Genomic DNA, 72089 nt, shown 5'->3' with positions numbered 1-72089 from the left:
GCAAGATATTTTCGTAAATTAAGGTTTTGCATTAAAATTGTATCCTTCTATTCATGGGACATTGTTTACACTAAGAAATACTCCACCATGCAGATGGACTACCCTCACAAAAGAAAAAAAGAGATTTTAGAAGTGTTTCAAATCCTCTTTTATGAAAACTCGATGAGTTCTAAAGCAAAGTAGTCTCTGCAAGGAGCTTTTTTCCCTAAATTTCTCTTCCTGAAATTGACTACCAACCCTTTCAGGCATGCCCACAGGAATTTATTCAAAACAAAATGAGTAAGTGGAACAAAGCCTAAGATTCTATCTATAGAAATGAGCCTTCAATTATGCCAGGAAAATAACCTTAAAACTCAACTTTTGTAAATAAATGTTTCTATCATACAACTTCGAAGAGTTTATTTAAATATCCATAAAGTATTGCATTTCATTTTTACCCAATAGGTAACGAAAGCAGATTCCCTTATAGAGAATTAGCTCTCTGATTTATATTTAAAATTAATCTAGAAAAACGAGAGGCTCATTCTCAAGAGTAAAACTTCTGCATAAAGCCCAGGATCAATAAAAATAAAACCTGTTTGCAAGGTATAAAAGTGATTTACAACTGAAAAATCTCAAGGTAACTCAAAGATTATTCTAAACTAGTCAAGGAATGAAATCCTTACAAGCATTTTAATATTCAAAACTGAATAACTGTAGTCTTTATTTTTGCTGCTAATATGAAATGTTCTTACTAAATTTAAATATTGTGAAAAAACATTCAGACTAAAAACCAAACACAGCTTAAAGAAATGTCAGACGTACAAAATTACTGTGAAAGAGGAAAAAGAAGAAAGACACCCCCCCCCCCCCCCCCCCGAAATTAGGCCAGTTTTTAGGCTACAAGCCAACTGTTTGCTCTACTTTGCTTTATTTATTAGTTCTTAAGGTATTTAAAACTTGAGCATTAAAACTGGAGAATGATTTGCAAATGAATGCAGTTGCAGTTGTGAAAATATAACTCACAGCTGAATGTGGGTTATTCAGACAAATGGCTGCTTTGTTAGAGGAGGGGAAGTGAAGTTCTGTGTTAATTTATTACAAACTGCAGCATTTCAACCCTGATGTCCAGGCAACAATGTTTTTTATTTCAAGTAATTTATAAGTACTTCCCATAGCACTTAACAGTGATGTCTTTGGCTGTTTCACCATGGTACCAGAGTGTATATGTATTTACTGTGGGAATTTGTTTTTAATAAAACTGTTGTAAGGCATTTTTATTCTTTCTCTTTGTTACATTAGAAACATTCACTGCATAAGTAATGTATTTTTTCCTACTTGAAAGGCAGCAAATTATGGCCAGCACTGTATTTGGTTGTGTAAAATAATGACAGGCTAAGTGATTTCTCAACCAAAGTGAGCTATTTCACTTGCCATGACTTTTAATTTTTTTTTTCGGTTTTAATACTGGTGACAGCGTATGACTTCTTTAAGGTCCCTGTGTTGATATAATCATGTCAGTCCCCATATTAGATCTGGTCAACATGATAACCAAAAACATCAGGGGAAAAAGAAATGCAATGTCTGACATCAAAAGTAACTGTGGCATCACATTGTACATGTTCTAATATTAGAGATTCTGGGAGGAGGGTGTGAGTTGGTTGGTTTTTTTTTATTAAAGGTTTTAAGAGATTTAACACAGGGCCATACAAATTCACTTGGGGTTGATTTGGTTTACGGACTGTTAACTTCAGTTCAGATGAATATCCAACAAGTGGATCTTGCTACACTTTTGTAAGGTCTTAAAAAACTAAACATCAGAAATGCCTTCTTTCATACAGGTAATATATCACCCCAAATATTCCTGGAATATGCTTATTCTCATACTTTTACACCATTTGTTTCAATGGTTATAAATAGTTACAACACTTATGGCAAAAATAATGATCTTAACGTAATTTAGTTTTGAATGTCATGCTCCAGAGGCTTTTGCAGAATTACTGCAGCAATACAAAAAATTACAGGCCACATACATTCTCATTTAAATCCTCTGACACTGGGTAGAACACATAACTTTGTACAATTTAATTTCTTCCTTCCTACATTAAGTTGCTTTAACAAGAAGAATATTTGTAAATAATACCATAATAAAGCTTTTGTAAAAGTTGTTTTAAACTTATATTAGAAGAGTTGACAGATACTGAAATATAAAAAAAAGTTGCAGGTAACAATAAGTTTGTGTAAAAGTTGTTTTAAACTTATATTAGAAGAGTTGACAGATACTGAAATAAAAAAGTTGCATGTAACAATAAGTTTGTTTTCTTAGACAAAGTTAAAGCAATCAGCTTTTCTGTGCCTCTGCTCTGAGGTTCAGACTCCTACTTAAACTCTGAGAGATAGATGCTTGGCAATCTAACTATTTTTTAGTTTCCATTTTCACTTTTTTAAAAAGATTCAAAATAAAAAGATTGCTGAAGTGAAAGACTCAGTTCTTCTGCTAGCAGAGTCATGGCTGGAATTTTCTTGCCCAAATTCTAACATTCAGTCTTTTGTCAGCTACTTTATTTACTTTATACCTACCTCAAGCCACTTTGACGTTATTTATGGAAAACATTCTTAAACACTTCTTGCATAAGAATTGTGCAGAAAAGTTCTTAATCTTTGGTTAAAAAAAATATTGTTTAATCAGTTTGCTTCATGTATTTGTTTTATCCTCCTCAAAGCCAAGAGAAGATAAAAAAGCAAGAAAAAAATTCCATAAAAATGCTCTCAAGATCTAATTCAGAGAAATACAAAATTTCACCCTCGAATATAAGTACATGTTTAGCAGTTTTTTTAGAATAATTTCCATGAAGCAAAGTAAACACCTGAAAGTTCTCCTCTCACCAAGAGAAAACTTGAGCATCTCACATTTTATGTAATCTTAGTGATTTTGAGTAAAAACACAAGGAGTTTTTTGTTTGGTTCAGCAGTTTATTTTGCTTCAAAACCCATTCTTTTTTTTCTCCTCACACAAAGTCAAGTATATTTTTATTCTACTTCTCAATTATGCTAATATATTCTGTAGGACCAGATCGTAAACCCTGACAGTAGGTTTTCATAGGAAAGTGGCAAAACAGACTTTCCTGTTCCTAATCTGACTATCCATCTCCACAAATAGCACAAAGCAGCAGCACGGGGAAGAAAACTCTGCAGAGATAAACATGTTTCCCATTGGTGCAACTGAGTTACTACCCAGCGTGCATGGAGCTGCATAGGAGAAACACAAAATCCATAGGGAACAGTTCAAAGCAGAAGACAGCAAATGTGTATACATTCGCAAGGCTGGTTTCCAGTGTAATGCCAGAAACTAGAAGGACTGTGAAACATGGTTTATAGATAATTAATTTATTATCTACAGAGGAGGAGAAAACGGCAAGTAAAACACCAGCTTGTGGTTATTCCTATGTGTTCCCAACTCACTAGCTGAAGCTGAAGAGGATGAAGGTCTCTTACAATCCAATGTTTCCTGTGAAAGTTTCTGTACATTGAAGTGGATTGTAAAGGAAATACCCCAACAACCTCTAAAAGATATTAACATCATATGACTTGCAGGAACAGCTAAGTACGTTTATGAATTCCATGTATATCCACTGGATTTCTTCAAAACACAAAACCATTAGGGTACATCACAGAAATTATTGGAGATCCAAGAAGAGCCATTTGGATGATAATGGAACTCATAAAACAAGCACACCTCCTTAACAGCTGGGCTCAGTAGGGAACAAGGCATCTGTTTAATGAAAAATTAAGACCTTCAATTATGCTGCTTTTCAATGAGAAACAAAACGAATACCTTCTGTCATGTACCATGAAGAAAGTGACAGAAAGTAAAAACTCTAGCCTACTCAACAGCTTGGTGATCAGAAGTATTTGTCAAAATTTTAGAAAATTTCAAAGTTCATGTCCTAAATTAAAAAACAAAACAAACAAAACCCCCAAGATTTCCCATGTCATGAGAGTGTGCCCTACCTGCTTTTCTAGACTGTTGCTAAAATACACGGACAACTCCCCTGGAAAGCCTTGAGCTATGTGAAATGATAGCAGGCATATATACACCTCCATGCTTGCTTTCTCTCTCTGGCTCTTGGGTGGGTTTTTTTTGTTTGTTTGTTTGGGTTTTTTTGTTTGCTTTATATTAGTTTGAATTCTTTGCCAATGAGAAGGTTCCTATGGCTAATTCTTCCTGACAGTTTCTAAGTAATTAATTTCAATAATCATAGAATCATTTAGGTTGGAAAAGACCTTTAAGATCATCGAGTCCAACCATCAACCAAGCCCACTAAACCATGTCCTGAAGTGACTTGTCTACGCGCTTTTTGAATACCTCCAGAGATGGTGACTCATCCGCTTCCCTGGGCAGCCTGTTCCAATGTCTGACAACCCTCTCAGTAAAGAAATTTTTGTTTTTAGTAGCACAGATACTGAATAAGTTTAAAATTTAGCTTCTGGTGGTAAAGAATAGTGTTTAAATAACTGTCCTTCAGCCATTGTCATACCTCTACCCCCTTCGTGGAACCATTTTCTGTGAGTCTTCACAAAGCGCAAGGAAATACTGCAGCAGTACTATTTTACACATCCCCACAGTTGGCACCTATTAAGCCTGTGCATGCTTGGTATGTATTTTAGGAGTGAGTAAATGAGAGAGATAAAACCAGTAAAGAGAAAATAACCTACTTGCACAGAATGCTTTTGGCAGATAAGCTTACGTTAAGTTACATGTTATACTATGCTTAGATAGCTTCAAGACAGTCTAGACATGCACACAAGAAATTATCAAAAAAAACATATGAAGCATGCTAAGTAAGGCACATTAAAGCGTGGTATATGCCAGCATTAAAGCTCTCTCTGCATACTTCAGCTGCCTTGTATGCATGCATGATAATATCATTTTTAAATACTACCAGCGGTTTTGTCCTTCTTGTTGTTCAATGCAGTTTTTATTGCCACGACCACTATAACATCATGGGGAAGGTTCCAGGAACTATGAAAAAGGCTATAACACCAGAAAGTCTTAATCTGCCTTTTGGGATCTCCAGTGTTCAGGTATGCGATGTCCAGATGATTTCCAGACGTTTCGTCATACCATGTTGATCAGAAGCTTTTTTTTTTTTTTTTTCCCCCAATCTGCACAATTAGAGTGTCAGTTTTTCTCTCTACAGAGTACCAAAAATACATGCATTGAGAGGAACATAAGGTATCACAACTCTTAACTGCTGGGAGCAGTGCACCAGTTATTTCAGAGTTGAGACAGCTCAAAGATGTTTTGTCATCCATACTTAAGTGAAGAAGCAAATCTGTAAAGCTTCTTAGCAGGTCAGGTTGCCTGAAGTATTAATAGTACATTTTACAGTCAGAAACATGAGGTGTTTTGGTATGCAGATATTCTACAAGGTACTGAACAATTAACCATGTCTGCTATTATCCTTCTGATTTAGGCTGTAATTTCTGAATGCAAAAAAATAGGGTTTACTTTCCAGAACAGAAAGGTAAGACCAAAATGTAGTTACTCGGCTTTCATATCACAGATAATATTGGTGAGGTAAACTTTAATACCCTCAAGAACACATTAGCTTCCAGCCTGCAAGCTATTCCAATGCAAGATTCTTATTGGCATTATTAGGAACTCTTGCACTGATATACTGAAGATGAAAGAAATAACACAGGAGATAACACCACCACCAGACAAAATGCAGAAGCACAGTCCTTCACTATGCCACTTAGATGCATGTCCTGAAAAAAAATAATTTGAAAGTGGACATGGTCCATCCCATGAAACTGAGGCATAAGTAAAACACGAATGTGCAAGGCAGAGCATCTCTTCCTTACTGTCATAGCTGTCAGGACTCAAGGTTGAGAAGTTCAGGACTAGAATCATTAGAAGCTGGATTTGTAACTCCCTCCTCATATAAACTGGACAGTAGAAGAATGCCATTTTTAAGGAATGTGCATTTAAATCACTAAGATTAAAGGAGCCCCCTCAGAGACGCTATGAACAAAACTGCAGGAATCCTATCTGAAGACAAATAGAGCTCATTCTTGTTCTAATAGGCATGCTCACAACAACAGGGCACTGCATTAAAATTATTACAGATAAATGACACTACTCTTACTCTGAATGAATCAGGATGATGAACTAAATTTCTAAACCCGAAGTCTCCAAGATCCAGAGGTCCAAACTGAGGCCAAGGCTTGCATCAGAACACTCACCTGTAGAGCCAAAAAGTTCTAGAAATACAAGCAAAAGCATAAACACATATACTTCAGTCTGTGTGTGCTGTAAGGATAACAGTCAAACAGCACTAGAAAGAGCAGGAAGAATGATGAGGGAGTGGCAAGTTTCCTCTTTCAAGCCATCTGATGGGCTTCTCCTTGACATAGACCCTGATATTTTTAAAAGCCTGGAAATATGAAACTGCATTTTTAACTGTATCTCTAAGACAATTGTAAGTGTACCTCGAAGACTGATTGTAAATGTCTTCATTCTTCCTTATTTTACAGTCAGACTACATTCTAGTAAGCCAAAAGAATTATGAGCCTTCTGCAACACTTATTGAGAGGGACTAACATCAAAGTTTTGCTCTTTCTTCCTAAGTATGTTTCTGTACTCATTCTGACTTTAAAAAAAAAGAAAAAGAAATTCTAGTTTCCACAACAACTTCCTTCCTTCCTACTTATTCTGAAAATACAGTAGTGGTAGACTGACATTTCAGAGACTTGACAAATACAACCGTACAGAGAAACTAAGGTAAATGACAAAAAGAAAGCTATTCTCCGCCCCGCTTCCCCAGCAGCCATTTTGACATTATCTCTAAGCTACTACTTAAAAGTAGTATCTTTTAGGCATTTAAATATTCTACATTAGCTTAATCAGCAACACACAAAGCTTTGTTTTGACTCCTGCATTTTCACCTGTTTGGTTTCTAACACCCACCACTCTGGGAGCTGTGATATAAAGACATTCATTTCACATTCTCCTAAGAACCAATTACATGCACTGCAAACTTTCTACTCTGCTCTGTGTTGTACATCAGTTGCTTTAAAACCATTTAAAAGCCAACAAATGTACATACACAGATTTCTGTGGTCAGGACATCTGCACATTCTCAACTGTTTCTAAAGCAGAAAAAAATGCCCATTAGTATAAAATTTGAAGAAAAATTGCCCACAGGAGGAATGGGCATTAGCCATGCTTCACTTCCCTCCTTTTTGTTGACATATGAAGCACTTTTTTTCTCTTCCTTTCTTTCCAATTCACAGTGGGTCTAAAGAGGTGAATCAGTGCACAGAGAAAAAGGAGAAAGAGAGGGGGAAAAAGAAAAAAACCCACAACCCTCTTTTTCCAGGGTGGGTATGAAATATGAAGGCCCAACAATTGTCTGAGCTCAGTGCATTGGAATAACATTGGTTAAATTATGGATAGTTTTGAATAGTGTCACTTTTTTTTTCTCTGCAGATGGTTGTTCACACAAGGAGTCTGGCCTGCATAATTGTATCACTAATAAGCAGTAAGGCAATTAGTTGTGTAAGTGTGCTATAATCATTCTAACAGAAGAGATGACGAAGAGACAAAAAAAAGGAGGGGGGACAAAAAATGTCTTTTCTCAATTCATCAACTGACAGCCATAATTAGATATATATAATTGAAAATTCCACAGTAGGGGGGCCAGCTTATACAAATGAATTTTCTTTGCTTCTCTTATGCATTTTTTTCTTTTGCCTGAACATTCCCCCCAAGAAAAAGGCAGAAAATTTGTCATTCCAGGGGAGCGTATACTGTATGAACCGCAGGCTGCTTATTCAGAGCAATGATGTCAGAATAACATCTTTTCCCCCCCACTAAGAAATAGACAGCTTTGAACTGAGCTTTTATTAGCTGTTTTCAGCCAGTAGCAAATTAAAAAAAAAAACCAAAAACCAAAAAAACCCAAAAACCACAACACAACAAAAAAAACCCAAACCCCAAACCAACACAGACTTGGATGATCTGTATCAGTTTGCAGAACATGAAATGTAAAACTCCGAGAGAAGAGGTCACCTTTTTTTCCCATTGACATGAAGCCGGCTTGTTTTCAGTGCTGAGGGAAGAGTTCTGAGTTATAATAGAGCATTACATCATCAAGTATTATGGGAAGAAGGGGATTTCTTTTGAGTGAAGCCTGATTATCAAAGGCTATAATTAAATTTGGGCTAAAAATGCCCAAGTGCTTATGAGTTTGTGGAAACTATGCACAGAACAGCTTTCCACTGAATTAATCAGCTTGCAAGTTTTCATTATTCTGGAGCTTCTCTTTTTAAACTGTAAGCTCACAATAACAGCTTTTTTTTTTTTTTTTTTTTTTTTTTTTTTATCAACAAACTCTCCTAAAATTTAATTGGACAAACCTTAACTGATTCTCCCCCCACCCCCCCACCCTCGCTTAAAGAGAGAGAATGTTAAGGCTGGAGCTTGTTAATTAAGTTCTTTAAATGCCCCCAGCTGTGCAATAAATTTTCAAAGCTACACAACTGCATTTTTTAAAAACATTTGCTCCCCTGTTTTTTAGTTAAAATATTTTTGAAAAAAGAACAACAGTAACAGAAGACTTATGAAAATTCCTATACATATGGATGATCCTGGCCTGTGAAAACTGAAAGATTGGAAAATTGCAGCTGATTAGAATGTAACTGCACATTACAGGACTGTTTTCAAGGGCTACAATTAATTATTTTCTAAAATAATTTAGTACCTTTAAAAAAACCCAACAACTAAGAAAGCTCTGTGTTAGATGTGAAAAAGATAAAGTATCCTGTGTAGTTGTTCCACAATAAAATCCTTCTCACATCAGTGAAAATTTTACTGAAACATTACGCAGAAACTTCCACAAATTCAAGGACCGTGTGCTTGGCAGGGTAAGTCAACATAGTGCTATTATCTCAAAAAATATCAGTGGCCAGGGTTCAAATCTGAAGGCCTCACAATAAGAGTATTAAGATGACATGAAAACATGTATCTTAACATCAGGTTATCTAAATATATATTTTCATAATTTATTAGCTAGCTAGATATGTCTAACAACTTAATGTTAGGTGTACCAAAATATCCAACACCAAATTCTCCTCTACTAAAAAACGTGATTAAATATATACCTGGCAGGGAAAATTTATTGGACATACTGACCATTATAGTCTTAACAGTTATCAGTAACAAACTTTTGGCACTTTTGGACAGCTTGGAAAATTTGTAACTGAAGAACTGAAATAGTATAATACGATTCAAGACATTACAAATTAGTATCCTCTTAACTATCACGTAACAAACCACTAATCGTCTGACAGGAGATTGTCATGTCCTCCCTGATGAAGAGAGGTGACCTGAGAGAATGTGAGTACTGATTTCTACTCATTTTAGTACCCAAATTCACTCCATGCTGTACAAATGTTCATTGTTCTAGAAGTCTGACACGTCCCAACTTTGGCCTTTAAAAGGTTGAAGTATGCAAATGAAGACAGAAACCTTAAATACCAGTGGCAAAATATGAGACAATACTTTTCCAGCTCTATAAAAGCTAAATATGTCACTAAAAATACTTTTGCAACTGTATGTCACAGGTTAGGTTCCTGACTGCCGAGTTTAACAGAATCTGACATTTCCAGACTAACTGAGTAAAGTTTGAGACCTAGTGAGGCCAGTCCACCTCACCAAGCGGAGGATGTTCCTTGCTCCTTTTTTATTCACGCTATGCATCCAAAACTCTGCCTATGGTTATCTGTCCTGGGGAGCACGCAAGCGGGTGAACAGATTTGAACTCACATGTCCTCCCAACACGAAGACCTTGGTAAAGCAAGACATGCGTAGGGTGAATTTTTGCCTTCCCCTTTTTGGTTTGTAGTATCAGGCCCAATCTAGACCTAATAGACAGTCAAGATAACAGCTTTTGTTCTTGTATGCTTCAAGCCAAAATTCCACATTACCTCTATAGAGCCATGGGTTGCACCAAAAACTTGGAATGAAAGCGCTGAGCACTTGATACCCCAAACAATATTCTGTAGCTCTGCTGGTGATTATTATCAGAAGCATCTCTGAATGCTTTATGCTATTAGTAATTTTATGGCTGATCCTAACACACTCTCATGGTTCCTACTGACTGTGTGGATAGACCTACCATTATAAGACTACATTTCTCAACCTACAGCATCTGTCACATTCCAGAAGAGCAAATGAACCCCGAGTTAAAATCTTTAATTGTTTGTTCATTATTTCAAGATGTTCCTTCAGCCCTCATACAGCTTATAAGAAAAAACATTTTTCATTAGCAAAAATACAATCAGACATGCACAAAGGAATGAGACTTATTTTGGAAATGCCTTTCTGAAAACCGAAAAATAGCTACTGCATTTCTCCTTTTGTTACAACAGCTGTCTCAGGTGTTCGCTCTCTTGCACATAATATACCTGATCAGATATTCTGAAAATATATACTTAAGAAGTTAAATGAATGCACATTCTACTGTATTATTTTTCTTAAAGAATTAAAGGTTTTATTTTATCTTAAAAGATTCTTGGCTGCATTTCCATGGTACACAATGACACATTTGGTTCTTTGTGTTTCTAACTAAGTAATGACATAGTTCCTCTAAACCATGAAAAAGGTTGTGTTTGACCAAACAAGAAAGGATGAACTTCTGGGAAATTCTATTCACTGGATCTTGAATTAGACCCAGAACACTGGGACGAATCCTTTCTCTCCTGCAGCCCCCTGCCAAACCTGGCTATAGCTGCAGTGGCACTGCATTGTTTCCTCCTTATTCATTGGGTACAGTGGTATCAACACAAACTGTACTCAACTGCTGAAAGCTTGATTCTCAAACATATGGATATGTTGAAAATTAAATTGCAGGGTTTATTTGAATTTATAGACAGCTCGGTGAATGTATTTTTGAGATACAGTCTCCGTCAAGGAGATAGATGTCACCTGCCATGAGGAACATGATTGTATAATGTTAAAATGCCACATTCTCTTTGTAGGTAATTCTATTCAATTGCTTCCTGCAAAGATTTGGGTAAATGAACACTCGAGCATCTGTGGTGTGGGCTTTTTTTTTCCCTTTTCCTACTCCCCCTCCTCCCCCTTCTCAGAATCTTGCTTTGGATTTGTATTCCTTTATTGAATATAAAACTGCCCAGATTCTTTACCCAAGTCCCCTTTTGCATTATATTACTGTGGTCTTTCTACTCTTTTATTAAGATTCCTACACTTAGAAACAAGGACAGTGCTGCAGGACAGAGTAAAGAAGATCCATGTGAAATTACAGAACTTGTGAGGCAAATTATTCTCTAGAGTCAGTCAACACTGTGGGAACAGTTCATCACCCTTTCAGTTAAAGAGTTGCATTATCTTGTTTGTTTAGATTCAAAGATTTCTCTTTTTCTTTTTAATCATCTAGTCAATTATAATTGCCACCCCATTGTACAACTTAAATCCAAATAATCTTTCTCATATCTAACTCATTTTCTGAAAAATGGCATCTGGTTGAAACACTAGATTATATCATGAACAAACATAAGTAAACAGCTTGCAGGAAATAATTTAGTACACACAACCCTCACCCCCACCCATAAATTTTCTTGTTGCTTTTACAAATTGTCTGATTATTTAAATTTTTAAAACACTTTGACATATTTATTCCATTTGCACACAGTCTGTAACCTTCAACTAACTGTTATTTACTATTTAGAATTTTATTTACTCAGATTAACAGCTCACAAACAGAAGGCTAAACTAAATTCTACTTGTCTTTGCTGTAAATTAAAAATGTATCAAGCTAAAAATACAACCAATACATTCTTACTCATACCACAATCAAAAATAAATAAATATACCAAACATAGAAGTTCAACCGAAACAAATACCAAATAAAACCCCAAAACAGTACAAGACATCTGATGTCCCTCTCTTCTCCAGAAGGCTCTCAGGTTAGATTAGAAAATGCTGCTGAGAATAATTAAAAACTACTGACAAACTGGAGTCTAAGATTACTCTACTTGATGTGGAGCTCAAAATAGAAAAAGGAAAGTATTTTCAGTGTATTCACAGGAGACCATTTTCTTTTCAGGATACTTTTACTTGCAGCAAGGTCAAAGAAAAGAAACAAAGGTTTTTTGAGAAGATCAAATAGCCCAAATCTTTGCTAAAAGACTGGAGTAAAGACATCTTAAAGAAGCTAGAGATTTGATTTTGTTTGTATCTCTGATGGCAAGAGCATGTATATAGGATGCCTGGAAATTGACTTTTTTTTTTTTTTTTTTTTTTAAAGAATGGGACATCTACTTTCTGTGGTATTCCCTCAAGACACTGATGACATTTTGCTTGATAAATTATGAAGGCTCATTCTGTTTCCAAATCACCTTTCTAAATTTCTGACAGTAAATACAGAACAGTATCATTGACACATACTTCGTTCTTAAAAACAGAATGTCTTTGTACCAATCTACAACTTAAAAAGCTAAACTAAACAAAACAAACCTTTACAGGTAACAATTACACAACACAGTGCAGCAGTATCTACACAATTATCACAGTTGCACTATTTTTTTCTGTCAGTAACTTTTGAGAAAGGAGGATCAGAGATTTTCTTTTCCTGTGATTGCAAACTGCTGTAAAGGCTACCTTTAGTTTTAGCTTCATCTAAGTAAACTGCCCATTAATTCCATCTACTTACCGTTGATTCAGAAAGGAGACATCTTTCCTGTGGAGAGAAGGTTTGAGTCTTGCTCATGCCAACAACAGAGGAAGAAAAGAGGTGTAGATATATTTCTGAGATACAATTAAAAAGCAACTTCTGTTTTAAAACTACACTAGAATGTATTTTCAAAATGCCAAGTTTTCACTTTTGAATACTAAATAGTTATGCAATACCAAGCTGCCCTTGTAACCTTAAGCTGACTCTCTTTTTATGTATTAATTTCATGAGTGTATATACTATTTTTCTCCCAAGCAATTAAGTGGAGGCAGCACAGTAAAGGGTAACTGCTCCTTCCTAGTTTCTGAAAGCTTGATTTGGTAACACTACATACCTTTACAGGTTGAAACTCTTAAAAGTAGATTAATCATTTCTCCTCTTCTCATGATTTACAGCCTCTGAAATTACTGTCAATCCCTAACAACACTCTCAGCTTTTAGATGATGGCAACAGAGCTGCAAACTAATGGTGAAATGCAGAAGTGATCAAGTCTCTTACAGAGCTGGCATAATAAATAAAAAAATGAACCTCTTTCTTACCTCTGCCCTCAACCCCCCATTCCTCAAACCTCTTGCAGAAATAAACAAAACCCAAAAGAGTAGCAGAAGGATAGGAGCCAACTATCAGATGTGAAAATGGGAATCAACTAAAATACAGAGCACAAACTTCTATAATAGGCATTTTAAGAAGGGACATACATTTAAAAAAAAAAAATCACTTGACACAAAAAGCTTTCCAAGGTTATGGTAAGGTGATTCTGGCCCTGAAACGTAATGATATTCCACAGTTTAGCATGTTTTTCATGCTAACACATTAGCTGTGCTGGCATCCACCAAAACTGAGAAACTGTAATGAAGCAGGAGGTCAGGCAATGCCATCTGCAGAATTGAAGAAAATGGGCTGGGGAAATGTGATACAGGTAGGCACATCAGGAAACCTTCTTCCACCCCACTGGTTAAATTTTACTAGCAAAGCTCTTGAAAAGCACTGTACTGTATCAAAGGCCTTGATGTTTTTAAAACAAAGAATTTATGGGCACTGGAAGTGTAACCTACCTTCCTTTGTTCACTGAAATACATCATCATTTTGTGCCTTGTGGTAGCAAAAGTAATTTAGAGGATCTTGACAGAAATAATATATATATCATTAAATCTGTCCATTAATATACTCGTGGTATTATAAACATAGCGGTTTGTGGATGACAGAAACTAAAACCAACTCATTTGTTTGTGTCAGTATTAAAATGTAATACATTTTCTTTTCAGAGTCAAGCCAAGTGAAGAGAGCTTTCTGAGCAGAAAGTTATCTCTAAACAAGGCACAAGGAACTCAGAGATTAAAACGTAACCTTTGATCATCATTTCCAATTTGCTTCAGCTCTTAGGTGTATTGAGAACAATGGTCTCAGCTCAGATCCAAGATCAAGTTGCTCACAAACAATACTCATTATCATAAATAATGTTCCTATTTGCAAGGGAGTTATAAACTGTAAAACCAAGGCTTTTAGGGGCCTAGTCTGACATAATCAGACACTAGAATTATTAACACATTTTTCTTAAAAAGAAATCTAAGGTGATTTATCAGCGTGGTAAGACAGAAATGAATACTGAGCTATGCAGAATCCATATAAACAATTCTCGAGCCTGTCTACCTGGACAGCTTAACACTGTATAAAGCCCACATTACTACACTTCTATCCATACATCAAACATTAGTGTCCACTTATATACAGAAGAATGACAAGCATAAAGTTACAGGAAAAAAGTAACTTTAGCAACTAGACTGAACGCGCACAATTTTGCCAAGTGGGTGCAAAGGAAGCTGATGATGGGACAACTCAAAATATAAGCACCCCTGCAGGACTTTACCCTGAGACAGACCAGCATCACACAAATGGTTGGTTACAAGTAGGACATGGCATATGAAGCTACCCCTGGTCTCCTGAGATGCAATATTGAAAGGCTATTTTTACCATGTAGACATTTTTAGAATGTCTTAACATATAATATCTATAATCCATAGTAACCATAACAGCAAAAACCTGTTAGGAGAGGAATCAAACATACTATACTATTCTAAAATGAATATAAATGTATCTGGAAAAAGGCTTCCATCACATCCTTGTAGAAATCACTGGTAAAGTTAGTGTACTTTTTAAAACTTTCAGACTTTAAAAAAACATTACTAAGTCACAAATGTGGTAAGCCCAGCAGTATATTCTTTCTAAGAATTCTACAGAAACCAATAACATACCATGCCTGGAAACATAATTTAATTTCACAATGGCTATACCTATATTGCCTTCAATGCGGGAGCAGACTTCCCCATTTTTCCATCTCCATTGTTTTATGTCTTAAAGAATGCAATAGTCATAAATATCCTGTGGGAAATTCCCAGTGTCTAAGCAACTGACTAGATATCTTCTTTCTATAGAATTCTTATTTGTGAGCATTTGTCATCTAACAGCAGAACAGGGTACAGATCAAGAAGAAAAACATTAGTGTTGTTTACAAATGTGTGAAGATGGTAACTTCAGCGCCTGAGACCTCTTATTTGTTTAATGAAGGATCAATAAGCAAGCTTACATGTTTGATTGCCAAAGCTCTATCTACAGCAAGGAAAAGATGCCGCCAAAATAATTACCATCTTTGAAAAAACGAGAACGCCTCTGGGTTTGATTTTGTATAATTTAGAAAAAAAAGCTGATTTATATTCTAATACAGTAAAAAGAAAAACAGTCTTTTGAAAGATTCTAATGGTTGCACTGAATGTCTGAATTATCAGTTCTGAGAATGAACAACCTCTTTATTATACTCTATGCTTTACTCCTCACAAAGCTATATGACCCTCAATAATGTAAAAAAAAATTTTTGAACTGACCTCTAAAAGAGTTCAGGAACCTCAGGGTCAGATTTTCTAAATCATTCCACTTTCAAAATACTAACATCTTCAGATATTTTTGGTAAATAATGAGAAAAAGGAACGCAGAACTATTTTCCAGATCAGTGCCTCATCTTGTCTAAGGTTTGAAAATATCTCCTACTAGTCATATTCCTTCTGAAAAACAATGAAGTTCAACAGTTGAGAATCATTTGAAATACTTATTCATTTTAAAGCATCTTGTACTTGAAGCATCAGAGTGCATGAATGAACTCAAAATGAGCAAGATGATTGACTTGACCCACTGCTACATCTCACTATTTCAAGTTTTTGAGGTTCAGTTACCCATAAACCAGTGGCTATCAGTAAGCTGCACAGCTAAGACAGTGCTATAGCTTCCCACACAATGCTAGGATATACAATGCAGCTCTAAGCCAGTATTTTGAACATCAGTCCATGTTATGGTACTTTATTTCATTAACATAATTTCAGATATCAGCTGGTTTTCACTGGACTTGTTATACTTTTCCGGTGTCAAAAATTGGACATTATGACTTTTATCTAATTTTTAATACAAGACCAAAATCTAAACATCAGAAATACTATGTCGAAGCTGGAGTGCCTGTACCAGCAAAGCTTTGAGAGCAGGTGTAAAGTTATATCCTTATTAAGTTCAATACAAGTAGTGCCATTAGAAAGGAACAGAGGCACAAGCGTTGACTAATGCAGGTGTTATGCTTTTACCAAGGTTACTGGCAAAGCATAGTGATAAACTAGCCAAACCATCCAGTGTGACAGGATTTGTGCTAAGATCTCCTGCAGAGATCTAGGAGAACAGCTGATACGTAACACGAAGACAACTGCTGTGCTTTTCTTACTTCCACACATGCTCCAGCACAGGAATTTTCATGGCTGAAGAGATTAATTTGGACAGTAAGGAATCCTCCAGAAAACTCAGTAATAAATGTTCAACAGGCACTTTTCTCCCAAATAATAGTTCAACACACACTTTACTATTTATTTTGTGCCCACCGCAAAGTATGCTAATGAAGTTGTTGCTAGTGGTTTCATTCATGCTAGTAAAGAAAAAAAATCCCAAATACCTGGTGAGGTACCATGTGTGATAAAGGGCCTTGAAAATAAGTGCTGATGAGCAGCAACAGTTTTATGGGAAAACAGCTACCAAGAGAAGCAAGGCAACACCCTGATGCACCATGGCACAGGGTAGCTGAAAAATGCCCAACATTTTTGTTTCCCCAAAGTCGTGTCACTAGCAGATCTGACTAGGGTATGACCGCCACTGTTTGTCACTAGCATCAAAGTATCACAGATGCTGCTTTGAACAGCTCCATAGAAAAAGAATTGTTTCATGGTTCCCATTTTTATTGTATGTGCATGAATGCATGTACTAAACAGCAGGGACGCTTCCTGGATTGCAAGAGCCAGGTCACTTTCTTTTTCTGCCTGATTCAAAGCAGAGATTTTCATCTCAGTTCACCCTACCTCAAGTAGGGAAGAGACATGAACGCACCTTCTACATCCTAGAGCAATTCCTAAATTATTCCACACTAAAAAGCATCAGATATTTTCTCTGTTCATCTTGTGCTTCATGAATACTTTGTTGAAACATACATATTCCAGCAGAATGGCATGCTTCTGCTAATCAGAAATTCTAGCAAAATTGTTTTGCTAGGTGTAATCATAAGTCTTAAAATTCAAAGTTATCTTCCATTACATTTAGGGACAAAGAGGTGTTGCAGTGTTATCTCAGTAATCTAAAATGAGCATGAAATAAACTTTTTGCAGTTTGTCTTCCTAATTAATTCTCCATCAATAACACCTCTATGCACTGTCCAGTTACTTAGATTTGCAATTCAAAACTGGACTTTTTTTTTTTTTTTTTTTAGTAAATCACAGAAAAACAATAGGAAGCTGAATTAAAAATGTCTTTGGAACAACACAGAACATTGCAACTAATCTGCTGTTATTTGAATTCATTACCCTCTAGTAGTACTAAGTTATTGTAGTATGTTAAGCTGCGGTCAAAGTTTCCTTACATGTGGGATACTGAAATCTGTCTGAAATTCTGTTCTAATTCTATTTTGATTATTTTTTGTTTAGTTTTATATTTCAAAAGTGAAAATCAATGGTCAAAACCTCATCTGGATTAGCTGGATTCTTAGACTTTCACTCAGGAGTTTCTGAAAGATCTACTTAAATAATAACAGCTCTCTCTACAAAGTATATGAAAAAACTCCCAAACAAATTTACCGTACTCTTAATTAATATCTTCCAACAGATATGCTCAATAAATATAGAGCTGATCCAACGGTTGGGCACTAAAAAGATAACTAATCACAATTACCATCTTACAAAGATCTGATTCTCAAAAGAAAAAATGCATTTACTTCATATTTCCAAGGCATTGACTGCTCCAATAATAGAGCTAGAACTCCAGGCTAGTAAGGAGAAGTATGTTTAACCCTATTTCTACTCCCCTACTTCTACATCCCCTACCTCTATTTCTAGAGGTCAGTTATCAGAAGCAGCAACTCAGCAAAAATTTAGATCAGGCAAAATGGAAAAGGCAGAGTAGTTACACACTGAGCTGGTAGTTGAGGGCCAGTCAGCTTTGTTCCCAAGAAACTTGTCTCAGCTCACATATGCTCTAACTGGTTAATAACAACGGGGTTATAAAAGACATTATTACACAATACTCATATCTAGAATTATTGCACTTATACAGTATGTTACTGAAGCCCTCCCAGAGAATTAAGCTTGCCAAAATCAGAGTGGTTTATCTGGAAACAGGATTCGCATTTCTATTAGCCTATAAACAAAGCATCAATGTTACTTAGGAATAAACGTATAGTGTGCAGTTTCTTTTTTTTGAACTCAGATTTGGTTTCAAACTGTATTCTTTACTATGCTTATATATGTGTGTATAAACATATGCATACACACATGTAATCCATAATTTTTACAGTCACACCAAGAAAAAGTAGACCTTTAAACTGATTTCTGAAGTTGTTTTGCCATTTTATCAAAAGGATATGGCTGAAATTCTATTCTCACTGCAATGTAACGCACTCCAGCAGAATCTTGATATGAGGCATCTTGATCTTTTTATTGTGTCTAATTTACAAAGCAAAAAATCTTTTTTGCTACTTCCCCCCCCCCCTCCAAAAAGGGGACTTTTTTCGCCTTGTGATCAATTTCATGCCATTTTCTTTAAACAGAGATATCAAATTGTTAAACATTTTAACCACAGTATGTCCTGGTAATTCAATCCTTTGGATTTGCTTGGGTGTCCCAAAGTGTTTTGAGTTCAAACAGCAGAAGGAAACTGCAGCGCTGGTCAGTCCCCTCTTAAATCTTCTTATGGATTTCATTTGCTGTGTGGCCTGAGAGAGGTCAAAAGGTTTTCGCACAGAAGTAGAATTTGAGAAATAATCACCTTATAGACCCACTAAATCAATCATAATTAATGCACTTGCCTAGTTCTGTCAGAGAATTGCTGCTAGAGGGCAAAATAAAGAGGCCCCTTCTAACACAATTTGAAAAGAGATCAGATCTGTCATTTCATCTAATAATTGAGCCAAATGAGAAAAGAGAAGGGTCAGAGTTCATCTGGTGACCTTATGTAAACCCAATAATACATAATTCATTTTCATTTTATGGAATTTATAAGATGCTGTAAACTGTCAGGATACAGACTCATCTGCTTCAGCTTCTACCAAAATCTTCCTGCTCATCACGCAACACACACTGAGCTGCCAAAACTTTTAAGTGGTATATTCTGGCAGAGTAATCCAAAAGCCTTCAACAAGGACTGGTATTTAATTCATTCTTCCAAGCGTGTGAAGTTAATAACTGAATAAATCACTCGCAGCTCTTTCTGAATGATATAAAACCTGTAATTTATTTACTGAGTGTTACAAATACAGTTAAAACATGTTTTCATGCAAAATGGTTTCTTTCCTTTTTTATTATTGTTATAAAAGATTTATCTCTCTCTCCTTTTTTTTTTTTTTTTTGTGAACAAAGAATATAAATACATATGCCCTCAGAAGGGAACACTTCATTCCATCCCAAGTCTCAATTGACTATATTCACTAGAACCCATTTCAGTTATTACATACAAACAAAAAATAACCTGAAGATATATTAAGGAAACATTTCTAAAGTAGGCAGGTTTGGTGTGGTTTTTTTTGTTTGGTTGTGGGGTTTTTTTTGTTTTGTTTGTTTTTTTAGGAGAATATTAATCGAAAATATCAAAAGTGTTACCTTTCCAGCCTGCCTTACCCTTTCCAGTTTCTATGCTGAGCTACATTCTTTACTCAGTCACACTGCCACAACCAAGTTAGAGCTTTATCTAAGTAATAAAGTTGAATTGATGGTTTATGAGTTATTCCTCACTGCTCCCACTGCTTTGTCTCCTTTAATGTCAATACAACCAACATGTACCAGAGCATCCAGGCATTCATGACAGAATTTCCTAAGGCAAGTCTAGGCTTCTGGGGAGAAGAAATTTTTTTATTGAACCAGCCAAAACATAACTGGGGTGTGTGTGTGTGTGTGGAAATCAGCAGGGATTCTTTTGACTAATTCTTAAGTTTGAAACAGAAGCAAAAAACTTTGAAAGAATATAAAAGCTGAGAACAAGTAGATATGTTAATCTTAACAAAAGACATTACACTCCAGCACAAAACTTGGCTTAGTGATGTCCTTGGACCATCACAGCTATGACAACAGTAACATTATGAAAGAAAGAAATTTATAAAATACTTCTGATACTTGGTTTGTTTAGAGGTGAGGGGGTTTTTATACTGCTTTTTGCACCATTTGTGAAATACTCAGGACTGCAGATAGGAAAAAATACTAAATAACTGTACCAAGATATAAGTACTGCAGACTATATTGTCCACTACAAATCCTGCTGAATAGAAACTTTATGCAAGATACAGTACAGTCTGCTTGATGGTTCACTGCCTCAACACACTTAAGCTTCAAGCTTCTGTCCCATATCAAACTGCTTTGTATAGCTGTGACTAAAAAGCTACCATGAAGGACAACAGATGATTCTCCTTGACATACTGCATTTCCATGCTAATTATTTCCTAGACCTAGTAGAAGGTTGGGTTAGAAAGCACTGGGCAGAACTCATGCCATGTTCAGGAAAAATCATACAGTGCTCTGACAGGTTTCCAGGTTATTCAGCCAGTGTAAATTAGAGCTGTCTTAAATTATGACAAAGTCTGTTTTGGTATCTGGCCAGTCAGTGTAATGGAAGCACAGATTTAAGTCCTTTTGCTTCTCAGCTGTACCAGGCTGCAGACTGAGTCTTTTTTTCCTCTATAATACAACTCCACAGAGATCACTTTACTTTAACAATTAAGAAAGAAAAATAAAATTCCATACTAAAACTAACTATACCATATGGTGTCATGTTTCCAGTTAAATGGACAATATATGAAACAGCTACTCAACAGCAGCACTGGTAGCAACACTGCATTGCCCATCCGTAGTATCAGGAATGCATGATTTTTGAACAGCTTTATGAAGGATCATATTCTGTAATATTTATAGAGAAGAAAATGAAGGCACAGAAATAACAGGTTGTTTTACACCAAACACTGAAACTGAAACAAATCTTGTGTTCTTTGTTACCTTGTACCTTACCAATAATCTTCCCCTTGCAACTTTGACCTTATATAGGAAGCCGTAGATAATACATTACTTGCTGTTTAACGGTACAAGTCAATTTGTATACATAAAACCTGCAAGAAATATGCATGTCATTCTCAAGTTACTCTTTATCTATTTACCCTTTTTTAGTTTGAAATGACAACATCCTTGTATTTGTCATATTGTTTAAATCTGACCTTTGATCCTAAGGGTCATTGCACTCCCTGAGGTCATCTGCCCATCTGATTAACACATTCCATAATTTTGGAGGTGGCCAGTTTAGTGGTCTATCCCATTAATCATGGCAAAGGCACTAGAAGCAGCATGAAAAAACCACTAAGGTTATCAAACCCACACAGGAGATTAGGAAGTTAGACAAGCACATGAAGTTTAACAAACAAAAAGTACATGGACAAATCAAAAGGCATTCAAGGACTGAAACCTGACACAAGCAAAGCAGCATGAGAAAAACAAACATCAGAGACTTTTCCTCCCTCTTGTTTTTCTCTTACTAGATTTCATAAAGCTCTGATATTTCCTGTTGAAGGTAATATGTCCTCTAGGTCAGAGGATAGTGTGAAATTATGATGAATTTTAACACTATCCAAACTCACGGTGCAATACAAAACTAAGGTAGAAACAACTCAAATGAGAGGAGGCACCAGCATGGGTTACCACCTGCAGAATAGCATCAGCCAACCATCAATACAGTGCAGTTATCAAGGAAATGATCATGACTGTTGAAAGTCAGTCAGCCTGTGAGTTAGTTGATAAAGGGAAAAAATATATTTCTGAGATGGGCCTTTTTATATTGTTGATTATATGGTAAATAAAAATAATAATATAGGCAAAACTAAATTAGAAAAAGCCTCATATAATAGGATCTTGCCACTTTGCTATCTAAGAAAGCTGCTTTGACATTTGCAACTCTTCCCTGGTCTTCCCTTCATGTGTTTTTAGACAGCAAGAACAGGGACCTGCTTCCTGTATGCTCAGTTCCTAACAGAATGAGATTTTGCTTGGTATCTTGAACAAATATAGTAGCTGAGTTTGAAAAGAGACTGTGGCAACTGTCTTACATGGTTGGTCTTTCTTTGCATTTATTAATCTAATATAAAAATGAAATTCCCATCCTAATGACAGTTCCTAGAACAGCCAGTTTCAATCTTGGAATTTCTGTTTTAAATTAAACCCTCAGTTTATTGAAATGTATTCATTTCCCATGAGGAATTCTATTCCCAATAAAAAGAATTATTTTTTAAATTTCCCATTAAATGCATTTTCAAAAATATCTGGTTTATAATAAATCATATACTGGTGTTCTCTTCAGAGAGCAGTAATGGATACTTTCATCATACAGATTTATCATTACTTTTCTGTTATATATTATTGTAGGAGTAATCTATATTATAGAATGCTACTATTGGCACATTATATCTATGTTATCTGACATGCATTAAAATGCATTATGTAATATTAGCCTGTCATAGCACTACTGCCGGTTAAATGTTACAGTATGACAATAAATAGATTACAATTTGTTAGATTTAATCTATTTTGAAAATTTGTTTATTTAGCACTGATTGAGCCACCTTATCAACATTTTTAGATCAAAAGCACCTTTTTTTCTGCCATACTGAAATAATTTCTCATCTTTATATCCATTATACATCATAACTTTGGCTTGTGAAATTTAAAACTCGATAGAGTAACAAAAAAAAGAAATAAATTTTTCATAATCTAAGTAATTATTTCTCAAAATAAAATATTTAGATTTGTTTTTTTCATATTTTAGAGTATAAAATGAATATAATGTTTGAAGAAATTAGTTTGTGGAAAGAACTTTTGCTAACAGAAAATTACTATCTTGAGATTCACTAGCTTTAGTTGTTACTATGATGGAAATAAGCATGGGATAGTACATATTCCAAACAAAATAACTCTATTTCCATAGGAAAACTTTTTTATTTTTTTAACTTCACAATACGGACTGATTCATTGCATTTTAAAAAGTGTAAATTTTATAAAAGGCATTTTAATTTCTACTAAAAAAATATTTTGAAAGTGGCATTTTCTAGAAAAGGAAGATTTGGAAGATTTATTTATCACTACTAGTTTAATGAGTCCCCTCACAATTAATAGAAAGTAAAAATAACCATGAAGAAGTAAAGCAATTTGTACAAAATTGCTTGCTCAACATCCAACACAAGAGAAGAGATCTGTTCACAGCATTCTGCCAAATTCAGTTGTATACAGTTATCAGAATTTTCAAATAACAAAAAACAGTCAAGATGTGCAGGAAAGCGAAACTACTGCTTGCCCACAGCTGTATAAGAATCAGTATGACTGGTTTTGGCAATAACTTGCTCAAGCTGAAGAAAGTTGCAGCAGAGCTAACAGTTATCTGACAGTTCAAACACAACCCTTTCCCTGTGCTGTAAATCTGCCCTAAATGAACAAACATTGGGCAGGACAGCAAGGTCCCACAGTAATGCTATCTCAACCCAAAAGCAACTAACAGATAGACTAAAAAAAAAATAAAAAAAAAAAAAAAAAAAAAGCCCAAATCCCCAAAACTCCCAAACCCAAAGCCAAAATTATAGTTACTCATCTCTTTGTCGCTATTTAGCACAATTATAAGTCTCACCTTCTTTCCTGACCTCTTAATCCATTCTGATTGAATGCTAGTAAGTACAAGGCTCACATTAACAAGGAGACTTAAATTTGTGTCCTCAGTTTTGAACGTATAATCATTTGCACTCATGAAAATACAACTGGTGTGTGAAAACGGGAACTTATCAGATCAGCTGGAAGTCCAACAGAAAAAAAATTCCATCTAGTTTCTTTATCATCTCAAATTACCGTTCTTCAAAACACACTAGTACACTGACCAAAGCTTGTATGAAACACATCCCCCAATTTGTGGCTAAACATTTAATTGAAGTTTACAAAAATGTTTAGGATCTGGGTCACAAAAGAGAAACACAGTAGAGACAGAAACCACTGTAGACAAAAGCAACAGCAAATAGTTCAATTTCTCATATAAGATTAGGGGGAGGCTTAAGCTGCTTGAAAGCATTCTTGCAAACTTTATGTGACATGGGAGGAGGGGACAGTTGCAAGCAGGATTCTTTAGAGGATGCCGGTATTCTTCAGTTCTGAAATACCTTCTTTGCTCCCCCCGCGCCTAGCAAAGTCAGCTATGAGTGTCTTCCAAAAGATACTCTCTCCTCCCTACTTGCAACTGAGTGCAAGAGGGAAATTAAAAAAAAAAGCTACTCCTAACCTCTCTGTCCACCTAATGGCCGACCACAGCATTAAGTCACAGTCACAGAACAGTGGGAAACAAGCAGAATCTGCTCTGTACCTTAGGTGCAAGGCAACGCACGGTATGAAGAGCCTTTACTTTCCTGTCTGAGCAGGTAAGACAAAGGCACAGTCCAGTCCTACCTGAACATCTGTGTGCGCTGAGAATCTTTTAGTGGACAGACTTTTCTGGGATCGGAAAAATGATCAGTGCAGACTTGACTGCCAGGATTTCAAGGAGCTCACTTTATTCCTGATACTGCCTTCTGTGCTGTGTTCTGATAATTCCTATGAAATTTGCGAGTTCTGTCCTCCAAACTGCAGTGGAAAGGCACATGCCACTTCTCAGAGGCAGATGCACAAATTTCCCAGGGTTGCTGTCTACATGAAATATACGATCATTACACTATCTTTAAGCACTTTGGTCATGTTTCAAAGTGTAAAATCTATTAGACCCATGAATTTATAGTTCTCTGTGTGCTTCAGAGAAGTACATTGTTATGGCTGTTATAAATAAAATAGATGGATAAACACAAAATGACCATGATTTGGCCACTTAATCCACTAAATTTGTCCACTCATTTGCTTGGCTTTGGTCTGAAGATGTTGTTGCGATGAATAGGACATATCAGGTGGGAAAAGCAAATCAACCCATGCTGAATTAGTCCTGAAGCAATTGTGGAACTGGAACACTGCTCCTTTACACTGCTTCATGTTACTGTTTCAGTCCCTGGAGATATTAAATAGCCTCCCTAATATACGAGCCACAACCGCAGCACAGGCAGCACAGAGTAATTCAACCAAATGGGGATAAAGTGTTTCAGGGGAGGAAGGCCAATGTTGGGAGGGAAGGGCATCGTAACACTACTGGGAGATAGAAGAAACCCACAAAACCTCGGGACACAAATTTCATTTGGTAGGATATTTGCACTCACCTACCAAAATTCCAAGTTTCCCATGAGTGGCAAAAGTTTCACATTAGGTGACAGAAGCTAATCAATAATTTAAGCACATACTTATCTTTTAAGACAGTGAGATTTAGGCAATTGAGGCTTGATCAGCACTAGTATCCTTTTTTTTTTTTTCCTGATTTTTCAAGAACAAGAGAGAAAATCAATTCCCTGCCTTTGAAAATTTGCTTCTAACAAAGTTTTCTTACTTTTCTCCCTGAGGCTATGAAGAATTTGAACTGGACTTGCCTAGTTTAGCATGTAAGTATGGAACACCCCACTTCCCAGCTGTCAGAGTACGTTGTTATGAATAGTGAGAAGGCACGCAAGGCCACAGAAGGAAGGTTGTGACATTTCTCAAAATTTCTTTTTCCTGTTATTCTGCTCAACACTGTCAAAGAAGCTCCTGAGAAAAAAGGGTGTACACAGAGAGATGCAGGTCCCAAGTCCAACAGACAATGAGACATTACTTTGTCTGGTTTAATTGATTTGGACTTCAAATCCTTTTAGAATAGTATCATCTTAAAGTCCACCCACGGTCCAAGCTCTAGATAAAATGCACGAGTTAACAATTAATATGAAAAATGTGTGGTCACAACCTTATTTGTCCTAACATTTTTCTTCATATGGAGGGACACAGCAAACTAAGAATAGCTTTTCCACAGGTTGACTGATGCTCTGCCAGTAAAACTGGTATGAGTAAATGGATGAGGTTAAGATTTGGATTCAGAATCCTCAGTGTGTATTGGTTCAGACTGTTTTGGATTTCCTGTCTTTGTAATATTTCTTTTTACCAATGTCCTTCATATAATATTCAAAGATAATAATACCATTGCTCTCTACATATATGGTAACCATGTCTAGCTCATCCCTGAGTACTTTGCAGTTTTTAAGGTGTTTTTACCTTTACAATAGCGAGGTAATAAAGTGACATATTCATTTTGCTGGTGGAGGAACTGGAGAATGAGTGCCTAAATCATTCAGAGGATTGGGCTAATAAAATTCAGGATCTCCCATTCCCAGCTGTCTGCCTGAGAACAGAATCCAGGACCATGGAGATACTACAGCACTGTAGAGGGAGAGGACCTGCTTTTAAAACTCACACAGTGGAAGTCTCAGTCCAACTTGTATGGGTGCATTTCTCTTTGACAAGAATTAGATGCCAAAATTCACTCCTGAAATCTATTGACTTTCTTCAAAGAACTAAGTACATTCTTTTTTTGTTTGTTTGTTTTTTCCCCTTGATTTGTATTTGTTCTTAAAGCATAGTTACAGGAGCAGAATTTGTGGAAGAAGCAGAAATGGAACTGAAGCTTCAAATAACTACATCCTGGACTGAATTAATTAATTCTCATCTGTATATACTTAGACCTGTAGGGAAATAAATTAGATTACCCCAATAATCCCCACATTACTATTAAATCCTTCTTTATAAAAATATGTTTGACAAACTTATTTTTCTCCTTAGTATGTTAAGTAGTCTGCCTGGTATTAAGAGAAAAGAACTTTCCATTCTTACTCGGAGGGAAAAGGCAATTTAAACAAAAACACTGCATCAGAAGTTTTGAATGATACCTCTGTGATATCTTAAAACAACTGGCAATTGATCTGTCTTTCCCATGCTGTAGTGATGCTCACATTTAACAAAGCAAATGGAGAATTATGATTGTTATCTAAAGTAGGGTACAATTAAAGAAAATGAGATTTGTTTATGGAACAACATTGGCTTGTTTTTTTCTTCGTTACTAATCATGAGTTTAATTTTTAATGGAAAAGCATTGCTAGCACAATTAACACTCAATTTACATGTGCATCCATAGACCCAATTAATTAAATTTTATTGATGCCTAGTTGCTCTTTAAAATGCTTTCCAAATGCCTTCAAATTGATTTTAAATGGTTGATAGTGAAAGTCTGTACATTCCTGGTAGTAACCCTACTGATTTTTATACATATGTACCTTAGATACTGTAGGTACTCATTGCTTTCCACTTTTTATCTAAGAATGCATTCACTGTTGTGTAACAGAGTGTTTGGAACAAAGTTATGAAAAAGTCTCTTAAAAACCTTGCAATGAAATGCAAAATATCAAATTTAGAGGTTTTGGGGTTTTTTTTTAACAATTTCTATATTCCGGTATTCATGGACAGAACGTCAGTGATGTTTGAAAAGTACTCGAGCAGAACATAAAACAGCATTCAACAGTGTGATTAGTGACAGGTGGGTTTCCTCATACAATATCACTAAATAATCCTAAGAATAAAGTTCTTGAATCAGATAATCATAATTTTCTTTTGGGAATGCTTCCAGTTTGTGATATTGACTTTTTCTTCTCCCTTTCCTAAATGATCTGTTACATTTTTTTTTTTTTTTACCATACTATACAGATGTGCTTGCCTCATTGCCATGTTATACCAGCTAAGAAATTCATGAATTCATCCTTGTGACAAGCCTTCAAGACAGAAAAAATTATTACTCCTGTTTTACACTTTGGGAACTAAAACACAGACATCAAGAAAAAGATTTTAGATCTTTTGAGGGCAGTAGGAATTTGTAGCAGATTTTAGCACCAAGTGACTTTCCAAAAGTCACAGAGTTAAGTGCCAACAGTCAGGAATTTAACTTATATTGCTTAAACCTAAGCACAGTATACTTGCCAAAAGACCTTACTTGTGTTCTTTATGAAATGAATCAGCTTTCTCTGTTGATATTAGCTCATCTTCGTATTTTAGGATTATTTCTGTTAATGTGCCCTTCATAGTTCTCTGGGTGGTGGCAAATTGCTGTTTTATTTTCCAAGAGGGCTGTGTCTTTCTGTCATGCATTATTATGACAAGACCCAATAGTTGTAAACCCTTCTCCTCTAGCTCTGCGAGAGGCTGATTTTCGTGACATCCTTTATCCTCTGAGTAAGCACCTGCTTAGCCTGATTATTGCTTTGTTGTTTCTTATCTAGATTATATCTAATGTGAAACTCTATCTCAGCTACAATAATGATAAAATAACTGTCTACTTGTCTCATAAATATGTTTTTGGGCAATTACATTTGTTACAAATGTTTTTAACACGTACTGAGTTTCACTGGATTATCGATTAGTCTCAAAGTTTAGCTTTTAGGCATACCTTACAATTAGCCTTAATTTATATAGTTTATTTATTTTTCAAAACCAAGAAAAGTATATAAATGTGTATCCATATATATATTTCATATAAATGTAGTATTACCAAGAGGCAATTTCAATTTTGTAAACTTAGGTTCACAATTTAATGAAAAAACCATTTTTCTAAATTGGGTTGAGTATAACATTAAAGCATCTAACAAATACCATCCAGAGCATTATACGCTATGATTTTTCATTCACTTAACATTGTGATTTAAACAATATTAACCATCATATCATTTCATGTTAACAGAAAGACAATCAAAATGAAATCTTAATTACTAAAGAACTGTCAAGAGACATTAAAAATTTCACACTGAATTTTATAAAAGTAATGATTGTCCTATTACATATGCTGTAATTTCCCTTTCCTGACTGTTATAATAGTTTCCTCACTCATTAAACGCTTATTTTCTCACTACTTGCCAGCAATTTCATAGGTGGCCTCATTTAGAGAAACTGAAAGAATATGAAAGAAAAAATTAACGTTGGAAAGAATTACAAAAGTAAAATATAAAAACAGGTTGTTTGGTAAAATAAAGTACACGTACATAGCACAATTGCATTTGGGAGACGTTTAAAGGAAGATAATGACTTATTAAGAAAAAAGTGATTATGACATACATATAAAATACAAATAATGATTAAAAACTTGAAGACTGAATCTACATTATGCAGCTGTTGAAGGAATCTATGCAATATTTTTCTTCCAAAAAATATGTTAACATTTAGGTATCTGTTAGTTCTGTTCCTAGAGATACAAATATCTAACACTAGCCTGCCAAGACAATGTGAATAGAAAATCTAGAAAAGATTTAACAAAGTACAATTTTTCATATCAAAACTTATATCAATGTAAAATTGATCACTTAGGCAATTAATTGGGTTCCAGATTAGTTTCATACACTGTTCAGAGAAAGGCTGAAATAACTCCCCAAATACCATGCACCTAACTTGTTTTGCAACAGTATGCATGAATGTCTAGTGGAAGCAGAAAGATTAATCCATTCCTTAACAGCCACTTTGAAGTAGGAAGTATTATTTCTTTAAAATGAGATATTACTCTCAACTTTAATTTCTCAGTAATTTCTTTGTGTTTTTTGTTGGTTTTTTTTTTTATTGTTGTTTGTTTTGTTTTGTTTAAGGGAAAGGGAAAACCTGAAAATTCTTACATACTCAGACCAAACAAAATTTTAATCAAGGAAAATCTCTCAGCATGCATTGGAGTCTAGTCAGATGCAAACAACCTCCAAAATAGCTGGCACTATCCAGGATAATCACATACTTTTGGAGACATAGTGTTGAATAATTACTCTGCTCAATTCAGAACAGAGACTTGAATGTGTTTACCCTGCAAATCCAGTGAGCGATGGAGCAGAGAATATACATGCATACATACAAGAGACTCAGAAAGGTTTTATTTCATCCCAATAAAATCAGTAGCATTTTTTGAAACTTTGGTTTAATGAAACAGACAAAAAAATCCCATTAGAGTTTGAGTTTTAATTTTAATATTTTTTTAAAAGAAAACCTATAAATAAAAAAAGATCTATTGAATCCTCCGTAGCAAAAAAAAAAAAGGTGAAGTTTATTGATTGGGGCTTTTTAACAGTAAGTGTAGAAAAAGGGGAAAATGCTCAGAACTTATATTTCTAAAAGCATCACATTTACAGAAAAAAGAAGTGAGATTTCTACAAATTTTTTTCTAAACTGAACATAAAGAAGGGCACTGCTAGGATTATGACATGCTAGAAACCTATGTATAGTGTTATAAAGATTCTGTGTGTCTAGTCAAAGAAAATTCAGCTGTAAAATTAAATTTTCATCTGTTGTCTTTATCTGCCATCATTTTTACCCAGCTTTAGTCTAGTATTTCTTAAGGTCACCAGATGAAAAACTACTAAACTTCAGCAATGTTCTGCTCAGAATCAATCACCTTAAAGATCCCTTTTGTGGGCTGGTGATCAGGTGACTGCTGTTAGAAATGCTTTTGCTAAGGTTGAGTCTATATTGTAACCACTCAGTGCAGGAGGTAAACTGTACATCAGTATGCTCGCAGCTGATGCTGGCCAAAAATACAGTGGATTTGAGTTGTATAGGAATTCACACTCAGGACCAAATTCTGGTTACCTTGGGAAGCTGAATTTGCAGATCTCGCTTCCAGAAGAGATTACATTAGAGACTAGGAAACAGAAAACGTACCAGAGATGCTGAAAAAACCCCAGACACAATGCTGTAAGTATGCTCAAGAGTAACTTAAAGCCAAAAGACCTGCTTGGAATTCATACGGTGTAAGCCGAGTATGTAAGATCTGGGTCATCAGATAATCATCAAGGTAGAATCTAACTGGCTTTTAAGGGTTTAGGAAAGATTTTCCCTTTTTCCATATGGAGATTATGCCACTGTCAAGATGTAAGAAGGCTTGTGCATTTCATTCACCTACTTCTGAAGCCTCTGGTCAGACAGAAGATAATGGATCAGAAATACACTAAGTTTAATTTAGCACACTGGATAAGCGCTCTAAAATTTCTGCAGACCTATCAACAAACACCCTCCGCATATGCTATATTCTGTCATCTTTAATCTGCACTGACCTTTTATATTGACATTTTAAGTAAGTACCAATGTCAGCAGAAATGAGAACAGATTCAAAGGTTTTAATCAAGCTGGAGCCACTCATCAGTTGCAGACCACATCAGTTGGTTTCTGCCTTTAGCAGACCTTCCAGTACAAAGTTTATCTCCATTTCCCAGCTACTTTCAGGGCTCATGGAACACATCTCTTCTCCTCCTAACTCTGTTGACTGAATCTGAATGAAGTATCTAATCCGACAGGTATATTTGGAATGGTGGCAAAGTTTTTTAGTGAGCTGCAGGCTCCTTACACAAACACTTGCAGAACATATTTAAAGCTATTTAAATAGCAACTGGGTGCTCAAGCCTTATACAGTTCTGTGAAAATCCCAGCCTGAGACTGACAGACCAGATTTTAAGCAGACAGGATCTCTTTGGAGCTCAGCAAACAGTTTTGATGGCACAAAGACTATATGATGGGGGCCAGTGTGTAGGATAATGTGGAATTGCCTGGCTGTTGTCAACCACTGTCAAATCCCTAATTCTATTTAAACGTGGATTTCTGGCTCTTAATTCCAATCCCCAAACCATAAGAGCCCATAAGATGAATTTGTGAAGTGTTTCAGCACTGAGCACTGCACTGTAAAGAACATGCTACACAGCACGTTCAATATGAATTTAAATGTTTGTATTTCTGTATTTTATTGTTTATAAATTTTCCTTTAAATGGAGATTTATGGGTGTTTCAGTTCCAAGCCAACAGAGCAATATTAACATTCTCACAGGGGTGCGTGAGTAAAAGTAATCACTAATAACATGAAGAGAATATCAGTAACTGTATTTCAGGGGAAGTTCTTGCCCTTCCCCCTTGCATCCAGATTTAAATACATCATCCTCTTTAAAGTGGGATTTAAAGCCCATCAATACATCTCTCACCTCAAAGACAGGCCTATAGTGCATTTTGGGATTGTATCTCCAACTTCTTAATACTGTAGTAGTTTCCCAACTCCTGGTAAATGGCAACAAGAAAGTTTAAGGATATTCTCTCATTTCACTGTGTAAGATCTGAATTAACACATCATAATAAGCTCTTTGTGCAAACTCATCTTCCTCAAATATTCACAAGAAATATACTCAAAACCAAAATGTTCACAAGATCCTTGTCTGATTTTATACCTTCCCCTTAATTTTAAAATACCTTGCCTTATATGAAATACATGATCCTTTTCACCTCCAAATGAACAAAATGTGGTAGGAAAAGTAGAACAGTGCAGTTTTGCAAACAGTAGCATTTCATCTAATAATAAGCTGTAATAGAAACAGCCTACTATATAGCAACTTCAGTCCTTACTGAGAAGATCTGGGTTTAGGTTTTTAGACTCCTTTATTATCCATCTGTTGCACTCAGTTATCATTAACTTAGTATTTGCCAAGATCCATTAAGACCAATTAACATGTCAACAAGTACAGATAATAGTTAAACATCCATCTAAAGCCTTTTCATAGTTAGTATTATTGAGCATGTACAGAAGCCAGCAGCAGAGACAGACGTGTACTTCCACATAGGTACATGCTTTATTAATAATGACCTGGAAGTGACATTTATACATGACAGTATTTGAAATTTGGATTATCAATCACTGGAGTAATTATTAGCTTTATGTGGAGACTTAGACAAATGACATAATATAAAACCATGGATGACTAAAAAACCGTAACATTCAAGGATGTAAGCAAGATGAACCACAGTGAATTAATTAATACCTTTTATTAGAGGGGCCGATATAGATGGGAAGAGGCAAGGGAATACTGAAAACTGAAGTTCTAAAAAACTAAAGAACCCCCTCCCCTCCCCCCCCCCAAAAAAAAAACTCCCCGACCCCCACAAACCATAAATCTACCACCACCACCCACAACCCCACAATTTAAGAGATTTTGAAATTTCAAGCCATAGAGAAATGAATAAAGCAGTAATTTCAATAATATTTTTGGAATCCAGCTAAGTAAGCTACTAAATTCATTCACAAACATGCAACAATACAGTTTACGGTACCAGAATGAACTTAACCAAGATGATAGCTGTTTCTTTTGGATGACTTCCAGATAAATGAACTAACACTTTGCTTAATAGGAATGCATTCTGTTTAAATTTTCTTTAAACACCTCATACCAATCATGTACCTCCAGTTTTCTTATTTAGGAGAAATACAGTATATCAACTAAATCCTGAGTATTTGAATGGATCAGCACAATTCCAGCTGTTCTTTTTTAATTTATAAAGAAATGTGTTTGAGCAATTTCAAAAATTATATTGTAAAATATTCCTACATTTCCTTGGATCCATTTGAAAGGCATCACTTCATCCTTTCCAAGATAAAGACTGAAACTTGTTATATGAAACGTATCATTCTCCAGTAACAGATCTCCAATTAAGCAATAAAATACATTAATCTATCAAAGAAGTACAAACAACCTTTAAAGAAATACACTCTAGTTAGGCCACAACTTCAAATGCTCTATATGAAGTCAAAGTGAACACTCACAAACATCCCTGTCCCACAGAATCCTACTTGGTCTCATATTCTTATATTGCTAATAACTACAACAGAGACCAAGACTCCAGAAATGAAAGGTTAATAAATTTTAAGATTAACATGCGGGAAAAAAGGAAAGTAAAATTAACTATAACTTTACTATTTATTAGTGCTATTACAGCAATACAAGATTATAAGAGGAATTCTACAGGACATTCAAAGTAAATAATACAAGCATCTCTCCAACTTTTCAATTAAATGAAATTTGATTTTGTTATAAGTACACAACCATCTCATGGTCAGCATAAAGTATTGAAGACCATCACTACAACATAAATCTCTTGCATAGTTCACTCTAACCTAACACCCAGCACATCTTCCTGAGGATAGTTACTCCCTAGCTGCCGCATGAACAGAGTGTGATAGCTTGGAGCCAGCTCCCTGCAATAGTCACTATCCTTGTTTGCATGAGCTAAAATGTACCAGACTGAATATTCCATAGCCCGCACTGAAGCAAGCCTTCAAAGGAGGTTATAGGTTTTCAGATAAACTTTTAAATAGATGTGGCTAATATGACAGAAGGCCTTGTAGATTAATGAAATCTCTGAAGGGCTTGAATTTTGTCTCAGTTTTGTTTTCCTCTTCATCTTAAGCATACATTGGACTAAAATTACAAGTGGAAGAAACAGAAAAGGTAACAAAATCCCTATGGCTACTTTCCTTGACCACGCTAGACCTCAAACGCTTAATATTTATAGAGCACGTTTCTACAGTAACAGACCAAGGGGAGGATGAAACACATCAGTTACAAATCTTAAAACCATTCCAAAGTTCTGAATACTTTTAATATTTTCTCTTTGAAGGGTGATTTCTAACTGAAACAAATAACCCAAATCACCCATCCAGACTATTTCCAAGTAGGAAGAAAATATTCCAAACACAGGAAGAAAATATTCAAGAACTCACTGAATACTTAGAATTTCTACTGTATGGGCTGAAATTTTATCAGAATAATTCTTGAAATTTTGGTATTTATGCCCAAACCTGAATCCAATTTTACCCATGATCTTCAAATCCAAGTATCTTATTTTTGCTAAAACAAATTTGTATTTAAACATCTTTCTGCTGGGCACCTCTCCTCTATTTATATACCTCTTAAATTGCTTTAAAAAGTCTTCTGTAAAAATGGTCTGTAACAATATAAAAGCTTAAGTGAATTATTTCATTTACCTAGCAACAGTTCAACTTGCTTGTTACATAGAATAGATTTCTGATAATTCTAATACAAACCCTTTTCTTCATTCTTAAGTTTACATGCTATCTGCTTAGAAGGAAACTTTAAAACTAATGCAATACAACCAAGATAGGATATACACAGACTACAAATCTGCCATCTTTCAGAGCAAGACAGACACTTGAGAACAAGTACTACAGAAAGTTATAAGACTATGAACAAAGTTAACATTGCAAGTGGGGAAAATATGTTTTAATTCAGCTCAAATTTATCTAACAAAAAAGAAAATCATTTATTACACAGGAGGACCAGCAAGACTTACAAGGGGAAAAACATAGGAATGAGATACTTTGAAACACAAAATTATTTAGAGCCTCCCAAAAAGTGTCATTACAAAAGCAATAACCCTGGGTCACTCCTGTGGTAGAGCACTCAATTTTTTCCTTAAAAGCATTTGTCTCCCTTTTTATTTATTTATTTATTTTTTATTTTTTTTTAAAGTGGGGACTTCAGAGGCAGTTGTTAAACTAAAAACATCCCTCTAGGTTGGGGATGAAACTAAAAATCAAAATCTTCCTCACTGTAGAGCAATATTACATTTCCCCCCTTGCAGACTTATTTCATAAAGATGTCAGCTATTAAGTTAACATTATTTAAAGGGCTTTAGGTCATAGTTACTGAATGCAACCTAAGCTATATCCATAAAGGTCTGACATTGATCCCTGGTTGTATAAAACATGATACAGAGAGGCACTAAATAAATAATCTGTATACTGCTTCCAAAGCATCTCTATTTATCACTGCATTAATGATAAGGATCTGATTTAAAGTGAACCCTAGCAAGGGTCAAATCCAAGCACAAGCTGTAATATGATCTGCAAGAGTGCTGATAACCTGAAACAATATGAAGAAACCCTGTCAGATAAATAAAACAAACCAGTTGTCCATTAAACAGCTCAGAAAGAGGCCAACAAAATCAAATACGGATGGAACTTTTTAAAAAAAAAAAAAAAAAAAAAAAAAAAAAAAGAAGAAACACAGAAAAGCTGCATCTGAAGTTCAAGCCAGTCTAAGGCTAAGGAAATAACACTGCACAGAAGAGCAAAGACTGATCTTAAAAAAAAAAGTACAGCCACTCATGAGAAACAGTTTAGATGTGCCCTTGTATATCTCAGAGACCTCAAGATTTACCACTAACCTGTAAATAAACAAAGGCAATTCTTTTCAAGGTGTTACCAAATATCTACTGTGAACATCCCAGCTTATAAAAACCTGTATTTTTTTAGGTTTAATATTTCTTAAAAATCCCATAGTGCAAATAAACCTCTCTCTTGACTTACTGAAGAAAATTCTCTCTAATCTTTTCAAAAAACCCTGAAGGTTTCAAAGTCCTGTGGAAAAACAGGGAAAAATTTAATTTGATTAGAATCTGTCATAAATACGTGAAAAAAATCCAAAATGTAGGTTGCCCAATTGCCCTTTACTGAAGCTCCATCCCAATGTGGAATGCCTGCCTAGCATTCACGTGACACAGGGATTTGTTGTTCAGTTTGGTTTCTAATATCGCTTGCATGAGGGCTATCAGCCAAAGCAATGAAAAGCTCAGGACAGAAACTCAGGAATTCCTCTTCCACACCCATTCTGCTGTCGTTATGCTTAAGCATATGAAACTAAACAGCTATATTTTGATCTTTTTGATAATTTTTAATTGTTTGTTTGTTTGCATTACAGTAAATAAGCAACATCCCATCACTTAAGGCATAGTTTGAACAAACAAGTACTCTTTCGGCCTGAAGACCACACAGATGAAATGTCAGGAAGGGAAACCAAAGCACTGATCATTTATCCAGGCCTCATGCCCATCTTAAAATTTAGAAGGGCTCCTAACTGGTGGTTGATATCTTTCCCTGACATTAGAACTACTTTTTACTGCTTATTTAAATGATTAATTTAAACAAATAATCTATTTTTAACAGTGGATTATTTTTTTAATTGATTCTGAATCAAATATATATACACAAGCCACAGTGATAAAAATTATCAACAGATGACTCTTATATGTACTGGATAGTCTCAAATAAGCTGAGACTGCAATTTAAAAGAAGAAATTACAGTAGCTATAGTAGAAGAAACAGTAGAAGAAATTTGCACTACTGGCTCTGTGTAAGGCTTTATAATACTGGACACCATATATCATCTTTAGGTAGGTGCAGAAAACATTTTCAAACTTTATTATCTTTCTGTACACCATGGTCTTGTGTTTTTTGTCTTTGAGCAAGGTTTCTTTCCCCTTCAATTCCATGCAGCATTACACAAATTAAATAAAACTATTCTAGTCTTTCTGAAAGATAATGGAGAGAGGCTACAAATATAGAGGACTATATATTTGCTAAGTAAAAAAATGAACATTCCTGTGAACTTTTCCCCATCTACTGACCTCCACGAGTGAGAATGAAAACAATAATTAGTAGAAAGAGGAAAACAAACGTACCTACATAAAAGAAAATGTATGAATATTAGAAGCTATAAAAAGTAAGTAGTGAAGAATTAGGAAAACAAGAAGGTTGTGAGCAATGAAAGCCATTCAGAATTGAAAGTACATTGGCGCGATACAGAATTCAAAAGGGATTACACTAAAATGGAGACAAGACGTATGTCAATAAATGCTTGGAAAACAGAAATGTGTTTACATCTGTGCTTTCATTTAACTGTTGAGAACATGTTTTAGTTTTTTTTTTATATTGTTTACATGCTGGCCTGGATATTTGAGCACACAGTGTGACCATCAGGTATGAAGAGTTGTTCATAACTCAGTAACAAAAATCAGTTTCTGAAAAGCTGAATGAAGAAATCAAAGTCTGCGTTCTAAGACTCACATTGTACAACTTCAGTTGTTGTATACAGAAAATTATATTGCATCAGGACAGTGGCAGTAATAGAAGCAGCATCTTTAGACTGCATTGTCATGACCCAATCACCACTGAGAAAAATGTGGTAGGATGGATTATTTAATCTTGTGGTTCTGCACTTAAATTTCAAGTAGTTTCAGAACCTTTATACTAAATAAATTAATTTAGGACATACGTATGGGAAGAATAGGTTAAGTAAGCACTTACAATGTGATAATAAATGCATAGTCAACTAGAACTCTGTCTAATGAGTTCCTCTACCGAAAAGCATGGATGTGAGCAGCTGGGCTTTTCTATACTACCTAAAATTCTGGGTAAATATCAAAACTCAGTCACAGAAAGGTGAAAAATAGACTCAAAGGTGCAAGCTAGCCTCATAATTCTGATCTCTGCCATAATTATTAAAAATATCACAGAATCCAACATTTCATAAAAATAAAAATTTTAACAAAACTATTGATGTTTTACAAAGTAAAATTGATACCTCTGAAAAGATTTCAGTTTTTTTTTGAAATGTTTAACCTTGAACTTTCCTGTATTTTCACTTTACTCAATTTACACGTCTGCTTAAATTATAAACTTAACCATTAAGTTAATGGTTCCAATTCACTTTGAATTCCAACTCGCTTTCCAAATAGTCCCTCTAGGTTTTTCAACCAAGAGATACAGGCCAGGCATACTGCCCAATTAAAATCAATGATAACAGAATCCAATTATTATGGAACTGGTGGGAACTGGGTTTTCTCAAGTCTATGGGTCTAACCGAATTCCTTTCCCTTTTATAACAAAGTATGTCATAAATGTAAAAGGAAAGAGCAGTTCCCAAAACAATTTATTTGACAGTCAAATGCAATGTGACAACTTCTTAGCAACAAGTTTTCTGGTAAACAAGAGTTAATTTTGGCCTGTTGCTACATTATTCACGTACCAAACAATTCACTACATTCAAAAGAAATAAAAAATGGGGATTTGCATTATTGGAGCAAACAATTCTGTGTTTGCAGCATAAAACATACGAGGAAATTTTACATTCAGGTTCTGTCCAGATTTATGCTCTGACAAAGTCTGATTTTTGAAATGTGATTTAGGGAAAAAAAAATTAAAATAAAAAAATGTGTGTGAATGTTTCAGCCATGTAAGTTTCATGAAGCCAGTATTCTGCCACCTGGAGTTTTGGCCTGTCTATCTGAGACAGGTCCAGTATGTGACTGGGGCAAAGACAAACTGAAGCTTTTGCTCCTAGGTCATTATTAGTTACTCGTCTTCTGTCCACTCTCCATTTATCTTAAGTAAATCCATGTTAACAAGATGATTATATATCTATTCCAAGGAATAAAAATATTTTGTTGTCTCAAACTCCATTGGAACTGCCTGTTCAGGACTCTGACATGCTCTGCAGGTCTCTCTCAAAGATACATGCATGAAGTTGTGAGCAACAGCTTCACAAACATCTGTTTCTCCAAACTTCATGCTGAAGCTTCTGCTTACATCTTTTACAGAACTGCATGCAGTTCATTTTATTTCTATGAAACAGTTATGATTTTATGAAAATATTCATTTAATGTATATTTACTGACAAGCTAGTTTTCATCTTAAAAACCTGAGAAAATATTAGAAATAGAGCATTGCTAAGTGGGCTACAATAAAAATAAATAGTTATTCATGATCTTGGTTTTTTTTTTTTGCTTTTCAGAAGACTCTGCAGATCTAGGCAATTGTGTAGCTGTAATTTTGCAAATCACTTTTAATATGTATTTAGGCAGAACACACTGAAATTTCTTGTTGGCTTAGGAAGCCAAAATTTCACATATTACAGGCCAATTACGTGATGACTCCTGACCAACTAAACATTATTACAAAATCTGAAGTAATCAAGGGTACGGTACGTTCTTAGTGCTTAGCATAAGAGGGATGCCTTCACTAAATTAAAAGATTTATTTATGATTTGAAAATTGAAAGCCTGTTGGAGTACAATTTACAATTATAGAGATAATAATACTAATATACTTGAGATTCTTTCTGCCTCCATGCCTTGTTAATAGTATAGTCCTGTGAGCATATGCTGGGAACTGCAACCCTTGTAACATGGGGTGTCTGATACACCCCAGCAAAGCACTTCCAAGAGTCAGCCAGGCAGAGGCAAAGTCAGGAAGCCTTCTCCCTCTCTTCCACTGTCTTTTATTCAATATCTGCTCTCCTTGGCAAGCATCTCTGGGGGGATCTAAGGAGGACAACTTCCAAAACTTCAGTCATTTTTGGAAGTTAATGTAGATAAAGTTAGGCTCCTTTTTCTCCATCCACTGAGCACCCATCCACACAAAGGATCCTAAACAATGCTGTATCCTGTGTACTTTATTGCATATATAGCCCTGGTTTTCCCCACCAGTTATCACAGCTCCTGTCATACACTGTCACACACTATGATTTATGTTTATGATCATTATGCAACTAGCTCTATGTCTTGCAGCAAAACTTTTGCCTGCAGATGGATTTTAGGAGCATGTTAGACTTCAAAGCACTCACCCATCTCATTTCCTACTGATAGAGGTGCCTAGCATTGCCTAATACTTTTATAAAAGTATTTTTATTCACTTACTCCTTTACGATGCCTATGAAAAATCAGGCTATTAAAAAACCCTAGAAGATACACTGAACTCACCCTGAAATATTGGATCAAATTATATTTTCTCAGTGACAGAAGAAGAAAATATTTGATATTAAATTCTTTATTTAAGACTAAGCAAAACATTTCATTTTGAGATACTTCTAAGCAAAATGAGGGACATGACAAACCACATCCAGAAATATGGCAAAACGAAAGTAGTTAACTTTACTCATTTCTTTTCCCCTTCTCCCTCGGAAAACACATGCCTAAATCTCCCACTTCCTGGGAATGCTCTAATTATCCAGTTTTGCTGTATAGCTCCACCTCTTGCAGATTTTGGTCCCTGCTCCAGTAAATGTTTATTTTGATTAAGTAGAAGAGGGTCCCATATCTCCAGCCCAAGGCAAACCCTTGGAGGTAAAAGGTACAGCTTCAAATCTGCCTAAACAAAAGCAACGTGAATTTTCAATTTCTTTTTTAATAAAATGCAACTACACACTGACTGATAAGAAATATGAATTAAGGCAGATTAATTCTGGACCACCAAATCTATGTTTTTCAGTTACTGTAACATTCAAATAAATTCCAACAGCTCTGTCACTAAGCCAGTTGAACTCTGCATCTCTCAAAAAAGGCTGCATACCATTCTTGTTTTACTGTTGTAATACTTGTGGCAAAAAGGAATTTAAATCATTAACCACCTAAAATAAATGTTGAATAATTTTATCAAAGAGAATGGAGACTTGTGTTCCACACAGCCACAAATCTGACCTGCTGACATTTACCAAAAAGCTACTTTGTATTTTCTGCACTGACAAGAAATCCCATGTGTTCATACTGTGTCACACTACAAAAGTAAGTCAGCCATGGATTAACTTCCATATGTTCTTTTAATTGATTTAACAAATATAGATGAGATAAAGATACTTATGTGGTATTGTAAAGAGCACAGACTAAGACCTGGTCACCTTCTGCACCTTCCCAATACAGACCTTTGTGAGCATTTCTTGTGAAAGGAACAGACTTTACAGCAGATATGCAGGAATTTGAGAAGGATGATACGCAAGAAGGGGTTTTCAGTTTAATTTCTTTTATAAAAATTAAGATCACAACCATACAGCTTTCAAAGTACTTCCATAGTTGCTTTCTTTACAGTTTAAAATAATACTAGCGGGTTTTCAGTTTAACTTCTTTTATAAAAATTAAGATCACAACCATACAGCTTTCAAAGTACTTCCATAGTTGCTTTCTTTACAGTTTAAAATAATACTAGCAGTATGTTTAATTGCTAGAATTTCACTTCTAAATTCATAATGGATTTACGATCCAGGTTAAACTCTCACAGAACACAGCCTTTAAAACTGAAATCAGTTTTCTAGACACCCCCGAGAAGCAGAAGCCTTTAAAAGAACATTTTACTGTCCCTTTGCAGACATGATCACTCCCAGACTGACTAGTTTTCAGTTTTAATCTCTGAATGGATGCAGGTGTTTGTTTCTTTTTGGTCATACCACATTACATGCTGAGACAGTGACGGTCTGTGGGAATTTAGTAACCCATTCAGAATTCTACATTTTATAAGAGAGAAAATGTCAGATGTGGTCAGCTTCCTATCCTTTTATGGCCGACTTTTATTATTCACTCCTGCCTCTTACTGCCTACACCTCCTGAGCAAATGTTCAAAATTCTATTCAAATTGCAGAAGCTAACTTCCTCTGCAGAGAATAATACAGATTCAAAGGAGGACAAGTGTTGTTTATTAGCAATTACCATGAAAGTCCTTCCTGTAATTAACCTCAGCTTCATGGACACTACTATTTGCACTTCAGCTATCTCATAAACAGGGGCTACATTTCCATTATTGTTAGGGAAGATGAGTCATTGCAGAAGAATGCTTATCTCAAGTCAGTTTTAACTAGCTTTTGTCTGCATGAGATATTAGTCACTGGTACCTACAAGATTACAAGAAAGTCTGGATTTGTGCTTCATTTTTAAAAGCCTCTTTCCTCTTCCTCTTCATATATTCAGAATGCACCAGTAACAGCATCAAGGCTGAGAAGTATATAAAATTCTCTTTTCAGTTAAACGTACACTTTGCCTGTATGATCACTGAATCATAACTAAGAAGAATTCCAGATTCTGCCCAGCTAATGGGAGGTCTAAGACACTGAATAACCCAACATTCGCTCTGTAGGCCATAAAGAGACAATGGTGAAGGATTTGTTTTAACATTCTTCAAGCTCTCAAAGACAGCCGAGCTACAAATCAGTGCAGTGATGTATGCCTTTTGCCTGACAAAAAAAATCCCAAGCAACCCCCAGTTTATTCACAAAACACAATAAAATATGAAAATAAAAGTACAATGAACATTCCTAGATTTTTTGTGGTTTTTTTTTTTCTTTAAAATATTTGAACAGTCTGGACATTAGTAGATGTTAATGAAAATACTTATCGCACACAGAACCTAAGCATACATCTCAATTCCTTGAAACTAAACAGGCTAAAAATCCAGTAGCCCCTCATGACCTAATCCTGCAAAAATTCACGCAGGCAGAATTTCCATATCCCATCACTGATTTTAACACGAGACAATCTGCATAGAACTACCTGCAGGTATTCACCACAAGACTGAGGCCTTCTGAAGGGTATTCAAGAAGATCTTTAAATGTTTTGAAGAAATGGAATGTGTATAGAGTAAAGTTAAAGCTTTACTAGTAATACAGTATTAAACAGCGTAGTTCTGATTCTTGCAATCTGACTGTATCCTAAATTAAAATCTGATTCAAGGGGCATAGCATTTACCTTCTTTACCTATTTAGCTATCAGTCTATCAAGCAGAACTCCCAGAAAAATAAAAAAATTAATTAAGACTAACTGGGACTTCAAATTCTTCCCATACTCACTGCTTTGAGTGATTTCATTTCACATTCCCAAGTACTAATTCCAGAGAGTTACATCAAAGCCTCCAGAAATTTGTATAATCTATGAGGTCAGAGATGAGAGTGTTCCTTTACTTTAGATGCAAGTTTATTGGGGATTTGTCATTTTACTGTTATTTTTCTCTTGTGGGAGATGTAGAGTAACAGCAAGACAGGAGAGTAGACCTGGATTATTGCATGCAAAAGCATCTACATTTGTACATCTACTTCACTGCTATGGTAAATTTTAGAAAAAACCCTTTTTTCTTTAAGCCTTTTTGAATGCTGTTAATACAGATTACATTTGACCAAAATGAGGTTGAATGCCATTCTCTTGACAAGATTTTTTTCAATGTATACAGTGAACTAACTGCAGACATAAATTGCATACAAGCTTGTTTTTTTTCTTTCCCAGTGGGAGTGGCAACTGAAATCTGGACCTTTGCCACATTGGTTGTGCAATTCAGATCACAGTACTTATAGAGACGAGGTGGTCAGTGCACCAGCATACTAATGCATCTGACTACTAGACTGGCTATTGTTAGTATTTTATAAATTAAAGTAAAATCACAGTTTAATGTCAGAAAATACCATTCCGCATAAATTTATGATTGAAACATAACTTCCAGTCTCAGCACCTATTTCTAAGGGACAGTTTTGTAAACTCACTGTTAAAGTTTTCAGTTGCTCTACCAGTGGCATTGAATTTGAAGTTCTCAAACAATACATTAGAAAGATGACAAATATTTTCTATCTTTGTTTTTTCTTTTCTTTTTCTTTTTTCTGTAACCCTTGAGTGTACAACTCGATGGTTTTCAGTTGTGCATAAGAATTACATAACAGTTCGCTACAATCAGTTTCTGGTTAAGACAAAAGAGAAATCAGCTATGTAGCAACACAAAACCAAGCTTAAATAAATCACCATTGCACTTGTGTGATTCCTTCAAAACATCAAACATGATTATTTTAATCAGTTATCCTCCTTCAGCAGTTACACACTGCCATATTAAACAACTTAATTCTAAAAATAACAAGAAATAAATCACAAACAATTAGACTATAGCACAATATCATACCAAAAATTAACAAACCCACTGTATTCAATGTTTATTTGAAGTTTTAAAAGAATTTTTATATTCATAAAGCTTTTAGCATAAAATTTTTTTGTGAAGAAAAGGGAAAAAATCATGTGACAAGATATGCACATTTGGAAAAGCTGCTGTGGTGAGCTCTACATTTTCAAAGAAAAGGGAAATATATTTAAAAGATACGTTACTTTTCTTTTTTTACATGCACATTAGGAGTAGGAATAAATTTTTCAGCTTTAAGGTACTGACAGGGATTATATTGAATAAGCTCTGTTAGCTTAGCTTTCCCTTCTGTCTAGCTTTTAAAGCATACCTAATTATAACGAAATGGTACTTTGCTCTGTCAACAAGTTGTGAAGTCACTCGCTCAACATTTTTCCTCTCATACCCTCTGCTATTCCTCTTCTCCGGTCCTGTTTAATTTTTTGCATTTCCTGATTTTTATCTTGGGAAAACAAAAGGCAGCTGCACTAAGTTACATGAAACAGCAAAGTGACTCTGCTAGTTAGTGATTTGCAGGTTCTAAACAGTGAGTTGTGTGAAATGAAAAGGGGAGTGTCATGTTGCAAAAACTCTTTTCTCTCCCCTTTCTACAGCTGTATTTCTAATCAGCAGAAGATACATCTTGCTTGGAGTCAACCCCCTTTCTCTCTGCACATTCTTAACCTTCTATCTTATGCATGGATCACTGGTTAGCTTAGAAATGCACAGACACAAAAGGGGGAGCTGACATGTGAGGTTTGATGGCAATAATGGCTGTTTATAAGCCTAATCCATCACATTTAGTGGACACCTCCATTTTTGTCCCTCTGAAAAGGTATAAATAATAAAATGGTACAGCTTCGGCTCAGAGGTGCCTTGGTAAATATTTTAACTATTTACAAGATCACATCAATAACAAAAGAAGCATCTGTACCATCCATACAGAGGCCTCTGAATCATTAGAATAGTACCCAGATGGTTCTTACAATTCATCAACAATAAAATGTCTTCATGACAGAGCTTTTGTGACATCATTGATATTTTTATATGCCACTGTTCAATACTCCAGTCTTGCATTCTTTTCCCCAAGAACCTCTTAGTACATATTCTTTCTTTCTCAAGAAAAATAGAAGAATAACTTAACAATAAGGATCCACACACAAGGTAGTTCCAGCTGCAATCACTCTCTCCAAATAATCAATGATCTAGATTACTAATGTTTCTCTTTGAGACACATATTATCTGGAATACATTAAGGTTAGCACTGTGTCAAATCCCTTGATAAACTCAGGCTGCTATCGGCTACTTGGGCAGTAGCAGTTGATAGTTTTCCCTTAATTTTACTTTGCTTGTATCAATATCACATCCAAACAGCAGTATGTCATACACAGTAACAAAATATAGGAAAGGAAATTCAGCAGTCACAAAATGAATCTGATGGGATTCCTATTTAAGATCTGACAAGTCAGCTCTGGGGCTAAAGTGATGTTTATTCTCTTTCTTCACAAAGCAAAATACTTGGAAGTGGCAACACATAGGTATATAGACGGTATTAAAGATCTTGGTTTTATCTAACTAGAGACTTTGGGTACCTGTTTTTTAGGTGCCAAATCAAAACCAACAAGAATAAACCAGGTAATTTTAGAAAAGTGCTGAATACCCTCTTGTTTAATAACCCGTACACTTAAAATGTTTCATACTGAGTCATTAGTCTCATTGAGCAATTTTAGCAGAAACTGGTAACAATTTTTAATAAGGTCAGTCTCCAGTTTTTGGTTGCTTTTAATCCTATTCACGCATATTATAAATCAGGCTGGGCTTTAAATAGTCTTGCTTAAAAAATTTTCTCAGTTCCACAATATTCCTAAAATCACTGAAGTTTCAGTCGCTAAGTGAAAAATCTTTCTTAAATGTTACTTCAAATAGCCTAAAGTGTTATTTTACAAAATCTTTACACCAGTACTAAATCTTTTGTTTCCAATTAATCAAAATCTTGATAAAATAATTAAATTACACCAGCATAAAATGTACACAAGCACAAACCTATGTAAGAAAATGAACCCTGGTTCTAAAGAATACGATTATATCCATTCTTTATATCCCTGCACACACACACACACACACTTTCTGAGAAAGATGGGAAAATGTGAAACAGAAGAATACTAACCAAGAATAACAATAAAGCTACGTATTTTTCAAAATAGAAATACTCTTAGGTAAAATTTGAACCCCTTGTTCTTCCCAAAGATAAGCAAAATGGTATAGAAGTAAAGCAATTCAGAAGCATTCCTGAATATCAATGCTACCCCAATTCCAAAATTTCGTCAATAAAATTAACAGCCGTCCTTTGAATGGAATATCACACCTTTAAATGAGTTCAAGCTGGTGCTGTTATTGTCCAGTGGAATGTGAGATTTACATTTCACAGCTCCTCACCAAAGTAATGAATGAATCTGATCTCGTAAACAAACAATTCCAGTTTCATGTTATTTCAATGGCCCTCCAACAATGTGTGCCTCCACAAAGAAAAATATTTATCATGTTTGTGCTCAGCTCTGATTCTAAATGGGACCGTAATAAAATGACACCATAAAAAACATTTTCACAGCTGAGTTTGTAATTTAATAAACAGATGCAAACAACAGTCTTTGGAGATCAACAGTTAAAAAATAAATTATGTAGAAGACTCCCCACATCACAATGGGAACAACTGAAATGGCCTCCAGCAATATGTAGTAGAGTGACAAGGTATGCATCCTTGGACTTTTCACAGGCACCAGCCTTTGAAGTATGTTATCGCGACATCAATGCAAATCAGTCAGATGATTTCAAGGAAAGGCCAAAAGTGATTTGCTTTGTTGGTATCATCCTAAATATTAAATAATTACTCCGCAAACACCAAATATTTTCAGACATACTATACACTCACTGTGCTGGTCTTATATTTATTAATCCATTCTATTCCTTACTCTCCAAAAAAAGTTATCAACATTTTTTGAAGTGGAAAGGTAATATTTCATTTTAAAATAACTCCAAATCTTAAAAGTAACATTTTGACACTGTTGGATTTAACGTGGAGTTTTCAGAAGCACACAAAGGTATCATAGTTCTTGGTGCTTTCATTGAAGTCAGTGGGAACTTTAATCTGAGTTCTTGAGAGTCAAATCTTTCAAACAACATACTAACCTAAGGGTGATTGCGCACAGTGCTTGGTTGCAATTATATTTTAAAGTGAGTTATTGAAGACATCCATTAGACTATCATGAGTGGCCAGAGATTTCACAAGAGCTCAGTAATTCACCAATTAAACCTTCTCTGCTCAGCAAATTCAAACCTTGGTATTACGTAGAGTGCAATGATACCATAGTAGATCAATATCAATACAGTGGAAGGGATGTAGGCAGACAAGAGTCTAGATTTCCAATGAAATTTTAACATGCCTGCTCTTTCTGGATTGCAATCAGGCTGCATGATTGTTGATTTTTTTCCTTGAATATGGACATAAATTATTAATTCCATGAAACTGGTAGAATTCAGTTATGCATTCAGAACGATTACTGCTTAAGGTGACTAAAAGTAATAGAACTAACACAGTTGCATTTCTACAGTAAAACATTTAAAACCCACAGTATTAAAGCTATTCAAAATCTACACCATGACTTGAAGATCTTAAACTAAAATACAGAGGGGGAGGGGTGGAGAATGAAAAAATCTGTCTTCACTTACTTTCTTCTATGACTGGCACAGCCTTCCTCATTGCTGCTAGCCCAAAATCAGATGGACATTTAGATTTTAATATTGCTTAGACAAAGTACTTAAAAAAGTCTTCTCACTTTGTAGGATCCAGCATGTGACACACTTCAGCTTAATATTTATGATAGTATTTAATAGCTAATGTGTTAATAAGAAAACAAAGTGACTAAAACAAAAAATAAATCCTTCCCCCCCCCCCCCCCCCCCCCAAAAAAAAAATAAGCCTCCCAATAAAAGCAAATTTTAATGAAAAACTGTACTTTAGATCTCTGACCTGGCCAATTGCCCAAGCAAGGACTCTAAATATAGTATCAGGAAGAAGAAACTAGCCAATGCTAAAATATATTGTTTGTCCTTGGCAGATTCTTTGAATTAAGAGTTAATTTGGCCTTTTGAGTTGTCATGAGAATCCTCTGATATATGTATGATTATATTTTGGTGGAAGTAGTGCAATAGCTAAATTGAGCACTGATAAGAGCTTCAAGGGAAATATCTTCACCTGGAAAAGTTCAAAAGGTTTGAGGGGGCTCCTGCTCTTCAGGATCAAACATACTGAGGATCCCAGTATAATTTGTCACAATAAGCTTTAATGAAAGACTGGAAGGGAAGAAAACACAGTGACACATGAAGCATTTTCAAACTGCCTAGGTCACAAGTTTTATCTACATATTTTTGATAAGGATGAATGAAATGAATTATGAAAGTCAAATGGTAAATCCCGCTCCCATAGTAGACTCCCTCACTGATCTAGATGGAACTGCTCTGATTATCAAACCAATGGTATGATGATAAAACTATTTCTTAGTCTTAAGATTCTACATATGCATTTTTAGGTCTCCATTTAAGTTATATTCTTAAAGGGATCTTAAACCCATAGGTTTCTTGGAATGTAGTAAAATTTTGCATGCAAGCTTGTTATGTGAACGTACACATTCACTTTAGGGGAAGTATTTGTGAGATATGTGCTACTCCATGAGTGTACAAATTAAAGGTTATGTAAAGGTGTCAGAAAATGAGCTAACTGATGTTCTTCTGAAACACTAGTTAGAGCAATTTTATCAAGATACTGTAACGTTTTATAAAGTGCAATTTTAAATAGTGATTTAAGAATGGGCACTTTAATGCCTTAGTAATCAAGAATCAGCTCAGAAATTAATGATCACTTTTATGGTAGCATACTTCATAGAGCTCTAATCCCATCAGATGGTATTTTAAACACCTAAAGTAGTGTCTATTCTGCCCAAAACAAAGTTATTTCACATTCCTTTATAGTTAAAATATGACTTAAAATAACGGGCCCTGAACACAAAACTGCAATGTTTGTAAGCATCCCCTCAATACAGTCAGGTAGCCACCTGAGCACTCTACACGCTGCATTTTTAACAGTCATCTCAGAGAAAAAGCCAGGTAGCAAATTGCTTCTCAGGTGCTTGTGCAGGCTCTGATCCAAAGTCCACTTACATAAACAGGAACATTTCCATTTACTTTAACAGGCTTTGGCTCACGCTCCAAGAAATGCACGTTTCACATTCCAAGTTAACACAGCTCCACTTAATTATTAAACATCAGAGAAGTAACTGAATATTTCTGTATAGTAAAATTTCCAGTTACTGATAAGAAAATACTGATACTTTTTTTTCAAGTGATATCACATCTGCCATGAGCTTTAATTTCAATAGCTCAAAATTCTATATTTTGATGCTGGAGGCTGTACTCAGGCTTGCTGGAGCTGACGGTCAAATTTCTCCTTAAGACAGTGACAAAATGAGGAACGGTACTTCACGTAACCTGAGTTATTGAGATTTTTCATTTGTTTAAATTTGTACTGTGCAAGTCTATTATTGTCAAAATGGGAGGTTTTATCAGACAAATTCAACCTATCATTTGATGCATGTTCTATGGCAAATCCACAAAGGATGTGAATCTGATAAAAGCTGAGTCTCCACTGGGAGATACGGACATTTACAGATCTGGAAGCTCCCACTTCAGTCACCACCAGAGCAATCAATATTTAGATCAGATAGACTGTAAATGGAAACCACTGTACAAATGTTTGAGGCTTGATATGATATTTTAGCTTCTGTTCACTTTAACGGTCATACGTTTTAAGATTTCCAATGGTTGTTTGTAAAACATTTTACAAGTGAAGAGAAAACATTATTTTAATGCAAAATTACTCTTATTCTAAATTTAATTTAGGCTTCACAAGCTTTTGCAGACTTTTCAAATACTAAAACTGAAGTGGAAAGCAAGATGTAATAAAGATGTCATCAACTACCTCACCACTTCCTTAGTTTTGAGGTTACTCCATGCAGCACCAATATGTAGCAGAAAAAAAATTAAGCAGACTGTGGAATACTAGCCAGTTCTGGATACGGTTTGGGAAGAGTGACATCCTGTCCCCTTCCATTCCTCTTCCGTATGCGTGCAATCTGTTTTGATGACAAATTGAAGACACCTTTTTTGACTTCCTCTGAATTCTCTTCACACTATGGTATTCTGTCTCACGTTTGTTATATCAATGCTCCACTAAGAATTTGCCAAAAAGCAAACACAAAAAACCAGTATCACATTAAAAGAACTTTTTAAGTCCTAAATATTTAAGTTTCTAGGTTTTGTTACACTAGGTAAAACCTTTTTCCTGCAAGAGATTGCTGTTGAAGACAGAATCACAGCCTAGGGCAGTATCAGCACATCCCTTCCAGGATCAAGCAAAAAATATTCATCAAACTGTAAAATGGTGTCACATGGTTTAACCCCAGCCAGCAACTAAGCACCATGCGGCCGCTTGCTCACTCTTCCCTGTTCCCAGTGGGATGGCGAGAAGAATTGAAAAAAAAGAAGGAAAACACATGGGTTGAGATAAGAACAGTTTAATAACTAAAGCAAAATAAAATATAATAATAACAATAATAATATAATGAAAAGAAAAAAAAGAGAGAGAAATATAACCCCCCAAAAGACAAATGATGCACAACGCCATTGCTCACCACCCACTGACTGATGCCCATGCAGCGATCTGCCCCTCCCGGCCATCTCCCCCCAGTTTATATACTGAGCGTGACGTCCTATGGTCTGGAATAGCCCTTTGGCTAGCTGGGGTCAGCTGTCCTGCCCATGCTGCCTCCCAGCTTCTTATGCACCCTCTTGCTGGCAGAGCATGGGAAACTGAAAAAATCCTTAACTTGGGATAAGCCCTACTTAGCAACAACTAAAACAGTGTGTTATCAACAGTATTCCCACTGTTCAAAAGACAACACTACCAGCTACTAGGAAGAAAATTAACTCTATCCCAGCTGAAACCAGGACAAATGGACAGACACATTATGTTCCAAGATGAGAGCAATTCCCCAAACATTTCTGAAAGCAGGATGAGCAATTTACAGCTTTTAATATATGCACAAGACCTAATTCTCATCTCAGTTGGTATGAAATGTCTCATTCTTTTAACAACAGAGGATTTGATCACAGATGAGCTTCATTCTTCATTCATGTGGTGTAAACACAGTGTGTTAATTTTGGAAATGGTATGGCTGATTCAAAGGAAGTTCACTATATCAACATCAGTATAAAACGAGATCATAATTTGACTCCTTCACTGTAATAAGAACGATAAACCCTCTACCAAAAAATGCCCTATTAAAATAAACCTGAAAATTGAGAAATATTCACAGTGATAGAATGCAATAATGTAATGGTCTTAATAAGGATTTTACCCCTATGTATTCAATTAACAATATAATAGCCTTACTTTCTGTAATTTGCATTGGACACTAAACATAAGTCTAAAAGCAAAAGGGAAAAAAATTTTCTTAGGATTCATGGTCTTTCTTAGCTGCTGGATTCATCAAGTGACCATTAGGCATATTTCATGCTGCAGTTTATGCCTCAGTTTCCTTATATGTAATCTGAGATAAATAATAAATTCCTTTCTAGAAATAGTTCCAAGCCTCTGACATCTACATAAATTTAATTTGTAATGTTATTAGTTATCTACAAGAAATTATTACTTTTTTTTTTACTTTGCCTATTGCCAACATGGTTCAAATTACACAGCCCATAATCCACGTATGTTTCATAAGTTTAATTTACTGATTTTAGTCAAAAACATCTTTTAAATTAAATGCTGCTATCCATTTTATTGCTCAGTTTGTACTTTGCTTATTGCTGAGTGCCTGCCAAATTCATCTAATCAACACAACAATCTAACTGCAATCAAAGACAGTGGGAGTATTTACAAATCCAATCTGCTGCAGCAAATATGAAAGAATACAGACATTACAGTATTCAGTAATAACAACCCAGAGGGAATTAGAGTATCTGCTGTTTTCAAAACTTTTTTTCTATTCCTTCCACAATTTCATTTGCACTTTTCTTATGGGCAAACATCCATGTTATCTTTAAAGGCATGTTGCATTTAAAAATTTAAGCTAAATTAGCAACATAAAAAAATCAGAAAGTCTGTATTTCCAATACATTATGCCAACAGAGCTAACCTTTATACAACAGAAGGCTATGTACTTTCTGCCCATAGCAAGGAAAGACCATATATTGTGGCTTAATTCTTGTCCAGATATACTGCACATCTCATCTCTTTGTTCTGCACTTGACAGTAGAGCACATGCTTCCTAGAAGCATGAGATTTATTGCAGAGATGCAGATCAGCTTTGGGGCAAGAGATTGGGCAGCAGCCTGCTTCTTGCCCAGTTTTAGGGAGTGCTCTGCCAGTATGGCAGTCAGGGTTGGAATGCTAACTGTTAGAGCAGTTGGCACAGCATTTCTTTTTGTCATGGCCTTTTACACAAACAGGCTGGGATTAGCTGTGGACACAGCTACTCATCTCTCCTGAGCTTGGAACTCCTCCAAATAAAGTTACGTTTAATCCTAGGGAACATGGAAATGAGGGAAAGATGCCTCGACCAGAAATGACTATGGGGAATTGATGCACAGGATAGATGAATTGTCCTGGTAGGCTGAAAATAGACCTTTAATATCTAAACCATATCTATGGTCTTTACAGTCGTCAATGTTTTTGCCTTCCCCCCCCCCCCCCCCCCAGGACAGAGGAAGAGGACCACCAAATGAAATGTTAGCCTATACTACTTTTTACCTCCTTTTTCAACATATGAATTGATTCTTTATTTTATATGTGTTCTGTAATTCCTGCTTGACAAGTGAGCTGCCAATTTCTCAACAGCTTTTCTATGACCACCCACTGTATTTTGAGTCCTTCCTAAGCATTCATGCATTTATTTTTATAATGATGGTTTCAAATACATAGGTAATATTACACCTCTTTTAAAGATAGGAAACTGCAGCAGAGAAAGGTACGGTCAAAAGTTTTCAGTAATTCCAAGTGCCCACTTTGGAAACCCTAAGACTTAACTCCTTCAAATAGCTTTGTAGTGTACAGTACCATGTGTGCCCATAGGCTCTAAGGAACAACAATGACATTCAGCATTCAATAGCACTGTGAAATCCTATGGCAAGATGCTTACACTAAATAATAAATGTTCATGAATTGAGTTGTCTAGCACTGTAGTATAATTCTGTGGCACTGCAGGCTATGCCTATAGTACAACTATTAGTTTTGCCAAAAAAGAACTCAAGCACACCACCTCATCTAGTTCAAGGTGATTGCCTTCAAACAGCCTGTATGACCAGATATTTAAACTTAAGTCAGTCCCCAAACGCACATCTAATTTTCTCCATCTGGCAAGCTATGAGACATAAAGTGAATGTGTAAAAGCTCGGGAAACAATCAATGAGTTTGGTTTTGAATATGGTCTTGAACATGATCTGACAGCATTATACGGACATGGCCATGTAGCCTGTATGGCAGATGCAGAAATATATCCTAATTCTCCAGGGCAACATAAAACTATTTTCTTCCTACAGGTGATACATCTACTTTCTAGCCTTCTTAACCAGTCTACTGTAGCCTGATGCATTTTATTCCCACTTTGCTGTCAACCCACTTATTGTCTGTTTCTGATCTCAGTCTCATCTGTACTAAGCAGAAGTGACTCCTGTGACTACATGGGTATAAGTGAGATCTGAAACCATCTTAAAGTGTGATAAAAGTGAGGTATCAGATGCAGGGTAGTTACAAATATATTTTTATTGTATATGGAGCTGTGTTCAGGAATGTTTTCCACTTTTAACATGTTGCAGTTTTAATATGTTGGGCCAGCTTCAGCCAGTGTTAATTAAACAGAGTGACTTCAAGGGATGATAACGGATAATTCTGGCCCATAGCACAAAGTAATGGTGACTTACCCGATTTCTGCCCTATCAGTAACATTTCCCAAATATTACATTTTGGTGCTTTTCTAAAAAATTATGGCACTGTCAGTACATTACTGAGAGAGATCTAACCATCTTTTGGCACCATTTCATTTAAATTTTGTGGAGTAGCCTGCTAATTTACACAGAAGAGCTCATGTTTCTCAGCAAGCTTGAGTTGCTTTTAAGTGGACCTGTCAGAGAGCAGAGTTTTGCCAAGGCAACTGAAGTTTTAAGGAAAAAAAAAAGGCTATTTGTTGATTTGTTTGTTTCAGACCAGTTGAATGTTTTAGATTGAAGAACACTTCTAGGTTTCTTGGGTTCATGGAAAGAATTAACTCAACCATACTTTAGAGTCAATTGTCAAGTATTACCACACTGAAGAAAACAAAGCTGTCCTGATTCACACTACCAGCAGATCTGTCCTTAAAAGTTATTTGTATTAACCAATATTTGAGTAAACTGCTATTTTTCAGGCACTTTTCTGTCATTTTAAGGTTTGTCTTAATAAGATTTGCAGTACTTGAAGTTTGCAAGAAATTAATGAAACAACGTGACATTCATGTGACGGAGAAAGTACTATTCTTTGAAACAGAGAAAGTTAGAAGAGAGCAAGAAATTTAATTCAGCAAATAAACTTTTTAGAAAAAACTGAATCTGCATTCAAGGCAAAGATCTGATAAATACTGAGTAAATAAGTTCAAGTTCATAGCAGCTGAATAACAGTTCGACTTCAACCATATCATTGTCAGGAAAAACAAATACAAACTTGCCCCAGAGCAAAACAACATTAGAGAAATCAGGAAGAGGACAGATAGACAGACAGTAAGTTATGGACATAAAACTCTTTGTACCAAAACCAATTAACCCTAACCTAAGGCAAGCCTTTTTCTTCTAGCCCTTCATTTAAAGGTTTTACAATTTATAGCCTGTATTTCTCAGGGGAGGTCTAGCTCTGCTCTGATTTCAAATTTCACAGCAGCACATGTGTAATCCTGCTGCAGCACAAAGCACATGATCTAGCTCATATCAGGAAATCCACTTTTCACAAGTTGGAAATACACTGAACTGAGTTGTAACCAGAATCCACTTGCAACAGACCATCCGCGTATGTTTGCAGAAGTGACAGAGTGGAGTGATACTTATCAGAAGTCTGCCAGTCTCATGCTGCATCTGATGTCCTTGGAGGGGGACCCCCCCGCCCCCAGCCAAAGCCAACCTGCTACATTATTGTTTGAAAGACAACTAAATTTTTTAAACTGGATTTTTAAAGTTAAGTTCAGGCTTTCAATAGGCATTTATAACTGCCATTAGTATCAAGATTGGAAAATGCAATATGACAACCATTTCATTTATTTACTGCCTTCAAGTACCCAGAGAAATGCATGTTTGAAAGTCCCCATATGGTAGGAGCAAGTCACCAACTTCATAAAGAACAGCCCCCCCGCAGCTTGCATAAACTTGCATGTTTAATGATCTTTTAAATTTTGTATGATCTCAAATCAAAAGTAAAATACACTTGTACCCAATCTGACTTCAAGTCAGAGCTGCTCCAACAAAAGAATTCAGAAGAGGATATACTTCACTATGTATCTGTAGAAGCAGGCAGAGAGGAAAATAAATCTGTTCCACAGTAATTATTTGCAAATACACAAAACCTAATTCATGCCATGGAATTCATTAAGTCAGTTTAATAATTCCACAGAAATGCTTACTAAATTCTACAGTACTTAGAGCAAAACAACATAATGAGAAATTGTTTCTTTTTTTTTTTTTTAATCATACAAAAGTTTTATGTACATGTTTAGCATCATACCTTTCTATAGCTTCATAACAAATATATATTGATGTAGATGACATGCATCTGCAAAGGTACTCTCACTTTGCATTTGTATTCTTAAATAAAGTGCAGCTTCCTTATGAAAAATTATATAAGAACTAATTTACAACTTACACAACTTTTAAAATATGTCTATCTGATCTATACTCATCTTTTGGAGTCTTGTCTTTGCTGAGCTTTATCTTGGCAGACAGCTTTTCTAAAATTTCCACCAGCTTTCTATTAATTATATAGTTATTTTTACAACACAGGGTTTGGGTAGGGAAAGAAGTTCTCCGTCGTAAGTCCAGAAACATATATATATATATATATACACACACACATACATGAACAAAGGAGCACTAATAATGTCACAACCACCCCCAGCATTTTAGAATTTGTGTTTTGTGTTGTATCCCAAAGCTACATTGTAAGCAGGTGGAAGTGCAGTTTTCAAGGCTATTTATTCCTCCCTTTCATCAAAACCATAGAAACACCTGTGCTAAGCAACTTTTGATTGCCCATTGTCAAAAGAGCTTCTAAAATTATCTTATTTTGTGGGAAGCAATACTGGTCCCATGATGGACTGGAGTAAAACAAACAGGGACAATGGTTCAAAGCCACTTAAAGATTTTATTTTATTGTATTATGCATACAAAGTGCAGCTGTGCTGCTTATACATTGATACATGTTTACTTTTGAGTATACACTACATATCTTAAAAGTGACTAAAAACTCAGAAAAGAAACAATATATTTTTCTAGTGATCATCTAATTATCTGCAGAGTTTGAAATCCAGCTCATTTAAGGCAATAAAATGAAAAGCTAGTTTATAAGCTCTTTCATGGTATAAACGAACAGCCCACCAGCAAGCCATAACCACAAAATACAGAGATGAAACCACCAAAAATGCAGTTTGAGTGTATCAAAAGCATACGTACAGCACCCTTCTCAAAACAGATATTATATTCCAGTTGCTTATTCAAGTTTATGTTTTCTTATTAGGTAAAATTAGATTCTATATCCTTTGAAACCCTAAGTCCTAATACGGAAAATTATTCATTGTATGAGTATGTGTAGTCACTTAAGTCAAAAGAATGTGTCTGCTTACAGAATAGATGACTTTTTACCTGCAGAAAGAAAGGCTACCCAAAAGTATAAGCTGTTCCACCAAATTATTTTTCTGCAACTGATCTACAATACAGCTGCATATAAAAACCTGAAACAATTATTTCTATACAACTAATGAACTCAAACCAGTAATATGCTCTGAAAACCCATCATTCCCTTTAGAAAGGTTTCTGATATACTAGAGATGATACAGAGACAATGAGTGGAAAGCTAGCTTCTTACCATCCAAAGATCTCACTATATTAAAGAAATTAAGGGAACATTCAATCTAGCCTTATTTAGCTAACGCAATCTTATTCTGGCTGTGACCCCACTATGAATATCACTGAGCTTCTAGTGTGCCGTATGTTGTCCTTATACTTTCACCAAAAGTTACTTTTCACTTTATTTAAACAGGGAGGTGGACTGAATTTGAATACCCACTTCCTCATCTGTCCCTTCCCTACCCCTGCTACTTCCAGCTAAATCCAGTCTGATTTTCACTACTTTCCTTTCTGTAGTACTCATCCCCAGCCCAATATCCTCCCACAGACCTGTTACCTATTTGTCTGGGCAAGTGGCAGCACAACTGTACTTAACCACAAGCTATACATGTACGGATGAGTTGGTCAGTAAATGCACAATGAAAGACCAAAATACTCACAGACTCAGAAATGGTAAGATGCTCCATCTGCCCACCTTTCCCTCTGTGGAGCTGCTAATTCACCAACCTGCCAATTTTCACTAAACCGGTATCTTTGTAATCTTTAATCCAGTCAAATTTAGGAGCAAGACAGAGACAGACTGAACTAAGAATATTTATCAGTAGTGAAATCATACAAGCCTTGTTTCCTCAGAATAAATCTAAGGATTTTTCCAAACATTCATTCTCCCTACATGACATAATACCTGCATGACTAAAAACCACAAAGATGTTACTCTGGGCAAAAAAATGTCAGTGTAAGTAAATATAATAAATTTATCCTTGTCTGACAAACAACAACAACATGGGGTACAAATAGTGATATTTTTTCCTGCCATAGCAGTAGTATTGGAAGCAAACACCTGTGTCACCAAAATGCAAAGAAACGTTATCCAAACTGAAGATCTCAATGCTAAGTATGTATAAATACAACAAACTTGAATCTTTCAGGATTTAAAATTTGTAACAAGAAACGACCAGGCATTTCACAGAATGTTGATTCTTAGAGCTGTTCGAGAGGAAAAAAAATATAAATAAAAAAAAAGAGGAAAAAGAGACAGAGAGAGAGAGAGAGAGAAAGCAGCAATTGTGAATCCAGAACACCTCCATGTGACAAAAACAAATGCTTGTCTTGGAGAATTCATGATTATGCCTTCTGTTTTAAGCTAAGACTTTCAAACCAACTTGAGCAAGAAGATGGCTTTTCTTCTCCATCATTCTCCAATGGGACACAGGGCACTTGAAAATCCCTTATTACTTTTCAGTTTTTAGAATCAGTGGTATTTCTGCAGAACCAAATAAAAAAAAAACAAAACCAAACAACTCTTTAGCTCATGTTACATAGTTCATTATATATGATTCACAAACGTTCCTGTTAGCACTTTGCTGAAGTGTGCGAGGTTAATAATTAGATCACAATTGTTTTCAGTGACATTTGTGAGCAATAAACATGGATCTGGCAAGCTTCTCAAGGTCCCAAAGACCTCAATCTGTTAAGGGATGCTTATGTGCCAATCTTTACCCAAGTTCTCATATATGAGCAGTACAATGCAAATTATTCCCTTCTGGGTAGCAGTGATCTATGCAAACAGATACTGCTGAAGAAAAAACAAGCTCAAGGCACTTGTGTTACTTTGATCTTGTGCCTTAGAGAGCATTTCAAAATTTCTTTTCATAAATTTATTTTTGTAAATAATTTATCACTTTGTAGTTATCTGTTTCCCAATGTAAACAATTTAAATTACTAGAACATCACTTAAAAAACTGCTCATCGGGTAAAGAATCCATAACAGTAATAAATTTTTGTACAAAGGGTACACAGTCTTAAGATTGCATTTAACATGTACTAGAGTACTGTTTGTCATCAAGAGCCTATATAGAAAGACACCTCCCTTTTTATGGTAGTATCACCATCATACACTTTTTTAATGTATAACAGGAACCATCAGTCTCTTGCTTTCCATGCTTAAATAACTTTATTAGCCTAATCCCTCCTTTGCTGATGGGCGATTATGTATGATGATACTATGTTCATGTATCTATGTTCCTGCAACATACTCCAGGTCCAAATAACTCCTCTATGCACTTTTGCAGAAAACAAACTTGGAAGGTCTCTACAGGTTCATCCAATTTGTCCTCCTGCCTAAATAAGTATCAGTTATGGTCTAAAGCCACTGACTTTAAAAACCTCCAGCAATGATGTAACAGCATAAGACTTTTTTGAAGCATTTTCATGTTAATATTCATGTTAATATTCATGCCTCAGTACGCCTACTTCATAAGTTGTTTCCAAATGAATGAGTTAAAATCTTGTATTAATTTCAGAGATAAATGTCTGGAAGTGTTTCCTTTTAGTGGTCTTGAGTCTGTTCAGTGACTTATCTGAGGAAAATATTTCTGGCAAACAAAGGGAGTAAAACCTACTGGACATAAACCCTAAAAAATGAGCTTCCTCTTCTTCTCCTCAGCCTCTCAGGAGAAATAGAGAAACTAGGTAAGATAGGTGCCACCTACAGTAAGCATACTGATCAACTCTTAATGAATGTCAGGTAAGATCCTCAATATTTTTGCTCTGTGCAAAGGACAAAAATCGTGACAGATAGTTAGCTTGCCTAACTACAAAAACCACTGGAATTGTCTAAACATCCTACAAAGATCTAAATTCTAGTCCCGAAATAAAATTATACATGATAGCATCCTATCCCAGGGATGCTGGGACTTCCCAAACTATTTGTGGAGGGTGAGCTCAGTAGGGCTTATTCAGGTCAGCTGTTTCAAAACAGAGAAAAGAGAGCAAGACCTTCTTTGATGCAAGTCTGTAGAGTTGGATACTCCACAGCTTCTCTGAGTAATCCATTGTGTTACTCAGCCATTTTTGTTCTATACCTGCTTGCTAAATAGCTTGTTTGCTGCTGTTGAATTGTGCTGAAATCTAGCATAGATCAGGACTGGGCCCAGCTTTGCCATTTTGTATTTCTGCTTTAGAACTTTTATTTTTGTGCTTCACCCATTAACTGTAAGCTATGCTGTAGCTGGAACTATAAATAACCAGTATACTAGAAATGTGAAGAAATCTAGTTGTAAAAAGGCATAGAGGGAGTGCCAAAATAAAGTAAGTTGGCAGAAAATAATTTAGCAAATCTCATTAACACATTGTGCTACAATCTTGTAAGTTAACAAAGATAGATATTTAAAGCATGTTTAATCGACATACAATTTTTCAGCATATACCAAGGAAAAGTTTATAGTATAAAAGTACTGACAACTGGAAGTTATCTACAGAATTTTATAAGTAAGTACTTGCAGATGGAAATGTAAATTACTTTTCAGGCAAAACAGCCAGTGCAATGAAAGTGGCTTTTAATAAAACATGAGCGCAGTTGGGTTTTGCCAGTTAGTTTCAGAAAAAACATAATTATTCTTTCTCTAGCTAATATGTATCACTGAACAACTGCACTTTGCTATTGCACATTCTAATTATTTTGATTAGTTACATTTTTTTGTTTTAAAAATGTTTTATTAATTAGATTCTCTTGAAATTAAGATATATGTTTCTTTCAGCTACACATTATGACCTAAAAGTATAAAAACTGTTTTGGGAGAATTACTCTTACACATCCTTGGCGACAAGATTAAAACAAATTATAGAGCTCACTTCTTAGAATATCCAAAATACCACTTATCACCACAAAACAACAACACTTTGCAAAAGCATTAGCTGTCAAATAATATTTAATCAAGCTTACTTTGGAAAACAGGAGACACTTGAATCTTGACAGGAAAAGGCATCAGAGGAGGTACCTATTTGCAGATAAAACAAACCATTCCAACTTTTGCAGACAAACCCTAAACAGATGTCATGTTTTCACCCTGTTTCTGTAGCTGGAATTGTGAATAAGGTACATGAAAAAACTATGAGGGCATACAATACACTCTTACTACTATATTGCAGGGAAAAATCATGTATTCACATGCTTAAAGTCAGTAAATAACATGAAATCACTGGCATTATTTGAGCACTTAAGGTAGATGCATTCTTAGAAGTAAGATTACAAAGGTCACTTGTTCTCTGTCACGATTAGCAATGTAATACCAACCCTCAGAGGAAACAGTTTCTCATCCCACAAGAAGTCAGCTTGAAGAAATAAACGTGATACTGAATTTGAGAAAGACTACAAATCTGGCAAATAAATTGCTAATGGATAAGATATGTCTAATATTTGACTGTTTCAGTTCAATGGTAGTTTAGGGTGGCATATGAAAAGCAATCTAGGCTACAAAAGTTATTTTGTGCAACAAAATAAACAAGCTCATCACCATTCAAAGTTTTTCAATGAAACATGTGACTTTTTTGGTAAAAAAATTAAAATTATATATTGGATCAATCTAGGAATTCTCAGTAATGGTGGGGTTTTTTTGATACACTGACAAAGAACACTGAAGACAAAGTGAAGCACAGTTCTGGAAAGAAGAACACTAGATATAGCAGCCAAGCAGATCAAATATCTTCCTTAAGAACTTTTTAAGGGTACAAGATGATATCAAGAAAATCCCTCAACCTCTATGTCTGACTGCCTGTGTTCAAGCAAAAATTGGATTGCATCAAAACTTGCTTTGAATTGATTGAAAGTGACATTGGAAATAACAAGTAAAGGTAATGTAGGATCAAGATGAATAGAAAAACCCACCTACGATAAAAGCCTTTTGAAGATTTGTCTACTACAGCAAGAAATAAAGATTATACACTGAACTGTTCTTGTAATGACAACAATAATATTAAGGTAAATGACAGTACAAGTATAAGAAGTGGCTGCCACTAAACTTTGAAGCCAATAATATATGTTTTTATTCAATATAAAAAATGCAAACTATTTGCTCCTAATCATCGTGACATTGATTCACTGAAGAATAGCGTAGACCTTGCCATGAATTTCCAACATATAAGTGGGCATTAAGGAAACATGTAATATTATATATCAAATACAAAGGATATGATGATGTCCTCAGGAACACTGTTGAAGAGGAAAGGACTCTGATAAGAGTGATGTTGAAACTCTGAAAATTTTGATAAGACTCTCTTCTTTTTGTCTATTGTTTTGAATGCCTTCTTGCCTAATGTGATCACCTCATTTTGAGGTAGAATCAGTAATTTTGAAACTATATACATATTTAATATAAGCACCGTTACTTTTGATTTCTTTTAGACTTTAAATTTGAATCATTAGAGCCAATTTCTATTGTGCTTGAGAACTAATATTCTACTGCTCAACTATTTAGTACTTTTACAAACATTAAAAAGTCACCATAAGATAAGGAGAAATGACTAGTTCAAAAGCCACAGAACCTGGGCAACAGAAAAAAGCAATAGATAGTTTTAGTTTTGTAACTGTTGGCAGGAGAATATGATGGAGTTTAGCTCTTAAAAAAGCCTGTATTAAAAAAAAAATAAAAAATGTTGTTGTTTACTCTTTTCTTCTTCTTTTTTCTTTTTTTAAGAAAATCCTTATCCTCAATTAGGAAAAAAAAAACCCAAAGCCCAACTTGAAGCTGCATTCATATTTAAACTAAATGTACTGCAACATTTCAAAAAGCAATGTAGTTAATATAGTGCAAAATAGAAGCAAACTAACAATTCAAAGCAGAGGATATTCTTCTATCAACTCTTACAGAAAATACAGCCTTCCAAATATACTACTAACCAACCATTTGTTTTCACTGTAGCAATAGTAACTCAGAACTAACTCAAATCGTCTTTAAGCAGTATAGCTTAAACATGAGCTAAAACTCATCCTGGAAAGCATCCAGAAAAGTTGAAACTGGTCAGGATAATTACAGCTTGCACTCAGGGGTTTCTCCTGGAGCCTCCAATTCCCCGCCCCCTCCCAGCCCCCAGCCCCCAGCCCCCAACCCCCCCATCATCTTTTGGTCCAGAGAAATATTTCCAAATAAATATTTTTGAAGTCCTCTTGCTCTGCACTTTTCTCAGATACATTAATCATCCCAAGACCATCCCTCCTTCCCAGAAAAATCTAAACTGGCCCAAACCTGCTACTGTTTTTTTATGAGATTTACTATAAATTCCTCAGCCTGTTAATGTCAACAGATTCTTTCTCTCAGAAGTATACTTGAAAGAAACAATAAGAACTTTGTTACTTTGCTTTAGTCAATGTGCTGTCCTAGCTTTTACATGCTTTGAAATATACTCTAGCTATGCCTCTAAAATGTCAACATCCCATTGTGCGCATACAGATGTGAAGAGATGCCACTGATATGCACAAACCCAACCAACACAAATGAAAAAACCTCTTGAGGCATGCCCCAAAATGTTGTCTAATTTAGCAAACCTTTAGTAAACAAGCACATGTAATCCCACTGAAGAACTTCCAATAGCCCAGCTCAAAACAAACCTCTGGAAATTCTGAAATTTTATATACAGTTAGTACATAACACATAGAAATGTCCCCAAACCCTTCTGTATAAAAGTTTTCTTTGTGATATGTTTCAATACAAAATAAAAATGGGTTAAATTTCCTATTTGTTCACAGCCTGCTGCTTCTTCTATTGAACCAGTGAGCTACATCTTTGGTTTATACAGGAATTTTGTTTAACTGCTATGCAAAAGACATACTACTGTCAACTCAAAAGATAATAATTAATCAGACCTCCAAAATGATGAAATCTGTTATAAATTGTTTTATTAGTTTGCTTTCTATATTTGAGCCCTTAGGGTCCATTCTGGTCACAACTCTTTCTTTGTAATCATATGGATCAACAAGACCATTGTTTCTCCTCAAATGAAAGCTTGTAAGATCCCATGATCACTTGCCTTATTAAACTGGAACTTAGGAGGCACATCAGCTAACACGGGACACAGTAAAACTGCAAAATTGGCTTCAGTCAGATTGCTTTTACTCAAATACAGGCCAGATTTAGTACAATGGATTTACCTAGGTCTCAATATTGATAGCAACGTCCGCATTGCTTTTACTACAGGACCTTTTCTAATGAGTTAACATAGCTTCAAAATGCCATTTACAAACCAAACAAGGCAAAGCTGAAAAAAAAATAATCCCAAAACACTGCTGGGCAGACCCACAGTAACTGATGTTACTGTAATTTCTGATGTATAAGTAAATTTCCTTTTGCTCTTTGAACTCCTTTGCTAACTCTGTGCATGTAATACAATTAACATATTAAGATGTTCTCAATGTCTCTCTTTCTAAGCTTTAGCAGTAAATGCAGAAAACAGGACTTGCAGATATCACTGTCTAGACTCCAGGCCTAAACACAACACCAATGAACAGCAACATAATAATCAACACAGCAAACTAGGGTAAATAATTTTTGCCTGTAATCATACATTTTGCATAAAAACCTCCAGCCAAGTGTGTCGTAAGACATCCAGCAGAACTCAGACATAGATACTGCAGAATTAGGTAATTCTTCCTAGCACGATCCTTCCCTCTGTGTATGGAGAATGGAACAGTGACAGACCTTTTTATTAGGACTGCAGGAACAAAACAAAGCTGCAAGAATTGCCAGGATGGGATCTACCCACCACCAAGTTGAAAGCTGCAACAATTGCCAGGATGAGATCTACCAATCACCAAACTGCCTCTTTTGCTTGCACTTCTTTACAGTTGCAATACATCTCTTTCTCTTCTTTGTCAGAGTACAATTACATTACATTATATTGACTTTGTTTTGAAAAATATTAATAAACTGTATTGTTTAAATGCACTGACTTGTTGGGTCTAACTGCTCTCTTGCACAGTTTCATCTGACTAAATACCATCAAATCACACAATTTTTAAAAAAATAAAATTGCACTTCACATTTTGTTTTTGTAGCCTGGTCTATTTGTTCAATAAACAGGTAAATATAAACATCAAATCTCCTTGTTGATTTACACCCTATTTTAATTAACCACATTGCTACTGTTCCTTTATACAATTTTTTTTTTTAAATACCACTGTAACTAGAGTTTGTTGATCCCACATTTGCTCTCCTATACATTCATTTAGAAATTCTTTCATCCTTCCATTTTCATAATTTCACCCTGTTGCATGCATAAATGGTGACTTTAACTAGCATATTGATGATTTAGTCTAACATGGTATTAATAAAAATTATATATATACTGAAAATCTGCACCCTTTTAAAACCTATCCCTATGATCTCTGTAATATCACAAATTAGAAAATGATTTCTCTTAAAGCAGGAAGACTTGTAGACCAGTACAATGATTTGCAGATGCAGTAAGTCTTAACAAAGCACAGTTGTAAGCAGTCATCTGAAATGGACTTAGATTCATCTCTCTTGAGACTCAATGTCAGCATCAATGATGAAGGTTTCATCTACATTCATTAAACTGACAGTGATAAAAGGAATTCACAATGATCATGCTTACTCATCTTCTCAGAGGTCAGTCAACTTAAAAACATATTGCCTTGAAGCACTCAGTACCAAATGGCCTTATCTTCAAGAATCAACTTGAAGCCAACAAATAATGCTGAAATTTACTATATGCATCTATAAGCTGCTATGAATAACAATATATTGTGCTGCCAAGCAATAAGCTAATGGCTCAAATCCTATTTTATGACAACATGAACAACGTTTACTGGCTGTTAGTTATTCTAGAATTGTACTGTAATCTAAAGGAATGTAAATGAAATAATAGAGGAATAGCAGAGATGATGTGATAAAAATGTTCAATGGATGTAGAATTAAACAATATTTTAAAAGAAATAATTATACCCTCTTATTAAAAGCCTAGTACGGTGGTGATGAGAGGGGTCATAAAAATATCTCTTATGCTTCCTTCTACAAGCATCTAAGAAGGATCATTCCTTCTCTGTTTCTATCAGCAGTTAAATCTCCAGCATGTTCTTTATATTAAACTCTGTGTGACAACACAGATGCCAAAGCTACTGGCCACAAAAGCCAGCAAGTTCACACAGTGTAGTACTTTGAGGTTGTACCAGTATAGAACCATAGCATGCCAACACACAACTTTAAATTACTGTTTTGAGCCAGCAAGGACATTCTCTGCTCAGCTGTATTATGCAATACAAGAAAAACACCACTAGCTGTAAAAACAGACATTACGGAAGTCTTGATTTCTCAAACGGCATTGTCAGGTGAGTTCTAATAAGCTGTGCTGGATGCTTTTGAATTTACCAACCCAGCTAAACAGCCTACCTCTGGCCTGTGGTACAGCCCGTAGAAACATTTCCCAGTACATAAATTGCACTGGTGCAAACCAAAACTGGTGGTTTACACCCGTACATATTTACTTCCTGCCTTCACAGTTTTCATTTTCTTCGCACCTTGAGATTTTAGTAATCCCAGGCAGAAGTCTGGAATAGACAGTTTGGGGGAGCGTTTTCTAAGACCATCAAAACGTAAATGGCCAGCTGAGATTGACTTTGCTCAGATAATGGGAAACAGTGAATCAAGGCTCTGAGCCCCAACACCACCTTCAGTTGCACACTAACATATTACATATTGTAATGCCTGCCTCTGGCCAGCAATTTCTTTTTGTCTGCCCCAAGAGTTGGTGGCTTGATTCCAGAATGAGCTCCAGTAATTTAAGAACACTCAAGTTATAGTAATTTAAGGAGACTCTCTACTGCCTTTGATGAAGAATATAGTGCTTATGGAGTCAAAGTCACATGAAAATAATATCACTGTGCTCTTCTAGGTGAGAAATAATTTAAGGACTCTCCAAAACAGGTGTTGGTGATATTAAGAAACCATTATTACTACTGTACTTCTCCTACAGTCCAAATACTAACATCCCTGTTGTAACTGGGTCCCAAAATTTAGATCTCTCCCACTCTAATTAGCAAAGATCACAATCAATTCCCTTTTTCCTTGGCCTCATTGATTTACATGCTGACCGTAAAGTCTCTCTTATTGTCATGTCACAGAAATAGACTATCTCAGCCTCCAGAAATAAAGAGGATGCTTCACAACCTTCTCCCAAGGAAAGCAAGCTGTTTTTTTGGGTTGGTTTTTTTTTTTGTTTTTTTGGGGGTTTGTTTGGTTGGTTGGTTTTTTTGTTTTGTTTGTTTGTTTTTTTTGACACTTGGAAGCAATATAAAATAATGTTTAAAGGTTTCCAGAAGACCGCCCTTTCTAGCTGGCACAATACACAGAAACTGAATGAATGTTTGAAGCCAAAAATCAATTCCCTGACTCAGTTTTTCACCAGCGGTCTTCAGATTTCCTTGAGTTTCCCTCAGAATCACTAAGGAGCCCTTGTCCTTTCTGTATGCCCTCCTGCTCTGAAAGAAAGAGACTTCAGCTCTCTGCTTCTTATCTCATTCAGTTATTCTTTCCTTTCTCTTAGTCAAAAGTCTAGCGAGAGACCTGTTTGCTTGTTTTTTATGAATCTCCAAATGTCTTCATCAGGTGATCATGGTAGTATTTCCTAGCAATGTGTTACTTAGTCATTGTTTTGCTCTGAGCAGCAGCATGCCTTTGTCTAATCGTGCCACATATATATGGATTATTGTCAATAATTCATTCTGCTGGCTGTAGAAGTTTCTTCTGTAAGCTCCTCAAAGTATTATTTCAACATGGAAAACAAAGACAGAGGAGGCGGTAAACAATGCTTTATCTGAAAAAGAGTTTACAATCCAACAGATGCAAAGAAAAAACCTATCAAACATAAATCATAAATTAATGAAAAAATATGCTTCAAATTTCCACAACATACTTCTACGAAGAAAACCAAATTAAATTTCCAGCTATTAATCTGCCATTCATAAACATTAACTAGTCAGAAATTAATATGCAGATCAAATACATTTTTGTTGCATTTCAGTGCAAAGCAACACAATGGATTTTAAATCCAACAGTGAAAGAGAATTCTATTTAATGTCTGAGTTTTGAGCACATGAGCAAATGCAGTAGTCGCAAATGTCTGCTGGGGTTACTCTCTGCATATATCTAATCCTTAGCACCCCAACCTTCTAAACACAGAAGCATTAATAGGCTTTTGAGATCTATACAACAAATCTTATCATTACATTGCAGTTGGAATTATAAAGAAAGATAAAAAAATTATTTTGGTTTAATTATTAGCATACTTAAATGGGTCAAAAAGTGAGAAACGTGAGAAATCAGGTTACAACCAACTACTATATTCACCGACAAAACACCATTATTGGGATATTTCCTATTAAACATAGTAAGGTGGATTGCCTCTGCCTATGAAAAAAAAAATAAAATCATCTTTTGTATATCCTTAATGGTTTCTGTACAGGAAGATGAGACACTATGCAGTGAATACTGATTGTTTGCATGGAGAAATTACGAGTTTTGTTAATATCAGCAGGATTAGATCCTTAGTGTTACAATTAACTATTTCAGCTATGGAATGGAAGATGAAATACCTTTGTTTCATCCACTTGAGCTCCTCAGAAAGGTAAATGGGCTTTTCAGGTGTGTACTGCAGAAGAACTATAGTATTTGAGGTGGTTGAAATGTTCTCCTCCTCTTCTTCTTTTCTTGCAAACCAGGGCATGAACAACTGTTAACACCACACTTATCAGAAGGAGGGGTATGACTGCTGTCCCACTGGAAGCACTAGCAGCATTGTATGTTAACTCTTGGCCTACACCATCTGTTTATGCCAGTTTCCATTCTGCAGCTTTTAAAAAAACCCTGAAATTTAGACATCTAGGGTTGAAAGGGGAAGGACTCATGAATCATCTAAAACCAAGATAAATCTCTATTTTTTAAATTTCGGTAATACACAGAGCACCGAAACTTGAATGGGTTAATTACAGGTATTTCAAAGTAAACTTCAGTTCATGGAACATGTGTGTACCTCCACTCAGCATGTTAACAATATACTCAGAAGACAGCACAGACGGTAGTCTGAAGATGACTGTATTTTCTGAAGAGACAACAATTTATGTAAATTGAAATCATAATTAAAAAGCAATGAATACTTTATCTCATGGTGTAATTTTAATTCATAGTGAAGACTTACTAAGCACCTGTAGGCTGTTTTCAGCACCATCTAACTTTCTTGATAGAACAAAACACGCCTTCCTACAAAGTGCTATAGTACTACAAATGGACTAAAAGTGCAGAGAATAAGAACTTATATATGTAACATGATATATCTGAGGGTTTCCAGATAATTTCATTTCATCCTAGGTTTCCTTTTCATATATCTGTGATTCAAAAAAATATCCATCTTAATAAAAGAATCAGTTCCATCTCCATGCACCCCCATATTTATAAAACCTAAACTTTTCTTTTTATATTTTTTTATCCTCCTACAGGAATGAAGCAGGCACATAAAAGGTTAATTAGGATGAACTGTAAAGGATATAGCACCATGAAAAAAATACACTGATAGTGTATTCCACTCTCTGATGCTCTTTTCAATGTTATATTGAATTAACCTGAAAAATTGTTTGGCTTCATTATCATTTATTTAGCAGATGTTCAACCAAATTACTAAGCTACAGTGTCTTATGTCTTCTATACCCTTTTCTCTGCAGACATACCTAAAAGAGCAAGACTTCATCTCTGTTCAAAGCCCACCAGAACTCCCCAAAAGAACTGATGTGTTTTAAGAAATGCACCTTTAAAGAAACATGACATTTGCCTCCCCTGAAAAAGAGTAGCATTGATGACTCAACGAATTGATATGTGCCATGAATATATACCTGCCCGTTGCCTTTCTCTGCAGCATAAATACATAAGTAATGCAGGTTTCTGTGGGTAAGATCCTAAGGTGGTGTCTTTACGCAAATTTCAAAAGCAAATAGAGCCATACAAATTCATCTCAGTAGAACCTGCCTCAAAATCTCGAATTTGGGTCTGGATTTTGCTGAGTGAGGACAGGAAAAGACATTTCATGTAGATCACCTAGATTATCCAGCATAAAGAAAATACAGTACAGAGCCAAGTGTTATGGTGGAAAACTACTGCTTCATGGAATAAAACAGTGATTGAAAAAAATCTATGTACATGAAATATATTTTTCATATTAGTAACTAAAAGTCTACCACAAGTATGCATCCAGATTGGCAAGTACGTGTTGCAACTCCCATAAGCCTCTGAGTTGATAGGATTTTAGAACAAATCCATATTCTAGTGAAACAAACTGAATCATAACCTACTACCCTCATTTGAAAGTTCATATTATACAAGAAACCCAAGGTGGAGGGAAAAAAAGGAAGTAAGAGGAAGAGAACAGAAGTCACACAAAAATGAAATGCAAGACAGTGTAATTACTAACATTTTTCACAATTCTCTACTTGTTAAATTTACAGTTGTAAGGTAGGTTGGGGAACATCTGGCGGGAGTGAATATAGGAAAGTATAAGGTTAGTATTAGAAAGACACTTAAAGATACTGTGATTTTCTCCTCTGTGTATGAAACATTAAGAAAAATCCAAGAAAAAGCAGGAAATGCTTGCAAGTTGAGTTACAGTCATTGCTGCACTATTAATATTTCAGTGCTAAAAAGAATTTTCCTTTCTGAACCTCAAATTAGATGACAGTCACTGCAAAATAATCATACACAGATATGCTCTAAATAAAGAGCAGAAAGCACCCAGACAGCCTGTGTTCAGCAGTCTCCTGGGACTTTACCACAGACAGTGATACCATGATTAAAGAGCCCTGTTGGTTATGTTGGTAGTAAAACTTGGCAACAGTGAAAAAAGTAGAATAACATTATGCTTTGAAATTAATTTGTTCTTCCTTTTCCATGGAGAACAATGAGACATATTTCTCCTTCCAATCTGAATTCTGATTTATCAACTCTGCAAAAGAGCTTATTTATTTTGAAGTAAATCCCGGTGACTGTCAGAAGTCCCTCAAACCATTAAAAAGTATTTCCAAACGAGGATCTGGATCCTGCTGATCATAAACTACCCAAATATTTAGAGGAGCTCTACATTTCCTTGGAATGGTTATGTCTATCAAGGACAAGACAGTACTGAGCAGAGATACTTGAGCTAGCCTGGATACAAGCAGCAGTATAAACCACAATGCGTGTGCTTTTATCCTCAAGGAAAACATAGTGCTACAGTATTCTGCAGTTGGTCTCCAGACCTAAGCTTGCTTATTCAGAACTCTACATTACATACATATTCTATGTTATTTCCTTCCTACCATGCAGAGGCAGAAGCTGCTAAAACAAAGCCTATGGATAGATTGACAAAGAGCAATTTTTTCCTCTTTCACTATTGCTAGAGAAATTTGCTATGATACTGGGATTAGAAATACAACATAACCACTCTATTCTGGAAGTCCCTTCACTGAAAAACTTTGATAGCTGAATACAAATCTGTTACTGCATGTGCTGCTTCACACCTT

Source organism: Accipiter gentilis, chromosome 7, assembly GCF_929443795.1.
Source record: "Accipiter gentilis chromosome 7, bAccGen1.1, whole genome shotgun sequence".
Lineage (NCBI taxonomy): Eukaryota > Metazoa > Chordata > Aves > Accipitriformes > Accipitridae > Astur > Astur gentilis.
The sequence above is the reverse complement of the archived record's forward strand: the minus strand, read 5'-3'. Positions refer to the sequence as shown.